Below are 60948 nucleotides of genomic sequence, written 5' to 3'. Positions count from 1 at the left end.
ATTTTATAGCTTCAACAAAAACTACTCCAAAATGTACCAAGATGATGCCGACAGACATGGCAGCTCTGCTTCTAGCTCCTAAGCACAAGCATTTCGCTACACCCGCAATAACATCTGCTAAATATGTGTATGTGACCAATAAAATTTGATTTTAAACAGATAGCAAAACATGTTATCTTACTATTTTCGAAGTATATTTTGTATAGTTATACAAAATACAGACAATACGTTTTCTCAATAGAATGAGGAAGTAAGATCACAATCACCAGTGTCAAGGCCACCAACCAACAGATCTGCTGGCTCCACCTAGTGGTACCAATACATTTCAGTGCACATTAATGCTAAACCAGGAGGACTGCAATAATTAAATAAAAGTAATGCATGTTATGGCTCAGAAATAATAAAACCATTTCTTAAAAATCTAAAACACATCAAATTAACATAAAACTGTACACCGTTTACATTTTGGGCACGTCACATTAAAACGATTATGACTTTGTCATCTGGAAACGACTCAATGAAAACACTTTAAAATATCTATCTTATGATGTTTTTATCCTGTACTAAGACAGTGAAATTACAGTAGACCTGTGTTCCTTATCTTGTGGGTATCTTTTAGGAGGCCTGAATAATGGAGAGAGAGGGATGGTGATGAGAGAGAGATGCAGAGAGAGAGAGAGAGAGAGAGAGCGATGGAGGAAGAGATGGTCTTGGGGTGATATTGGTGCTGAGTACATAGTTTGTCTGTATTTTTAGCCCATCACAGTTTGTTCCCAGGAAGTGTGTTGGTCAGATGACGTAGGAGACCGCAGGTTAGATAGCCGCATTGATACACTGATGCGTCTGTCCATCATAAATAATAAGCCCCCTCTCTTCTCTTTCCTTCTGTATCTTTCACCCGCTTTCAATTGCCCCCTCTCTTTCCTCATCCACCCTCTCCCTCTCCCCATGTCTCCAAACCCTCCCTCTCTCTCTAACTCTCCAACCATTCCCCCCTCTCTCTTTCCACCCTCTCCCCCCTCTCTCCAGCCCCCCTCCTCTCTGTGATGAAAGTAAAAGCGGGATGCAGGGGGCTGCACCAAAGGGAGGGGTGTGTCCCTCTATAAGAGGTCTGAGCAACAGCCTGTATGTATAGATGAAATACACTGAGATAGAAGACAGGACACTTACTAGATCTACTGTAGACCTAAATCACCCAAAAGACCTACGCCCAAACGCCTCATACACAGGTAAGTCTGACCTTACACCTTCGGACTTTGGCTTAAGGTGTGGGGGTGGAGGAGAACTCACCTGGCTTGGTTTGAGATGGGACCCTTCCCTGACTGCCACTGAAGGAGTTTGGGTTCAGCTTTAAACCCGAGAAGTTGCCAACGGCTCAATGCCGTTTGGCATATCTTATGGCGGCTAGTTTATTTATAGTATGGCATGTGTTGGGAATTGGGTTATAAGGGTTCATTAGTTTTGAGCAGCGTATCATTTCTCTCTGGGTTTTCGTTGAAGTTGTGTGGACTTTTCCACACTGTCATTTAAATGCGAGGCATGTACATTACACCTGAAAACAAATGAGAAGAACTGAAAAGAGGGAAATGGAAAGACCACAACAATAAGTTGGTTGAATTTGTCTGATAGATGTATCTGATGTGACACAAACACATAAGGAGAAAAGCATAAAATAATGTTGCTCATACTGTCATTTCATTCACTGAGAATGTGAAGTAACATGGCAATATATTACAGCAACTTGTTAGTGTTATCTTCTTAGCGATTTAATTGGGTTGTACGGTACATACCTCGGGGAGTTTTGCGATGTGTATCAAGAGTAATTGCTAGTAAACACTCACCGCTTAAGCCAAGCACTCTTTCTCGTTTATTCCCTTTGTCTGCGCTCTTTCTCTTTCTGTGCTCTCCTCTTTGGGTGCACTCTTTCTTCCCCCCTTTTCTTTCTCTGCTATCTTTCTTTAATGTCTTTCGGTGTTGTTTTTCTTTCTGTGCTCTTTCTATCTCTTCCCGGTGCTTGTGGCACAGTTAAAGTCCTGACCCATGACAGGAGCATATCTTTGCCATTACTCTCATTATTATCCTATTGGTCCTCAAATCAATGCATCTCCACAGAGACGATGCAAGACTATTATTTTACACAGTTAATACCCGAGGGAGAAGATTAAATGTTCAATCTTTATGCTTAGGTGCAAAATACTAGCTGCAAATACATTTACTGTTGATGATCTAATGACGGTAGAGGATGAACCACATAGCTGCCTATAATGCCTGCGAAGGCTCGGGGGCAGTTTCTGTTGCTTTCCAGGAGTCAGTTTGTGTGTTCTGTCAATGGAACACCACCACCACTTAAATTAGTGGCTATCTACAATTAATTAATTCCTGCCTTTTAATTGGCTTTGATTAAACTTGATTATTTTAAAGGTTAATTCCAAACCTGGTTTAACAGTGGTTTGTTTGATGGAGGGGTTTTCCTTTGAATATCAGTCAATATCAATTTGGGTTTATTTAAAGGAGTTAATCAGGATTCCCAGCTCTTAACGAGCTTTTAACTGATTATTGGCTTAAACTCTACATGACTAACAGCCTCTTGGGCGATAAAGGCTAGTTGATGGGCTAATACTGGTGCTTCCAGAGTGGTGAAGGCACAGAGGGACCCAGGAGGTCAGATTTAAAGCTGCACATCGACCAGAGCTGCTATCGGTCAAATTTCATTACAGGCTGATATTTGAGAGCACAGCAAGACTCTACTTAATCAAATGATCTTTATATTTTTCTCAAAATATACTCTTTATAAACACTGTGAACCTGAACATAATCCAAATAGGCTTTTTACATTTTTTCATTTGAAATTCCTCAAATGAATGAAATAATTATTATTTCCTTTTAGCATATTCCTGAAGACTTGCGTTAGCTCCCCAAGCATATGCTTAGGCTTTAGCTCAGTGGGCATGTACAGCTTCATGGCGCACAGACGACCCTGGTTAAAAATCCAGTCGGTCACATATGAGCCGTGACCAATATTATCGTCTCAGGGACCAGGTTTTTCTGCCGTTACGTCTTCACTACACCGATTAGACTCTTAGAATGTGTTTGTGCGCTTGTGTGTGTGTTTGCGTGCATCTGCGTACTTGCTTGCTTGCACCCGCCCGTGTGTCTGCATTAATATTTTCTTGTCTGCGCGTGTGTGTAAGAGAGAGCGAGAGGAGTGTATAAATGTTATTTTAAAGGGATTCCAAGACAATTAAACGCTGTCTCCCCAGACCTGCGGGCAGAATAATTCTAAGCGTTCCCCATCCGGCACGACACAGATTTGCGGAAACTGTGAAATTAGCCCTTGATTAGCTCTCTTGTTGTTCTTCTGTGCAGCTGTTTGAATGGGCCTCAGCATCAGATAGAGACACAAAATACGTTCTACTCTTGAGTCATGTTAATGACACGGTTTATGTTATGTTGTAATAGTTGAAAAGTTGTTGGAAACCCTCAAATATAGTTGTGGATCAGTTGTGTAGTACTACCGGCAGTACTAGGCAGCCACTCAGTCTGAGGAGAAAAGAGAGTCAAGACTAACGGCATCCATATCAGGAAGTCGTCAAACTGCATTCCTAATATGTACTCCGTCAGTGATGTAGCGGTAAAACATATGGTTGGTAATGTGAAAAAAGTAACACTCTCCATACTTAATATTTTTTGTGTGAGTTTTATTTTTTAATATACAAAACAAAACACCAATTATAAAAAACATTCTCAAAGATGGTGTCAGGATCGTTATAAGGATTGGACCAAGGCGCAGCGTGCGTAGAATTCCACATGTTTAATAATGAATAAACTCAACAAACAAGACAGAAGAAAAACGAAACGTGCCGTTCTGGGCTGCTCACAGGCAGCTACACAAAAACAAGATCCCACAAAACACAAAGGGGAAATGGCTGCCTAAATATGATCCCCAATCAGAGACAACGATAAACAGCTGCCTCTGATTGGGAACCATACCCGGCCAACATAAAAACATAAATCACCTAGATGACGCACCCTAGTCACACCCCGACCAAACCAACATAGAGAAAGACAAGCTTTCTATGGTCAGGGCGTGACAGAAGGTCAACAGACAATTTTCAAATTCTGTCAAATGTGTCTGGTTTATGTTTGATTTTGTAATATATATATATAGTCTAATGGCATGTACAGTCCCAGTCCAAAATTTGGACACACATACTCATTCAACGGTTTTTCTTTATTTTTACTATTTTCTACAATGTAGAATAATAGTGAAGACATCAAAATTATGAAATAACGCATGGATTCACGTAGTAACCAAAAAAGTGTTAAACAAATCAAAACATATTTTAGAATGACAGCTTTGCACACTTTTGGCAATCTCTCAACCAGCTTCACCTGGAATGCTTTTACAACAGTCATAAAGGAGTTCCCACATATGCTGAGCACTTGTTGGCTGCTTTTCCTTCACTCTGTGGTCCAACTCATCCCAAAACCATCTCAACCATCTCTTGAGGTCGGGTGATTGTGGGGGCCAGGTCATCTGATGCAGCACTCCATCACACTCCTCCTTGGTCAAATAGCCCTTACACAGCCTGGAGGTGTGTTGGGTCATTGTCCTATTGAAAAACAAATGATAGTCCCACTAAGAGCAAACCAGATGGGATGGATTATCGTTACAAAATGCTGTGGTAGCCATGCTGGTTAAGTGTGCCTTGAATTCTAAATAAATCACTGACATTGTCACCAGCAAAGCACCCCCACACCATCACACTTCCTCCTCCATGCTTCACGGTGGGAACCACACATGCAGAGATTATCTGTTCACCTACTCTGCGTCTCACTAAGACCTGGCAGTTGGAACCAAAAATCTCAAATTTGGACTCATCAGACCAAAGGACAGATTTCCACGGTCTAATGTCCATTGCTCGTGTTTCTTGGCCCAAGCAAGTCTGTTCTTATTATTGGTGTCCTTTAGTAGTGGTTTCTTTGCAGCAATTTGACCATGAAGGCCTGATTCACACAGTCTCCTCTGAACAGTTGATGTTGAGATGTGTCTGTTACTTGAACTCTATGAAGCATTTATTTGGGCTGAAATTTCTGAAATACAGTTAACTCTAATTAACTTATCCTCTGCAGTAGCGGTAACTCTGGTTCTTCCTTTCCTGTGGCGGTCCTCATGAGAGCCAGTTTCATCATAGCGCTAGATGGTTTTTGCGACTTTACTTGAAGAAACATTCAAAGTTCTTGACATTTTGCGGACTGAATGACATTCATGTGTTAAAGTAATGATGGACTGTCGTTTCTCTGTTTATTGAGCTGTTCTTGCCATAATATGGACTTTTACCAAATAGGGCTATCTTCTGTTTACCACCCCTACCTTTCCACAACACAACTGATTGGCTCAAACACATTAAGAAGGAATAGAATTCCACAAATAACATTTTAACAAGGTAGACCTGTTAATTGAAATGCATTCCAGGTGACTACCTCATGAAGCTGGTTCAGAGAATGTCAAGAGTGTGCAAAGCTGTCATCAAGGCAAAGGGTGGCTACTTTGAAGAATCTCAAATATAAAATATATTTTGATTTGTTTAAAACCTTTTTGGTTACAAAGCTCAGCAAAAAAAGAAACTTCTCTTTTTCAGGACCCTGTCTTTCAAAGATAATTTGTAAAAATCCAAATAACTTCACAGATATTCATGGTAAAGGGTTTAAACACTGTTTCCCATGTTTGTTCAATGAACCATAAACAATTAAGGAACATGCACCTGTGGAACGGTTGTTAAGACACTAACAGCTTACAGACGGTAGGAAATTAAGGTCACAGTTAAGTTAACTTAGGACACTAAAGAGGCAATTCTACTGACTCTGAAAAACACCAAAAGAAAGATGCCCAGGGTCCCTGCTCATCTGCGCAAACGTGCCTTGGGCATGTTGCAAGGAGGCATGAGGACTGCAGATGTGGCCAGGGCAATAAATTGCAATGTCCGTCCTGTGAGACGCCTAAGACAGCACTACAGGGAGACAAGACGGACAGCTGATTGTCCTCGCAGTGGCAGACCACGTGTAACAACACCTGCACAGGATCGGTACATCCGAATATCACACCTGCGGGACAGGTACAGGATGGCAGCAACAACTGCCCGAGTTAGACCAGGAACGCACAATTCCTCCATCAGTGCTCAGACTGTCCGCAATAGGCTGAGAGAGGCTGGACTGAAGGCTTGAAGGCAGGTCCTTACCAGACATCACCATCAACAACGTCGCCTATGGGCATAAAGCCACCGTCGCTGGACCAGACTGGCAAAAAGTGTTCTTCACTGACGAGTCGCGGTTTTGTCTCACCAGGAGTGATGGTTGGATTCGCATTTATCATCGAAGGAATGAGCGTTACACCGAGGCCTGAACTTACACCGAGGCCTGAACACCGAGGCCTGAACACCGAGGCCTGAGCTGGATCAATTTGGAGGTGGAGGGTCCGTCATGTTCTGGGGCGGTGTGTCACAGCATCATCGGACTGAGCTTGTTGTCATTGCAGACAATCTCAGTGCTGTGCGTTACAGGGAAGACATCCTCCTCCCTCATGTGGTACCCTTCCTGCAGGCTCATCCTGACATGACCCTCCAGCATAACAATGCCACCGCTTGTTCTGTGCGTGATTTCCTGCTAGACAGGAATGTCAGTGTTCTGCCCTGGCCAGCGAAGACCCCGGATCTCAATCCCATTGAGCACGTCTGGGATCTGTTGGATTGGAGGGTGAGGGCTAGGGCCATCCCCCCCAGACATGTCCAGGAACTTGCAGGTGCCTTGGTGGAAGAGTGAGGTAACATCTCACAACAAGAACTGGCAAATCGGTGCCACCAGATACCGACTGTTACTTTTGATTTTGACCCCCCCCCCTTTGTTCTGGGACACATTTTTCCATTTATGTTAGTCACATGTCTGTGGAACTTGTTCAGTTTATGTCTCAGTTGTTGAATCTTGTTATGTTCATACAAATAGTTACACATGTTAAGTTTGCTGAAAATAAACGCAGTTGACAGTGAGAGGACAGTTCTTTTTTTGCTGAGTTGCTGAGTACATGATTCCATATGTGTTCATTCATATTTAAAAAAATATCTTTTCACTATTTTTCTCAAATGTAGAAAATAGTAAAAATAAAGAAAAGCCTTGAATAGGTGTCCAAACCTTTGACTGGTACTGTAGGCACGGTAGATAGTTCTGTCCTCCAGTTTGTTATTGAGGGTGGATATGAGGCATTCCAATTCTTGGCTATAATTCATTTTTTTGCAATTAGACTTAGGTTACAAAACTTTCTCTGATATTGATCACCAGTATTTACATATCCAACAAACATAATCGTGGAGATGAATGGATATAAATTCCTAGACCTAATGAAATGATAACACATACATTATCCCAAAATGGTGTCAGTTTGTCACAGGACCACAGCATATGTAATAGGGTTTGTTTGTGCGTTTTGAATCTCCAACAGACGTGACATTTCTGGGTGCATTACATTCATTTTGGCAGGAGTGTAGAAAGTCGTTATCAGTTATCTTAAATTGCGTTAGTTTATGTCTTACGTTGTAAGAGCAGGTATGAACACTTTCACATATACAGTTGAAGTCGGAAGTTTACATACACTTAGGTTGGAGTCATTAAAACTTGTTTTTCAACCACTCCACAAATTTCTTGTTAACAAACTATAGTTTTGGCAAGTCAGTTAGGACATCTACTTTGTGTATGACACAATTCATTTTTACAACATTTGTTTACAGACAGATTATTGAACTTTTAATTCACTGTATCACAATTCCAGTGGGTCAGAAGTTTACATACACTAAGTTGAATGTGCCTTTAAACAGCTTGGAAAATTCCAGAAAACGATGTAATGTCTTTAGAAGCTTCTGGTAGGCTAATTGACATCATTTGAGTCAATTGGAGGTGTACCTTTGGATGTATTTCAAGGCCTACCTTCAATCTCTGTGCCTCTTTGCTTGACATCATGAGAAAGTCAAAAGAAATCAAGACCTCAGAAAAAAATTGCAGACCTCCACAAGTCTGGTTCATCCTTGGGAGCAATTTCCAAATGCCTGAAGGTACCACGTTCATCTGTACAAACAATAGTATGCAAGTATAAACACCATGGGACCACGCAGCCGCCATTCCGCTCTGGAAGGAGACGCGTTCTGTCTTCTAGAGATGGACGTACTTGTGAGAAAAGTGCAAATCAATCCCAGAACAACATCAAAGGGCCTTGTGAAGATGCTGGAGGAAACAGGTACAAAAGTATCTATATCCACAGTAAAACCTATATCAGTAAAACCTAAATCCTATATCAACATAACCTGAAAGGCCGCTCAGCAAGGAAGAAGCCACTGCTCCAAAACCACCCTAAAAAAGCCAGACTACGGTTTGCAACTGCACATGGGGACAAATATCACACTTTTTGGAGAAATGTCCTCTGGTCTGATGAAACAAAAATATAACTGTTTGGCCATAATGACCATCATTATGTTTGGAGGAAAAAGGGGGAGGCTTGCATGCCAAATAACACCATTCCAACCATGAAGCACAGGGGTGGCAGCATCATGTTGTGGGGATGCTTTGCTGCAGGAGGGACTGGTGCACTTCACAAAAGAGATGGCATCATGAGGTAGGAAGATTATGTGGATATATTGCAGCAACATCTCAAGACATCAGTCAGGAAGCTAAAGCTTGGTCGCAAATGGGTCTTCCAAATGGACAATGACCCCATGCCGATCTTCCATTCCAGTGTTTAATTGTTATATTGTAATACTTTGCCACCATGGCCTATTTATTTCCTTAACTTACCTCATTTGCACTCACTGTATATAGACTTTTTGTTCTCTTTTATTCTACTGTATGTTTTGTTTATTCCATGTGTAACTCTGTGTTGTTGTATGTGTCGAATTGCTACGCTTTATCTTGGTGTAACGATTTTCTGTATGAGAAGGAGAGTCGGACCAAAATGCAGCGTGTCGATTGCGATTCATGTTTAATGAAAAAACACACTAAACAAACACTACAAAAACAATAAACGTAACGAAAACCTAAACAGCCTATCTGGTGAAAACACAGACAGGAACAATCACCCACAAACACACAGTGAAACCCAGGCTACCTAAATATGGTTCCCAATCAGAGACAATGACGAACACCTGCCTCTGATTGAGAACCATATCAGGCCGAACATAGAACTGGACAAACTAGACATGTAACAGAATGCCCACTCAGATCACACCCTGACCAACCAAAACATAGAAACATACAAAGTAAACTATGGTCAGGGTGTGACACTTGGCCAGGTCGCTGTTGTAAATGAGAACTTGTTCTCAACTAGCCTACCTGGTTAAATAAAGGTGAAAAAATATATATATACTGTATATATATTTAAAAAATTCACCCAACTTATTGTGGGGAGATTGTGGAAGGCTACCCGAAATGTTTGACCCAAGTTAAACAATTTAAAGGCAATGCTACCAAATTCTAATTGAATGTATGTAAACTTCTGACCCACTGGGAATGTGATGAAAGAAAAAAAGCTGCGATAAATCATTCTCTCTACTATTATTCTGACATTTCACATTCTTAAAATAAACTTACCTAAAACAGGGTATTTTTACTAGGATTAAATGTCAGGAATGGTGAAAAACTGAGTTTAAATGTATTTGGCTAAGGTGTATGTAAACTTCCGACTTCAACTGTATATGACCAATGGTTTTTCCACTCACAATCTGTTTCCAAGTTCTTCCTTTTTCCAGGTAGAGTTTCAATCAACACTTGATATAACGTGGCAATCAACATCTTTTGGTGCAGCAGCTTCTTTCAGTATTTTGTTCTATGTTGGATCCCTTACGTCCATCCAGATTCTGTTGAAGTGATTGAATAAGAATTCTGAGTTGTAAGAACTGAATGAAATTGACCTTGGATTATCCCAATCTTTCTTGTAATTGATTGAATGACAATAGAGATCCATCATAGTACACATGTAAACAATGAATGATGCCACTTTGGAAGCAGGACTTAAAGGTGATGTCATTAAACTCTAGAGGTAAGGTGGGGTTATTCCAAATAGGGGTGCCTGGTGGTATTGGTTCTATGGTGTACATTTTCCGAAATACAAACGGAATTGAGAATCATTTGGATTGCATTTTTTCTTCAATGCCTTGGACCCGAAGTCGTGAATATACAATATTTTAGACAGTATGGTATACTATTTGTGGCTTCAATACTTTCAATACATTTTTTTTCACAAAAGGTGTGTAAAAGCTCACGTAAAATTACAAAGGTGTGTAAATGGCATTTACATGTTTTTACCCTGCCCTACACAGCTGAATACCATATAGACACGTTTTACAGGTTTTTACCCTGCCCTACACAGCTGAATACCATATTGACACGTTTTACATGTTTTTACCCTGCCCTACACAGCTGAATACCATATAGACACGTTTTACATGTTTTTACCCTGCCCTACACAGCTGAATACCATATAGACACGTTTTACATGTTTTTACCCTACCCTACACAGCTGGATACCATATAGACACATTTTACATGTTTTTACCCTGCCCTACACAGCTGGATACCATATAGACACGTTTTACATGTTTTTACCCTGCCCTACACAGCTGAATACCATATAGACACGTTTTACATGTTTTTACCCTGCCCTACACAGCTGAATACCATATAGACACGTTTTACATGTTTTTACCCTGCCCTACACAGCTGGATACCATATACACACATTTTACATGTTTTTACCCTGCCCTACACAGCTGGATACCATATAGACACGTTTTTACATGTTTTTACCCTGCCCTACACAGCTGGATACCATATAGACACGTTTTACATGTTTTTACCCTGCCCTACACAGCTGGATACCATATAGACACGTTTTACATGTTTTTACCCTCCCCTACACATCTGAATACCATATAGACACGTTTTACATGTTTTTACCCTGCCCTACACAGCTGGATACCATATAGACACATTTTACATGTTTTTACCCTGCCCTACACAGCTGAATACCATATAGACACGTTTTACATGTTTTTACCCTGCCCTACACAGCTGGATACCATATAGACACGTTTTACATGTTTTTTACCCTGCCCTACACAGCTGAATACCATATAGACACGTTTTACATGTTTTTACCCTGCCCTACACAGCTGGATACCATATAGACACGTTTTACATGTTTTTACCCTGCCCTACACAGCTGGATACCATATAGACACGTTTTACATGTTTTTACCCTGCCCTACACAGCTGGATACCATATAGACACGTTTTACATGTTTTTACCCTGCCCTACACAGCTGAATACCATATAGACACGTTTTACATGTTTTTACCCTGCCCTACACAGCTGGATACCATATAGACACGTTTTACATGTTTTTACCCTGCCCTACACAGCTGGATACCATATAGACACGTTTTACATGTTTTTACCCTGCCCTACACAGCTGGATACCATATAGACACGTTTTACATGTTTTTACCCTGTCCTACACAGCTGGATACCATATAGACACGTTTTACATGTTTTTACCCTGCCCTACACAGCTGGATACCATATAGACACGTTTTACATGTTTTTACCCTGCCCTACACAGCTGGATACCATATAGACACGTTTTACATGTTTTTACCCTGCCCTACACAGCTGGATACCATATAGACACGTTTTACATGTTTTTACCCTGCCCTACACAGCTGGATACCATATAGACACGTTTTACATGTTTTTACCCTGCCCTACACAGCTGGATACCATATAGACACGTTTTACATGTTTTTACCCTGCCCTACACAGCTGGATACCATATAGACACGTTTTACATGTTTTTACCCTCCCCTACACAGCTGAATACCATATAGACACGTTTTACATGTTTTTACCCTGCCCTACACAGCTGGATACCATATAGACACGTTTTTACATGTTTTTACCCTGCCCTACACAGCTGGATACCATATTGACACGTTTTACATGTTTTTACCCTGCCCTACACAGCTGGATACCATATAGACACGTTTTACATGTTTTTACCCTGCCCTACACAGCTGAATACCATATAGACACGTTTTACATGTTTTTACCCTGCCCTACACAGCTGGATACCATATAGACACGTTTTACATGTTTTTACTCTCCCCTACACAGATGGATACCATATAGACACGTTTTACATGTTTTTACCCTGCCCTACACAGCTGGATACCATATAGACACGTTTTACATGTTTTTACCCTGCCCTACACAGCTGGATACCATATAGACACGTTTTACATGTTTTTACCCTGCCCTACACAGCTGAATACCATATAGACACGTTTTACATGTTTTTACCCTGCCCTACACAGCTGGATACCATATAGACACGTTTTACATGTTTTTACTCTCCCCTACACAGCTGGATACCATATAGACACGTTTTACATGTTTTTACCCTCCCCTACACAGCTGAATACCATATAGACACGTTTTACATGTTTTTACCCTCCCCTACACAGCTGGATACCATATAGACACGTTTTACATGTTTTTACCCTCCCCTACACAGCTGGATACCATATAGACACGTTTTACATGTTTTTACCCTCCCCTACACAGCTGGATACCATATAGAAACGTTTTACATGTTTGATCAATTGAGGGAGAAATAAGAAATTAGTTGACTGTTTTTCTAATATTAGTTTTCAATTGCAAATGCTTCGTTATGTTGTGCCCTATGGAACAGTGTCCTAAATCTCCCTAGAAAAATTGATTTAAAAAAGTATTGTTCCTCTTCTTTCTAAGTGGCTCATCCTTGTTGGATAAATTGGGAGCTGAACAGAATGACATGCAATGACATGTGTTTGGAGGGAAAATCAGAGGTCTGTATCTCTCCATTCCCCTCATTATTGACAGCTCATGGGGTGTTCTTTGATAAGGGGTCGGAGGTCGTGTGTGTGGTGGTAAACACCTGGTGAGGACTAGTCTAAACTCACAGGATTAGAGTGTGTTAATCCAATCATAATGCCACAACTCAGTTGGGCTCCTCTCTCTCTCTTTGTGTGTTTCCAGGATCTTATGAGATCTCTCTGTCCCGTTTATTATCCCTTTCTACAGTCAGGGATGAGGTGTTTGCAAATATGTGTGCTTGTGTGTGGCTGTGTGCGTGCGTAGGTGTGGACATGCATATACACATTTGGGTGCATGTGTTTGCGTATATGTGCGCATGTGTTTAACACACCTCTGAACTGCCTCACCTCTACTCCTAACCTCCAGTGAAGTGAATTCATCTCAATAAAGAGAGAGATTGATTTAGGTCCATGTGTATCTCTTAATGCCTTCTCCATTAGATCAGCCTCTGCCACGTCATGGTTGTCGCAGCAAATCAACTCTGCTGCTGCCTCTCACTGCATCACAGGTCTGAAGTGTGTCATGCTATTATTGATATATACACCCATCGGCCAGTTTATTAGTTACACCCATCTAGCACCGGGTCTAGTACCATTGCCTCCATAACAGCCTGACATTCTTCGGGGTATTTCTACAAGGTGTCCACAAGGATGTTGGTCCATACTAATGTGATGGCATCATGCAGTTGCTGCAGATTGGACGGCGGTACTGTAATAGTGCCTGTGTGTAAGACAAGGACAAAACAAATGGAAAATGAAAAGTGGATCGGCGATGGCTAGAAGGCCGGTGACGTCGACCGCCGAACGCCGCCCGAACAAGGAGAGGGACCGAATTCGGCGGAAGTTGTGACAGGTACATTCAGGACTGCCACTGACTGGATTTTTTTTTTTGTCGCACCATTCTCGGGTAACCCTAGCATTTTTTTCACCTGTGTTTCATGGGATATTGTTTTGAGTTAGTGCATGTTGCACCTCTGTTGTTACGGTTCGTTGTTTGTTTCATTTATTCTTTGTTGTTTGTGTGCATTTTCAATGAAATAATATGTGGAAAGCATATCACGCTGCAGCTTGGTCCGATATTTATTCCAGCGAACATGACAGAATATCCCATCAAACCAGGACCAAGCAGCGTGCCCAAAGAGGGAAGGATTTCTGGACATGGGAAGAAGTGATGGGGAGATGCAAAACCCTTATGGATTATGGAGGACAGCGACAACGACAGGGTTCGCGGCTACAGAAAGGCCAAGGACAACCCCGTTTTTTTGGTGGGGGAGCACATGGAGCTGGCGGCTGAGCAGAGGGAAGAGCCAGAGACTGTCAGGGAGGCAATGGCGAAGTTGGGAGAGAGTGAGATGAGAGAGATGTTGTGCAAGTGTGTTCTGCTCAACATCCGACCAGAGGATCCGGTTAGCAGTCTGGTGCAACCTGTGCCGGCTCCACGCTTCTGGCCTCAAGTGCACCTCTCCAGTCCGGTACTTCATGTGTCTCCTCCTCGCATTCTCCCTGAAGTGCGTGTCCCCAGTCCAGTACGTCCTGTGCCTGCTTCTCGCACTCTCCCTACGGTACGTCCTGTGCCTGCTCCCCTCACTCGCCCTGAAGTGCGTGTCACCAATCTGGCACCACCTGTGCCGGTTCCATGCACTAGGCCTCCAGTGCGCTTTCCCAATCCGGTGCGTCCTGTGCCTGCTCCTCGCACTCGCCCTGAGGTGCGTGTCACCAATCTGGCACCACCTGTGCCGGTTCCATGCACTAGGCCTCCAGTGCGCTTTCCCAGTCCGGTGCGTCCTGTGCCTGCTCCTCGCACTCGCCCTGAGGTGCGTGTCACCAGTCCAGTGCCACCTGTACCGGCCCCATGCATCAGGCCTCCAGTGCGCCTCCCCAGTCCAGAGCTTCAGGTGACGGTCCCCAGTCCAGAGATTTCCGCGACGGTCCCCAGTCCAGAGCTTCCGGCGATGGTTCACAGTCCAGAGCTTCCGTCGATGGTTCACAGTCCAGAGCTTCTGGCAACGAGTCCCAGTCCAGCGCTTCCGGCAACGGTTCACAGTCCAGAGCTTCCGGCGACGTTTCACAGCCCGGAACCTCCAACGACAGTCCACAGTCCGGAACCTCCAATGACGGTCCACAGTCTGGAACCTCCTGAGACGGTCCACGGTCCGGAACCTCCTGAGATGGTCCACGGTCTGGAACCTCCTGAGACGGTCAATGGTCCGGAACCTCCTGAGACGGTCCACGGTCCGGAATCTCCTGAGACGGTCCAAGGTCCAGGACCTCCTGAGACGGTCAATGGTCCGGAACCTCCTGAGACGGTCAACGGTCCGGAACCTCCTGCAACGGTCAACGGTCCGGAACCTCCAGCTCCATGGCCGGAGCCTTCCCCTGCGCCGATGCCCAGTATAAGCATGGCGTCCAGTCCAGCTCCAAGGCCAGAGTTTTCTTCTGTGTTAGTGCCCAGTCCAGACACAGCGTCCAGTCCTGCTGCATGGCGGGAGCCTTCCCCTGCGCCGATGCCCAGTCCAGGCACAGCGTCCGGTCCAGCTCCATGGGCGGAACTTTCTCCTGCGCCGGTGCTCAGTCCAGATACGGCGTCCAGTCCTGCTCCATGACAGGAGCCTTCCTCTGCACTGATGTCCAGTCCAGATCTGGTGCCCACTCCCGCTCCATGGCAGGATACCGAAGTCCAGTCCAGGCACAGTGTTCAGCCCTGGTCCATGGCTGAATCCACGGGATGAGCGGGTTCTTCGGCCCGCACCAGAGCCACCACCAAAGATGGTGGATTCGCGAGCTGAGCGGGCTCTTCGACCCGCACCAGAGCCACCACCGCCACTACTGTCATGCCCTGACCATAGAGAGCCTTTGTTTTTCTATGGTAAAGTAGGTCAGGGCGTGACTGGGGGGTTTTCTAGTTATTATTTTCTATGTGGGGTTCTAGTTTAATTTTTCTATGTTGGTGTTTGGTATGATTCCTAATTAGAGGCAGCTGGTTATCGTTGTCTCTAATTGGGGATCATATTTAAGTTGCATTTTTTCCACCTGTGTTTTATGGGATATTGTTTTGAGTTAGTGCATGTTGCACCTCTGTTGTCACGTTTTTTTTTTTTTTTTATGTATTCTTTGTTGTTTTTGTTTTTGTTTTCAATGAAAAAATATGTGGAAACCATATCACGCTGCAGCTTGGTCCGATATTTATTCCAGCGAACATTACAATAGTCAAAATACCTAATGAAATAATGTGTTAGTAATCCTGCTACAATCATGCAGTAACGTTAGTGTACAGTCAGTAAGTAGTTTAGCACTTAAACCGGCTGGCCCAAAAGTTTACCTTGACTTGGAAGAGTTCCAATGTTGTGTTGGGTTGCCAGTTAGCTAACGTTAGCATCCCTCTGTTTGAGCAGGGTGTTTGATTAGGCTAAACTAGCTAGCTGTATTTGCTAGCTAAGTAAGTAAGTGAAACTCAAAGTGCAAAAAAATGTGATCTCTCTCTCTCTTGCTTCTCCTTAATTTTGGAAGAAATACATTGGTTCAAAACTGTTCAACTATTGTCTTTCTCTCTCTTTGAGTCAACTACTCACCACATTTTATATCAGTGCTAGCTAGCTGTAGCTTATGCTTTCAGTACTAGATTCATTCTCTGATCCTTTGATTGGGTGGAGAACGTCATTTTATGCTGCAAGAGCTCTGATATGTTGGAGGACGTCCTCCGGAAGTTGTCATAATTCCCGTGTAAGTCTATGGAAGGGGGTGAGGACCAAGAGCCTCCTAGGTTTTGTAGTGAAGTCAATGTACCCAGAGGAGGACGGAAGCTTCCTGTCCTCCGGCTACACCTTAGTGCTACGCTACAGAGTGCTGTTGAGGCTAAAGTAGACCTTAATTTCAAAATAGTGTGTTTTAATCAATTATCTGGTGATGTGATTATATTTAGTACAGTTTTATATAACAATGATAACTTTTTAATGTTGAATTATTTGTTCTTTAAATAAAATTCACTGAGGAGGATGGTCCTTCCCTTCCAATGATGAGCCTCCACTGCTCTAAGTTTATATCAATCTATCGCTATATTGATCCGTGGTGCTGTGGGACCAATACTGATGTGATTTTACAGGGTGGAAGATGATACATTTAACTGATAGTTAGTGATGTATACTATTGATACAGAGGCTGATGTTTGGCATGGTGTATCGACGTTTGTCACTGATCTGCCCTCGTTCATCGATAAAGTTGTAATGTGTTGAAGAATATTGTCGTGACTGGCATTCTCGGTAGAGGTTGTGGTTGTTAATTTCCCTCAGTACCATTCTATCCTAATAGCTTGTCTTTATTGTATCCATTGAAGTCATGAGCTTGAAATGTTCTAGACACGGACCAAACAGGATGTCAAGTTGAAGCACCTTGTTTACATTGTTTATTATTTTCAATCATAATCTTCTTCGTCTGCTATGTGGCATGTAAAGGCAATGTTTCTATGTTCGCGGAGACCGCATTTACGGTATTCGCTGAATATGTCGGCTCCATCAGAAAATACCTTCAAATGGTGCATAGCAGACAATGCGCCATCGGATTGAATCCCAGCCTTCCCCAGAACACTGGTCCTATTCCTTTGACTGTAGTGGGAGCAGACAGACAGAGTCAAGAAAGACACAGACCCCATGGATCATTTTTTGGTTATTATTAGCAGGTCTAGCAGTCAGATTCACCAGAGGACTTTGATAACCCAATTACTGTGTTTAATTAAGTGATTTACTCAGCAATAAGCCGGTTAATTAAACAATTATAGCTGGGCTATCTGGAGAGGGGGACCTGCTGATGAGCTGCAGGTGTGAAGGAGGGAATGAGAGCGTGACGGAAAAACTCTGCAGATACTGGGAAAATAATATTTCATACAGTATTGTGCCTGGCAAAATCATGTGTGTGTGTGTGTGTGTGTGTGTGTGTGTGTGTGTGTGTGTGTGTGTGTGTGTGTGTGTGTGTGTGTGTGTGTCTGTGTGTGTGTGTGTGTGTGTGTGTGTGTGTGTGTGTGTGTGTGTGTGTGTGTGTGTGTGCGCATTCTGCTCCTATGGTACATTCCTTTTCTAATTGAGGGACAATATAAACACCTCTTAGATAGTGGCAGCCGTAGCCTTTTTAACCTCTGATCACTTACATTACCTCTCTTTGCCTCACACACAGGTTCGGTTCCAGGCATAAGCAACGTAAGCGGTCGCTCAGGGCCCCAGACCAAAAAAAAGAAAAACAAATTGTTACGTTAACCCGGTGCAATTTTGAAATTTGGTTGTGCATCAGCAGTTTTTATCTTGTTTTTTTTCTTATTATGTCAGTCAATGACAGTCCTTCAATCATCCATGTCAGCTACCAATTTTTAGATTGGTAGTTAGTCTAGTCAGCATGCAGGGCACGTGCCCAGGAGCCCTGATCTCTAGGGAGCCCGTATTGACTTTGTTATTCTCACTCAGCTGCAGTGCCTTCAGAAAGTATTCATACCCCTTGACTTATTCCACATTTTGTGTTACAGACTGAATTCAAAATTGGTTAAATGAAATAGAAATACACGAGAGAGATAGTGCCGGCCCTTCTCGCACACCACTTATGTGTTGAATAGGATGGGGTGAGAAATAAATGTGTGGGATTGGGGTTCCTTTCCCTCTCTCTCTGTGGAACACTGAAGCTGGCTTGAGTTTCAACTGTAAAGTATGAGGCTCATATGGTGTTAGACTATGGAAGTGTACGTCAGAAGACATCCAAATGCCTCTATCTCAAAAGTGTTGAATGATCTATGCCAATATTGGCAAACAGTTCATCTATCCTTCACTCTCTCTCTGGCTGCTGTAACATTTAGTTCCATTTCAGTCCAGCTTGAATGTTCATCATGTTAGACACGTCGTTCCACAGAAGAAGGTTCTGGACAAAGCATTTGAATTTGAACCCATTCTGATTCTATGGTTCCGGATGAGTTAGTGTTCCGGCCACATCATTGGTCCACTATCTCTCTGTATCTCTCCGTTGTTCTCTCAACACTTTCCTCATTACCGCAGTGTCCTCATCAAGGCCAGGAAACGTAAAATAATTTACTAATCTCAAGAAAAGTGTTAAATCCGGATTATTCACCCATGGCTGATTCTCCTACAGCAATTTGTCTGTCTAGGCCTCTCCCTCCTATTACAAGGCAAAGTGATAAGTTCAACTTAATTGCAAATATGTCTTTGTTTTTTCTTATCATAGTTGTCCTGTGCTTGTAGAGAATTTTCTGACAATAGCTGTAGAGGGCTTTTGTGCAGTAGCTGAAATTTCTCTACATATTTTTCTTTATCCATGCTTTTCATTTGCAGTGCCACACTCACAACCTGTTGTGATGTCATAATGCACATCAACAGAATTGTTCATGCGTTTATTTATTCTTTCTACTCCATTTCTCTTCCTGATTATGCATTTCTGTCGATAGGGACGTTGTCAATCATACTGGATGTGTGTTTCCCTGGTCCCACCATACCACACACACACGCACGCACGCACGCACGCACGCACGCACGCACGCACACACACACACACACACACACACACACACACACACACACACACACACACACACACACACACACACACACACACACACACACACACACACACACACACACACACACACACACACACACACACACACACACACACACGAGTGCTCAATGGAGCTTGAGAACCCAATGGTGCTTTCAGCACAAGGCTCATTTGTTAATCATATCAGTGGCTCAAACCCAGTGGTATTTACACTGGTACTGGCATGGCTGCTTTGGTCTGATCATGAACCCTCATAGAGTTGGACTCCGTATTTCATATCATGGATGTATCTGACCCCTGCATACAATAAACAGTATTTGTGGGTAGGTAAGAGCACGTTATAATAACGTTCAGTAATAAACCATTTGAAAGTAATGAACAAACAGTTCTCACTATTTATTCTTTATTGCTCTCACAATTGTAAATGTTAGTAAGCTAGTTATTCACATGTGTATAAACAACTTTTAAATTCTGTATTAATGATTCAAAGGATAATTCATGAGATGTTTAATATAGGTCCTTATAAACCATTTACTAATCATCACTAATCACTGGCAAGTGTCTTCACTGACATTTTCAACCTCTCCCTGTAATACCTACGTTTCAAACAGACCACCACAGTCCCTGTGCCCAAGAAAGCGAAGGTAACCTGTCTAAATGACTACCGCCCCGTAGCACTCACGTCGGTAGCCAGGAAGTGCTTTGAAAGGCTGGTCATGTCTCACATCAATACCAACATATCGGAAAACCTAGTGATACTCCAATGCCCCATACCGCCCCAACATATACACAGATGACGCAATCTCAATCGCCCTTTCCCACCTGGGCAAAAGGAACACCTATGTGATAATGCTCCTTCAATGTTAGCAAGATAAAGGAGCTGATCGTGGACTATAGGAAAAGGAGCGCCGAACAGGCCCTCATTAACATCGACGGAGCTGGAGTGGAGCAGGTCGAGAATTTTTCAGGTTTCTTGGTGTCCACCTCACCAACGAACTGTTATGGTCCAAACACACCAAGACAGTTGTAAAGAGGGCACAACAACACATTTTGTTGCTCAGCATCTGACCATTAGGTGCTACGGAGGGTAGTGCATACAGCCCAGTACATCACTGGGGCTAAGCTTCCTGACATCCAGGACCTATATCCTAGGCAGTGTCAGAGGAAGGCCCAAAAAATTGTCAAAGACTCCAGTCACCCAAGTCATAGACTGTTCTCTCTGCTACCGCACAGCAAGCGGTACCGGAGCACCAAGTCTAGGGCCAAAAGGCTCCTTAACAGCTTCTTCCTGCGAGCCATAAGACTGCTGAACAATTAATCAAATGGCCACCTGGACTATTTACATTGCTGCTACTCAATGTTTATTATTAATGCATAGTCACTTTACAAATGACCTCGACTAACCTGTACCCCTGCACATTGTCTCGGTACCGGTACCCCATGTATATAGCCTCGTTATTGTTATATAATTTTCTTGTGCTCCTTTTTTATTTAATTGTTTACTTTAGTTTATTTAGTAAATATTTTCTTAGTTCTATTTCTTTGATCTGTATTGTTGGTTAGGGGCTTGTAAGTAAGCATTTCATGGTAAGATCTACCTACACCTGTTGTATTCGGCGCATGTAACAAATAACATTTGATTTGATTTAAATATTCATAAACGTTTTGAGTGACCAGTGTAATTTCTCACAAAAAGATGGACATGCCATTGGTAGAGATTCCATCAGAACCTGGTGCTCCTTCAGGTGTCAAAATGAACATGTCAAGGGTGAAAGAAAAAGCACACAACACAGAGGACGTTTAAGGAAATACATTGAACATTTCACTTGCTGAACATTTCAAGTGCAGTGTTACCTCTGAGGCTTGGGCTTTTCTTAACTCACATCAATCCCATATCCCCTTCTCTCAAATCCGGAGGCTTTGAGGCTAGAAACACTGCTGATTTTCATTCTTAATTAAGTGCATTTCTTGAATTTTTCGAGTGACTTCACTAATTCAACGTGGTCCTTCGAGCCAGATAATCAAGGACTGATTTCAGACCTGGGACACCAGTTGAGAAGACTCTCTGGCCAACCAGTGATATCAATCAATTAATCAATTACCTAAAGAGTAGAAGAAAAAGAAAAAACAGTAGGACACTCCAGACCTCCAGGCTGATTCTTTGTGACATTTGCGAGCAAAAATGCTTGATTTTGCTATGGAGATTCTGACATTTTGCATGGCAATACGCAATTATTTTATCCAATTTGTCGTGAAAATGCGCTGACGAGGGTGTTTATTTAAGTGTGTCTTGATTGAACCATATTATACAGTAAATGTGCAGTGATTGGTTGAAATTGCGAGCCCTCTTTTTGTACTGCGGTGATGGGTCCGTTTTATGTGATAATGTTGCAATGATTTGATTATTTTGTGCCATGACTGGCCAAATTTGCAAGCCCTCGCATAATATGAATGGTTGATTTTGCTAAACAAATTGCAAGCGCAGAATGGCGGAATCCTGGAGGGACTGATGTACTGTAGATAGTCTATAGAACCTCCTGGGATACACAGAGAACATCATACTTCAGCCTCAATCTCATTACCTTCCCTTCAACCGGTCTTCCAATGTCTAGCCATGAGGAACGAACCAAGCTATCTCCTGCAAAAATCTATGTAACTTAATAAGGTGGTTTTAAAACCACACCATCTGCAACCCCTCCTTTGTCCGCCCTGCCCGATCCCCTCGTATCGTATTTGTAATTCACTCCCCTACATTATAATCACTCGCCACCTGCCGGCCTTTCTTTAGCTGTTCCACGGGACACCATTAAGTAGAAACTCACTCAAGGAGGATATCGATTTGATGAGGAGTGGTGAAGTGGCTTTTGTGTCTTGACTGAGTTAGAGGAGGGTGGCCGAGAAGAACAACATGTCACAGTTTTGGACGTGAAAGAGATGTGTTTCTACTGTTTGTAGTAGAAGTGCTGATTCTACAATAGAGAGAGGCGATTGGAAGTGTCCAAGTTCACTGCAATGGGGAATAATAACCAGTAAACACTACAGATTGTTCATGAAATACGGGCACTCTCTTGTACTTCCCTCAAGGGAATGACGTAGAGTAACAGCAATGGACAACACATTGTACTTTCTGATACTTTGCGTTACTAGTTCCCCTTGGGGTCACAGGTGAATGGTCAGCGCTTTCTGGGTATTTACTGTTCTCAGTGTATATCCATGTCTCATACAGTAGAGACTTGATTTGTTGTATCCATTTAGTTTCTATGAAAAATAAATAGGAACGGTTTGAGATGCTGCACTGGGACCTGCATTTTGCATTGGAAGCACTGAACTCAATGAAGTACTTGAAAAACTGAAAACATAAAAAGGGGTATGAACTGTTCTCGAAAGGAGAGAAACTACTTTCAAGATCACTGCTTTTCCCTTTCTGTGTTCATTCACACATGATGTTCTACAATCGCACTCATCCTTTTCCAACTACCGTTTATCTATACTAAAGCAGTTTTTAAAGAGTGTAGGTAAGCTGCTCTCAGGATATGAATGATAACATTGAATCATCGTTACTGCAAGTTAATAAAATAGTTCAGTACAATTCAAATGTAATGTCCCTGACAAACAAGTTTAATCTCTAATTATTTTAATTCTATAATAGTTACACATCTATTAATTGCAGTTTTTGGGCATTTGTGTGTGCGTCATTGACATATACATGGTGTGGTCAGTGATATCATGCTTGTGTGTGTGTGTGTGTGTGTGTGTGTGTGTGTGTGTGTGTGTGTGTGTGTGTGTGTGTGTGTGTGTGTGTGTGTGTGTGTGTGCATCAGTGCATGGGCATATTCCTTGTTCTCTGTTTGTTACAAGTGCAACACAGCTTCGGATTCCTCTCTCCATATATCTCCAATCTCTTCCTGATGACTAATCCAGTAAAACAAAGACTCCGAAATGCATCAATGCTTCCGAAATGCTTCAATGCTTCTGAAATCACCCCGTTTCTTTTGGCCATTGTGCTCCCTCCCATCATGCCAGAAGCGCTAATTCAGGGTTCAATTAAGGCGATGATGAGTTTGGTTAATGATGTACAAACAGCTGTTGTGTGTCTTACGTCGTTGTTGTCACAAAACAGAGGACTGGTTCACTGCCAAGGTCGATACAACTCCCAGATAAACAAAAGCTTTAGTGTTTATCACTTATCTTTGTCTGTCGGTCGGTCGGCCATGTCTGTCTGTGTCCTTGTATCTCTCTCTCCCCCCGATTCTCTCTCTCACTCCTTCCTTCCCTCCCCCTCTTTCAGTCTGGCTGTTCACTGTGAATGATGACTGTGCAGAATACCGTGAATTGACCTCTGACCTCTCTCCTGTGTCCTGTCCCAGGTTGTCCTATCGATACTGAGGACAATGAAGACCCCCCTATGGGCCCTGTTGCTGCTGTGTCTCTGTGTTCTGGGACACTGTAGTGACTGCCAGGAGGACTGCCTGGCCTGTAGCCACATCCTACCCCAGGAGATCAACTTTAACACACTGGTGAGGGTCTCCTAAGCCACCAACAACACCTATCCTCCATCCGTCTATCACTCTGTTCTTCTACACTGAACAAAAATACAAATGCAACATGTAAAGTGTTGGTCCCATGTTTCATGAGCTGAAATAAAATATCCCAGAAATGTTCCATACGCACAAAAAGCTTATTTCTCTCAAATGATGTGCACACATTTGTTTACATCTCTGTTACTGAGCATTCATTTCTCCTTTTGCCAAAATAATCAATCCACCTGACAGGTGTGGCATATCAAGAATCTGATTAAACGGCATGATCATTACACAGGTGCACCTTCTGCTGGGGACAGTAAAAGGCCACTCTAAAATGTGCAGTTTTGGCATGCTGACTGCAGAAATGTCCACCAGAGCTGTTGCCAGAGATTTGAATGTTAATTTCTCTAGCATAAGCTGCTTCCAACGTCATTTTAGAGAATTTGGTAGTACATCCAACCGGCCTCACAACCGCAGACCACGTGTGTGGCGTAGTGTGGGCGAGCGGTTTGCTAACGTCAACATTGTGAACAGAGTGCCCCATGGTGGGGTTATGGTATGGGCAGACATAAGCTACGGACAACGAACACAATTGCATTTTATCGATGGCAATTTGAAGGCACAGAGAGATACCATGACGAGATCCTGAGGCCCATTGTGAGGCCCATTGTGAGGCCCATTGTGAGGCCCATTGTGAGGCCCATTTCCTTTAAGGTATCTGTGACCAACATAAGCGTATCTGTATTTCCAGTCATGAGAAATCCATAGATTAGGGCCTATTGAATTGATTTAAATTGACTGATTTCCTCATATGAACTGTAACTGAGTAAAATATTTGAAATTGTTGCATGTTGCGTTTATATATTGGTTCAGTATATGTCTCTATTCCTCTTATCTGTCTATGCCTAGCCCTGCCTCAGTCACATAATGCCCCAAGAGATCAACTTCAACACAGATTAAATCCCCTGTTGTCCATCTCGCTGTCATAATCTAGATCTGGTTATGACACCGGTACTATGTCAGATATAGAGTTGAATTGTATTCAATTCTGAGTTTGCATTTCAATATTACACTTTATATACATCACATAAAACTAAAATATAACAAAATTGTTTAACATAGGAACACCGGATTTAAAAAATATTTTTACATACACTATATATAATGTTTATTAATTATGAAATTATTACAAATATTAACGTCCCACCCACGAGGCCTCTAGAGGGTGCTTTCGGTCACTCGACTGCAGGAAAGGGGTACCATCTCAAGGAACTCTGACTGTGTTACCAGTGGACTGACTGAATCTAACAGTGTTTTAAATTGTATTTTTAAATCATCACTTTATGTCTAATAAATTACTGTGTGTGTTTAATTCCCTGAGCCTCCTTGTGCTCTTAAAATGCTCAGTCTGATCGTGTGGGAGTGTTGATACAAATGTAAAATATTTACATACACAACCATGATTGGCGGATAGGATCGTCTAGACTCTAGAGCCTACCTGTTTAACCCTTCAAAGTAATAAGATACAAATGGTCATTGGTCAGAATAATCACATCAGATTGTGATGTCATGCTTGTGGGCCAAAAACTCCATTCCACCTGAACAGGCTGAAAATCCACGTGTTTTTTCAAAATTTTTAATAAACTCTTACACTGAAAGGGAAATATCATTTTCACAACTTCTGAGTGTTATTTCCAACCTCATAGTGTGGAAATATAAAAAAAAACAGGAAAAGCACTGCCCCTTTAATAGGTTGATTGTCTGTGGGGTGATAGAGCTAATTCACTCAGGAGATGCTCCTTTGGCTTTAAACAGCTTTGGTGATTCAGTTAACTTAGAGCGTAGGCTAATTATGCACACACAATAAACAGCAGCTGGTTGGCCCACTGCCACCGCCTGGAGAGATTGATGATGTCACAAATAGAGCGCTCGCCGTCGTCGAAGAGAGATTGGGACCCCCCCCATAGAGAAACACGCATGCATGCGCACACAGACGCACCTACCATCTCCCTCACTCCCCGCACCCCTGCATCCATCACGCTCTGCCCTCATCCTTCTCTAAAACGACCCTTCCCTCACCACAGTCATTCTCCCCACAATCTATCTCCTATATTGTTGACGATATCTGACTCTTAGCATTATGCCCTCCCAGCCTCCCGGCATCTGGCTTTTCATTTGCGCTGGCTAATTGATTCCTGAGGATAGAAGTGAGTGTTCTGCCCTCTCCATTCTCTCCATCTCACTGCTGGAGGTTTAGCGCACCACCGACCCCCCTCTTTGTCTAGTTGCTTCAGTGTATTCTGCTACGTTCTCTCCTATGTAAGTAAGCAGCCTTGGCTTGTACAAGCCGGAACGGCTCATTGGAGCAGGAGCTTATCTCCTGTTTCTGTAGCGTGAGGCAGCTTGATGTACAAGTACACCCTATGGACAGGACGCATGTCTATCGCAGGGCCTTACCCCAGATCTATCATCTCCCTCACTTCTTTGTACATAGGGTCCCATGTTTTATATTCTTTGGTATGACTCGGCACCCTGAGATAAGGATAATATTTGTGTGTGTATGCGTTGATAGCAGGTTCAGCTTTGATGTGGAGAATCTCCACTGAGAGACTGCGAGACTAGACTGTGATGCGTTCAGAGAAACCCCAAACCCACTGACTGATTCTAGATATATATTCACACAAAGACCATTTAGATAGCATGGACGCCATACTAATTCAAGGTGAGGTATTTGTAAGACAAAGAAAGGACTATGTTCGGGCGAGAGAAGAACAGTACGATGTCTTCATGGGCATCATGAACATTTTGCTATCATTCTTTAAAAAATACATATACTGTATGTTTTATTGTCACATACACCAGATAGGTGGGTTGAAATGTGTTGTTTTACAGGGTCAGCCATAGTAGTACGGCGCCCCTGGAGAAAATTAGGGTAAAGTGCCTTGCTCAAGGGCACATCGGCTCGGGTTCTCGAACCAGCAATCTTTTGGCTCTAGCCTGCCACCCTCACAATGGGAATCCCAGTGTCTGACGGTGTATCATCGTCTATCTCAATGAAATGCATAAAGCCATTTTCACGTCAGCATTTGACAGAAAGTATACTGGTGCCACCTTATTTGGGGAGGACGGGCTTATAGTAATGGCTGGAACGGATAAAAATGTAGTGGTATCGAACACATCTAGCACGTGGTTTTCATGTGTTTGGTACAATTCCATTAACTCCATTCCAGCCATTATAATAAGCCATCCTCCCCTCAGCAGCCTCCTCTGCTCTGTACAGCCCCTGGACAAAATGGTGACTGGGGAATGAACCAATAACTAACAAATCATAACTTTGGTTTGTCCTTTCCTTCTTTCTTTCTTTCTTTCTTTCTTTTTTTCTCTCTCTCTCTCGCTCTCTCTCTCTCTCTCTCTCTCTCTCTCTATCTAACGATCATGTGCTCTGTTTTCCTCCCTCTCTCCTCTCAGGTATGTCTAGTGGAGTGTGACAGTAACGTCTCCCCTGCCTTCATTTGGGACCTGTGTCGCAAGGTCTTGGCACCGCCACAGTTACCATTCCTGCCCATAGGGGGCGCTGACATGCTGAAACGGGCCCAGGAGGAGGTGGAGGCCATGCTGCCAGAGGAAGAAGAGGAACAGGGGGATGAGGGGCTGATGTACCCAGCAGCCCTGCAGAGGTTTGACCACGTGGCCCGTGCTCTGGGGACAGACGAGCTGGGCAGTGAGAGACAGCTAACTCTCGCCGATGCTGCCTACAACTCCCAGCTGCCCCGGGAAATGGAGGAAATGGACGAGGAAGAGGGGGATAGCGCGACAGAGAAAGAGCAGGACGGACCGGCAGGGATAAGTTTGTCAAAGCGCTTTGGGGGGTTCCTGAAGGGAAGGCACGGCTACAGGAAATTGATGGGCCCTGGAAGGCCCTTGCAGAAGCGCTACGGCGGGTTCATAGGCGTCCGGAAATCTGCCCGCAAGTGGAACAACCAGAAACGCTTCAGTGAGTTCCTGAAGCAGTACCTGGGCATGAGCACCCGAGCCAGCAAGTCCTACAACAGCTACTCCACTGACATCACCCAACAGAACGAGGTGTAGCCATGCCCAAAGCAACCGTATCCCTGCCATAACCTAGCAAACCCCAGACCCTCCCCTAAATATTCAAATCCGTCACCACGGTGGTGATTAAACTTCTGTTCTGAACACAACCTCTCATGAAAATCCACACTGGAGCATTATAGATTCAGTCTTGTATATTTCTCATTGATAGCGATATCAACATATCATGAAGAAAAGCTAAAAAAAAATTAAAAAATGTAAAAAATACAATGTATACAGCTATTAATGGTTTATCAGAGAATCACTCTGGATTATTATTATAGTCACACAAACACACTTTATTCGCTTTGCTTTTCCATACTGTATCTGTAATGTAACTTTTCAAACAAATTTTGCCTTCATCAATCTTGGCTATTAGTATTACATGGGAAAATTCAGTGGAAACTTCATCGATTTCAATGACTTACTAGTGAAGTTTTCATTGATTTTCTGAACCATCCACAAAGTTTCTAAACCCAGAGCCGCAACATCGCGAGACATCGGTAAACGCTTTCGAAATAGACCAAGCAGACCAAGGTTTGGGGTTTGAGAAGTCAATAATGAGATAAGTGAAAAATTATTCCTTAGATGTTCATTTAAACACTCTAAAGGCACAACCTAGATTCGAGCCAATGTGATAAGTAGTTGAACATGCTATTACTCCAACCTCGTAAAAGTGACAAACTGGCACGTTTTTATTTTCGTCAAAAACAACTGCATATCGAAGGAGTGCTTTTAATTTGACAGGTTGCACATGCGCAGTTCTGCGCGAGACGACCGTTAGACCCGGATGATGTGTTTCTACGCCGGAGTTTAGCTAGCCAACGTCGCCATGACATCGCCTACAAGCGTTATCGGGGATGTCTTGGAGAAGCCGTTTCTGCCTATCGATAGGCTACTGTACTGCCTTTGGTACATCAGTACATGAGAGAGGGAGACTGTCTTTGGCGGATCACGGCGTCACTCTCTTTATAGTGCTACCCTCTAGTGGCTGACCAAAAATGATCTTTCAGATTTCCAATTGAAAATGTGCTACTATACGTTCATGACTATTTGATATATAACACAAACTCATTATTGGGTGTGTGGATGGCTCAATCTGTAACCTATTGACATGTTCAGAACTTCTTAATATTCTCTAAATATTCTCCAAACTTCAATATCAACCCTGATAGCGTCTACTATAATTTGGTACAACAAACTATTCCTACTGTATAAGACTGCAGGAGGTTATCCATGCTCATATACAAATGATCTGTTGGCAAAACTAATGTTCTGATTTGAAATTAACCTTGGCTTGTGTTTGTTGAAGCAGACACAGATGTAGCCTACTGTATGTGTGAACAGTGTTGTTTTTCTTTACATTGTTATTATGTGAAACCATTTTGTTGTGCAGTATAAAACCTGTAAATAGCAGAAATTGAACATATCAATAAAGATAGTTTACTATTTATTTTGTGGCTTGTCATGCAGCAAATGATTCTGTGTCTTGAGGTGTTTTGTTCCAATGTTCTAGAATGTTCACAAGATGATGACATCATTTTATACTGTATCAATCCCACAACACCCCATTTATTACACAGAACATTTCCAGACCAATATTGTCTTGTATAATAATAATAATAATGATCATCATCATGTTCTCTTGAATAAAATCTCCTGTATAGATACAGGCTCATAAGCCAAAATGGAAAGCCTAGAGTAGTTTCCGTCACATATTTTGGAGCATATTTAAATATAACTTTACATCTATCTTAAAAGGCCCAGGACAAGATTTGTTTTAAACACTACAAAATAGAAGACTACTTTCGACAGGATAAATCTTTATCAAGTATATTTCAACATCAAAAAGACAAAAACATTTCAGATTCCATATAAAATGAGTGCATCATAATACAAATTATACTTTATTCAACAGTTGTTTTTTCTCTAAGTACATACATAGGACAATATATATAAATACAATTGTTTTGTTTTTTTGCTTCTGTGGATTCATTGGCTTACTGCAAGGAAACATGAGTTTCAATAAACAATCATGAATATATTTTGGGTCTTAACATATGAAACATCCGTTTATGCCGAACGTTCATTAAACGCTTTTTTAACAGAGATGTATGCATGTTCATTTACAATAGGTGGTAGAGTGACAAGGGTTTGGGTTAGGGCCACAATGCCCCCGAGCAGCATATCATTTTAAAATAAGCCTAACTTAGCCTGTTAAATGCATTCAGACTCAATGCCGGCACCATATTTAAGATATTATTATTGGTACATTCCACATCTAACCAGGAACCGCGATAATTAAATTAAATTAGTGTATCGCCACTAATGAGAGCGGTATGGGTTATTGGCCATCCAAGTATATGACAAATGTACGGAGATAGATTCCTGCCCAAATATATTATACAAATGTTTAATTTTATTACAATGATGTAAGACACAACCTGCCAATGACCTCCATGTTGTAAAAGGACCCAATCCTTCCATGTCCTATTCTGGCATAGTGTCTCTTTAACAATAAACTACAGTGCTTAAAATTATATCTGTTAGTGTAACTAAAGCCTGTTACTTGGCTATATTATAGACCATTTCTGGTGTAACCCCCCCCCCCCCCCCCCCCAAAAGACTCTGCTCTTACAAAATGGCTGCTCTTACAGATGATCTGTTGACCCGAACAAAGAAGACTAAGGCAAAACAGGAAGGATAGCTACAGTAGCTGCTAACAACAAGGACGAGATACTGAGTCTTTAACTTTTAACAGTTGCTTGCATCATAGTCAGAGAAGTGAAAATCAGTGTGTATGACATCTGATTGGTCTAAAGTATGTGAATTGATTCCTATATCCCACAACATCGTAATTCTTGGCGGAACATTGTATTTAACACATCTTAGAAAAAACGACAAGTTGCAAAATATAGACACAACATTGCTGGATAATATAACGAAACACACAATACAAATGACATAGTCGACGTCGACAAAACGTTATTTTTGTTTCCTTAAAAAAGCCCATTACAATAAAAAAGCTACATACGAATTTGCAGGAATAAATGGCTTATAAACACATCATCAGACGGGTTGGGCATATGAATCCCAAATCTGCATTTTACATCTCCTCCAATTACAACTCTCAATGTTTAAGACACAACTTACAGGTTACAACTTACTGATTGGTAGATCATGAGCAGATGGAATCCTATAGGTCAAGGGGGATTCTCCCAGCCAATCAGCGCACTTTATGGAATTGATAACAGATGGTATACATTATTAACAAAAAACTGAACAAGTTGATGTCCAGCATCTCTCCTCTCTGACATAGGTCCTGTATTTAGCATGCTTGTTACTAAGTATTTAATGAAGCTTCACCTCTGCTACTTAGGGCTAACTCCCTCCTTGTATCACTTTACTTTCTTCTCCTAATTGTTCATTCTCCACCACCTACACTGACAAAAAGCCAAAGCGTGAATGTATCGGTTAATCTTTGTATCATATGGATCTGTTCTTGCCCAGGCATTTGGAAGTTGGATTGATTTACAGATCAGATATTCTGCTCAGCACCTGCCTGGCTCATGTCCACCCTTGGCAACAAGCAGAAAGCCTTGTTCCCAAGCCAAGTTATGGACGGCATGATGTCATAGAGCAATAGGGATCCTCTATATAGCTGCTGGGTATAGACGAGCTGCTGGTTATAGGATACGGCCAAAGATTTGGAAGAGAAGAAGTCTGCTTCCTGTATAGCCCCTCACTGGGCAGGAAGACAGAGGAACTGAGATGCGGGACTATGCTGCAGGTATAGATCATAGGTTACCGGTCATAGGTCATTAAGCTGCGCCCGCCAAGTTCACCGTGAGCACCAACACACAAGAACCCGAAGTTCTCAAAGACATGAACAAAGTACATAAAAAAACTTTTAGTAAAGTTGTAAAAAGTACAAAAAAACGAATAAAAAAATAAAAGAAATAAACACCAACGTACATGTTGCTCCACTGGTTGACCCCCAGATCTTTCCTCAGTCTTCACTTGAAGAGGTGACTGCTCCTCTCTTCTGGCAGTCTCTCACTTTCTTTCTCTCCTCCATATCTCTTTTTCTCTCTTCGTCCCTCTCTTCTTCGGTTAGGAGTTCAGTCGAGGAAGCGCTGGCAGGCTTTCTTCCAGCGACAGGCGGTGCACCACTGATCCCGGTGCTCGATGCCGTAGACCTTACGACACTTCTTAGCCTCGCCACGGATCCTCCTGTAGAGAGAAAGGGAGGGAGGGAAAGAGAGAGGAGATGGAAGAGGGAGAGAGTCAGAGATTGAGTTAGTTGACAGTAAATGTATGAATGGAATTGGACAGAGAGACATGTGTAGAGAGGGATGCATAGAGGGATGCGAGAAGGCAAATGACCGTAGACTCAAATTGACTGAGGCAGATATGTTATCAATAGCAATACAGTAGTAATAGTATATAGTATAGTATAATAGCTCACCTTGAGGTCCAGTGGCTGCGTGGGGGAGAGGTGCTGGCAGGGTGTGGCCTAATTGGGGCATTCTGCTGCTGCAGCCACTGTTCTCCCACACTGACTGACCGCACAAGGAATGGTGCGCCCTGGTGGACAGAGGGGGAAACACACAGATGAAAAGCAGAGAAAAACGACAGAACATACACATTTTATTACTGCCTGCGTTAGAGGTAATGAAGAGGGATTTGAGCAGAATCACAAATACCATCCAATCAAAAGGCTTATTTTCCAAGTCTCCTCTCCTTCACCTGCACTGATTTGAAAGGATCTGCAGATTAAGGAAGGAAACAAGGACAGGGTGCCACTATACAGTTGAAGTCAGAAGTTTACATCATTTGAAACTTGTTTTTCAACCATTCCACAAATTTCTTGTTAACAAACTATAGTTTTGGCAAGTCGGATAGGACAGCTACTTTGTGCATGACACAAGTAATTTTTCCAACAATTGTTTACAGACATACACTTATAATTCACTGCATCACAACTCCAGTGGGTCAGAAGTTTACATACACTAAGATGACTGTTGGGCTTGGATAATTCTAGAAAATGATGTCATGGATGTAGAAGCTTCTGATAGGCTAATTGACATCATTTGAGTCAATTGGAGGTGTACGTATTTCAATGCCTACCTCCAATCTCAGTGCCCCTTTGCTTGACATCATGGAAAAATCAAACAAATCAGCCTAGACCTCAGAAAGAAAATTGTAGACCTCCACCAGTCTGGTTAATCCTTGGGAGCAATTTCCAAACGCCTGAAGGTACCACGTTCATCTGTACAAACAATAGTACACTGGTATAAACACCATGGGACCACGCAGCCATCATACCGCTCAGGAGGGAGACGCGTTCTGTTTCCTAGAGATTAACGTACTTTGGTGAGAAAATTTCAAATCAAACCCAGAACAACAGCAAAGGACCTTGTGAAGATGCTGGAGAAAACAGGTACATAAGTATCTATATCCACATTAAAATTAGTTCTATATCGACATAACCTGAAAGGCCGCTCAGCAAGGAAGAAGCCACTGCTCCAAAACCACCATAAAAAAGCTAGACTACGGTTTGCAACTGCACATGGGGATAAACATCGTACTTTTGGGAAAATGTCCTTTGATCTGATGAAACAAAAATAGAACTGTTTGGCCATAATGGCCATCGTTATGTTTGCAGGAAAAATGGGGAGGCGTGCAAGTCGAAGAACACCATCCCAACCGTGAAGCACGGGGGTGGCAGCATCATGTTGTGGGGGTGCTTTGCTGCAGGAGGGACTGGTGCACTTCATAAAATAGATGGCATCATGAGGACGGAAAATTATGTGGATATATGGAAGCAACATCTCAAGACATCAGTTAAAGCTTGGTCGCAAATGGGTCTTCCAAGTGGACAATGACCCCAAGCATTCTTCCAAAGGTGTGGCAAAATGTCTTAAGGACAACAAAGTCAAGGTATTGGAGTGGCCATCACAAAGCCCTGACCTCAATCCCATAGAAAATCTGTGGGTAGAACTGAAAAAGCGTGTGCGAGCTAAAAGGCCTACAAACCTGACTCAGTTACACCAGCTCTGTCAGGAGGAATGGGCCAAAATTCACCCAAGTTATTGTGGGAAGCTTGTGGAAGGCTACCCAAAATGTTTGCCCCAAGTTAAACAATTTAAAGGCAATGCTACGAAATACTAATTGAGTGTATGTAAACTTTTGACCCACTGGGAATGTGATGAAAGAAATAAAAGCTGAAGTAAATAATTCTCTCTACTATTATTCTGACATTTCACATTCTTAAAATAAAGTGGTGATCCTAACTGACCTAACATTTTTACTAGGATTACATGTCAGGAATTGTGAAAAACATTTGGCGAAGGTGTATGTAAACTTCCGACTTCAACTGAAATTTCCTGCAATTCTATGCATTTGGCCATGGCTAATGCTGTGTTGTTTTACTCAAACATAATAACGACATTTTCATTGCTAAATTCATTGTTTTGGGAATTTTCAAATCTCCCAGATGATCTAGCTTTTATTTTGGTGATTGTTAGTTCTCAACAATTATATTATCTGTCCTACATACTTTATATCTGGTTTAAGTCATTTACGTTTACATTGAAAGCATTTTTCCATACCGAAAATGTATAAAACAATAAAATAAAATAAAATAAATAAAAAAAAATATATATATATACAGCACCAGTGGTGTAAAGTACTTAAGTACTCGTTACATTTTGACAGGAAATTGGTCCAGTTCACATCCCTGGCCATCCATACTGCCTCTAATCTGATGGACTCACTAAACACAAATGCTTCATTTGTAAATTATGTCTTAGTGTTGGAGTGTGCCCCTGGCTATCCGCCACTTAATAAAAAAAATACAATTATGCCGTCTGCACCACCCGGGCTCCCGAGTGGCACAGCGGTCTAAGGCACTGCATCTGAGTGCACGAGGCATCACTACAGTCTAGAGGTCGACCGATTAATCGGAATGGCCAATTAATTAGGGCCGATTTCAAGTTTTCATAACAATCGGAAATCGGTATTTTGGGGCGCAGATTTTCCGATCAAAAAAAAAAAGTAATATTTTTTTTATACCTTTATTTAACTAGGCAACTCAGTTAAGAACACATTCTTATTTTTCGATGACGCCTAGGAACGGTGGGTTAACTGCCTTGTTCAGGGGCAGAATGACAGATTTTCACCTCGTCAGCTCGGGGGATCCAATCTTGCAACCTTACAGTTAACTAGTCCAACGCAATAACGACCTGCCTCTCTCTCGTTGCACTCCACAAGGAGACTGCCTGTTACGCGAATGCAGTAAACCAAGATAAGTTGCTAGCTAGCATTAAACTTATCTTATAAAAAACAATCAATCAAAATCACTAGTTAACTACACATGGTTGATGATATTACTAGATATTATCTAGCGTGTCCTGCTATGCTCTGACTGAGCATACAAGCATACAAGTATCTGACTGAGCGGTGATAGGCAGAAGCAGACGGGTAAACATTCATTCAAACAGCACTTTCGTGCGTTTTGCCACAGCTCTTCGTTGTGCGTCAAGCATTGCGCTGTTTATGACTTCAAGCCTATCAACTCCCGAGATGAGGCTGGTGTAACCGAAGTGAAATGGCTAGCTAGTTAGCGCGCGCTAACTAGAGGGACGGAAGCTATACTGTTACACTGGCAATACTAAAGTGCCTATAAGAACATCCAATAGTCAAAGGTTAATGAAATACAAATGCTATAGAGAGAAATAGTCCTATAATTCCTATAATAACTACAACCTAAAACTTCTTACCTGGAAATATTGAAGACTCATGTTAAAAGGAACCACCAGCTTTCATATGTTCTCATGTTCTGAGCAAGGAACTGAAACGTTTGCTTTCTTACATAGCACATATTGCACTTTTACTTTCTTCTCCAATGTTTTTTTTAATGTTTTTTGCATTATTTAAACCAAATTGAAAATATTTCATTATTTACTTGAGGCTAAATTGATTTTATTGATGTATTATATTAAGTTAAAATAAGTGTTCATTCAGTATTGTTGTAATTGTCATTATTACAAATAAAGTTTAAAAAAAAATCAGATTAATCGGTATCGGCTTTTTTGGTCCTCCAATAATCGGTATCGGTATTGAAAAATCATAATCAGTCGACCTCTACTACAGTGCCTGGTTCGAATCAAGGCTGTATCACATCCCACTGTGATTGGGATTCCCATAGGGCGGCGCACAATTGGCCAGGGTCGTCCGGGTTTGGCCAGGGTAGGCTGTAATTGTAAATAAGTATTTCTTCTTAACTGACTTGCCTAGTTAAATAAAGGTTCAATAAAAAATACAAGGAATTTGAAACGCTTTTTTACTTTTGATACTTAAGTACATATTATCAATTCTATTTGCTTTTGATACTTAAGTATATTTAAAACCAAATACTTTTAGACTTTTACTCAAGTAGTATTTTTCTGGGTGACTTTCACTTTTACTTGAGTCATTTTCAATTAAGATATCTTTACTATTACTCAAGTATGACAATTGAGTACTTTTTCAAAAAATGTACAGTACCAGTCAAAATTTTGGACACACCTAGGGTTTTTCTTTATTTGTACTATTTTCAACATTGTAGAAAAATAGTGAAGACATCAAAACTATGAAATAACACATATGGATTAATTTAGTAACCAAAAAAGTGTTAAACAATTCCAAATATATTTTAGATTATTCTAAGTAGCCACCCTTTGCCTTGATGACAGCTTTGCACACTTTTGGCATTCTCTCAACCAGCTTTACCTGGAAAGCTTTTCCAACAGTGTTGAAGGAGTTTCTAAATATGCTGAGCACTTGTTGGCTGCTATTCCTTCACTCTGCGGTCCTACTTATCCCAAACCATCTCAATTGGGTTGAGGTCAGGTGATTGTGGAGGCCAGGTCATCTGATGCAGCACTCCATCACTCTCTTTCTTGGTCAAATGACCCTTACACCACCTGGTCGTGTGTTTCGGGTCATTGTCCTGTTGAAAAACAAATGATAGTCCCACTAAAAGCAAACCAGATGGGATGGCGTATTACTGTAGAATGCTGTGGTAGCCATGCTGGTCAATTGTGCCTTGAATTCTAAATAAATCACTGACAGTGTCACCAGCAAAGCATCCCCACACCATCACACCTCCTCCTCCATGCTTGACGGTGGGAGCCACACATGTGGAGATCATCCGTTCACCTACAATTCAATGACGGCCTAAAAGGGAACAGTGGGGGGTAGAACCTTGTCAGCTCAGGGATTCGATCCAGCAACCTTTTGGTTATTGGCCTAACGCTCTAACCACTAGGCTACCTGCTGCCCCGATTATCAAGGCAAAGGGTGGCTATTTTGAAGAATCTCAAATATAAAATCTATTTTGATTTGTTTAACACTTTTTTGGTTACTACATGATTCCATATGTGTTATTTCATAGTCTTGATGTCTTCACTATTATTCTATAACACAGAAAAAAGTAAAAAATAAAATAAAGAAAAACCCTGGAATCTTTTACACTATTTGGACTATGCGGCCCTCCCAGGGATTTCAAATCACATCAAAATATATTAGCATGCGCCGAATACAACAGGTACCTTACAGTAAAATGCTTACTTACAAGCCCCTAACAAACAATGCAGGATAAAAAATACAATATGACAATAAGAAATAAAAATAACAAGTAGTTAAAGAGCAGCAGTAAAATAACAATAGCAAGACTATATACAGGGGGTACCGGTACAGAGTCAATGTGTGGGGACACCGATTAGTCGAGGAAATGTCGGTAATATGTACATGTAGGTAGAGTTATTAAAGTGACTATGCATAGATAATAACAGAGTAGCAGTGGAGTAAAAGAGGGGGGGCAATGCAAATAGTCTGGGTAGCCATTTGATTAGATGTTCAGGAGTCTTATGGCTTGGGGGTAGAAGCTGTTTAGACGCCTCTTGGACCTAGACTTGGCGCTCCGGTACCGCTTGCCATGCGGTAGCAGACAGAACAGTCTATGACGAGGGCCTTCCTCTGAGACCACCTGGCATAGAGGTCCTGGATGGCAGGAAGCGTGGCCCCGGTGATGTACTGGGCCGTACGCACTACCCTCTGTAATGCCTTGCGGTCAGAGGCCGAGCAGTTGCCATACCAGGCAGTGATGCAACCAGTCAGGATGCTCTCAATGGTGCAGCTGTAGAACCTTTTGAGGATCTGAGGACCCATGCCAAATCTTTTCAGTCTACTGAGGGGGAATAGGTTTTGTCGTGCCCTCTTCAAAACTGTCTTGGTGTGCTTGGACCCCTTAATGATGGTGATGAAGTCGTGCCTGGCCGTGCAGTCATGAGTGAACGGGGAGTACAGGAGGGGACTGAGCACGCACCCCTGAGGGGCCCCTGTGTTGAGGATCAGCATGGCGGATATGTTGTTACCTACCCTTACCGCCTTGGGGCGGCCAGTCAGGAAGTCCAGGATCCAGTTGCAGAGGGAGGTGTTTAGTCCCAGGGTCCTTAGCTTAGTGATGAGCTTTGAGGGCACTATGGCGTTGAACGCTGAGTTGTAATCAATGAATAGCATTCTCACATAGGTGTGTTCCTTTTGCCCAGGTGGGAAAGGGCAGTGTAGATGCAATTGAGATTGCATCATCTGTGGATCTGTTAGGGCGGTATGCAAATGGGAGTGGGTCTAGGGTTTCTGGGATAATGGTGTTGATGTGAGCCATGACCAGCCTTTGAAAACACTTAATTTGTAGTAAATTGTAGTAAAATCTCTGTATACACTACTGCACATAACTGCTGCAGATGTGAACTGAAGGAGGAAGATAAATCTGGTGCAATACATTTTTTGTGGATGGTCCCTGACAAATATACTAATCAAATAAATTAGGACATATTGCATTTGATGTGGACATCTAACAATACTGCAAGGTACAAGTCCAGCAAAACAACACAGATGAATTAGCAAGGAAACTCTTTATCCACTATTTTAGCATTCATGACAAACGATCTGTCCAAATGGTCAAAATCCAATGCATATTTAGTGCACATCAAATTGAACAATCCATGTTTACTGCTGAAAAGGGTACGTGCAATGACTGTTCTGTGTGTGCACTGCAGCTGATCTACTGCAGTGACTTGATCGTGCCATTGACCACGTGTTGTTTACAACACATAAAAATGACCCCCAGTTCCTACTAACGATCGATAGGTGGCAGTGATGTAGCACCACAGAACGGGAGTCTATGGGCCAGTGGAGACAAAGGCGATGTTCGGTAATGGAAAATATTATCAAATCAACAAGGGGATTGCCTGGTAAATATCTACGACACGCTATTGGCAGTATAGAGCAGCTCTGGAGGCAGGGCAATAAATCTATCCTATAAAACAAGCGTTCTTTGTCCCTGATGGACTGACTTCTACTCCACAAACACATACTGGCAAAGGCTCTGTAGGGGGAAATGTTTATGCAAATGCACGCTTTTCAAGAAAATGCGTGATGAATTCAGAAAGCTGGGAGATATGGAAAGCTCTGTGTTTAAAGGGGGAAAATGAAGTGAAAATAGCATATACCTGGACATACAGCATGAAACATGAACAGCAATTGTGGTGTTCTTAACTGAGTGTTTATACGCAAATTATCTATGGGAATTTCCCTTCAGATTATTCTATTGGATTCTACAGTCAGGGTTGCGTTCAAGAGCCTCAGGAGTCAGGGTTTCTTTCTAGGTGCATTTGTATTAATTATCAGCTGAGACGCGGGATGGGCGGAGTTTGCGCATTTGAGAACATTCCTTTGGTCCCAAAGTGCAGCTCTACCCACCTGGTACACCAGGGTTGTTACATGAATTCGGGGGCCTTTTGAGATGTGTAACTTGGTGGATTTTTTGTTGTTGATTTCACCCAATTTTAACATGCTGTCATAAAGAAAACATGTTCAACTCAATTAAAAAACACGTTTTCCCATCTAAAGAGGTGAAATAATAAAATGACTAAAGTACGTGCCTATTAAATCCCAAATAAAGTAACAGGGTTGACGATTTCAGCTTAAATCAGCCATAAAACTCCTTGTGACAGGTGAAATGGAAGCTTGATGTGTGCAACAGGGAAGGGCAATTGAATGCAACCCCCCCCCCCCCCCACCAAAATGAAATTGTTAAACAATTTCTATCCTGTCTATCTATGGGTAACAGGGTTGACTTGTTATACTTGACCTACTCAGTTTTCCTCCACAAAACACCAGAAAATGTCCAAAAACAGTAGAAGCAACTCACCTGCTTTAAAAATAGTATTTGTCTATTAGATGTTCAATGTTTCTTTTGAAAAAAAATCTTTACAAAGGAATACTATATTAAAACGAGAGTTTAGTTCACGTGACAGGGTTGACCGTAAAATGAGGGAAAGTAAAAATGTGTACCTTAAAATGAATCAATAATCACATGAAATCAATAATAATCTTCAGAAATGACTTTGTCAAAAGCAACAAAATAACTAGGGCTTTAGAATGATGGTGACATGTTTGAGAAATGTTGGGGTTAAGGATTGGGATTAAAATCTTCCTGGAAGTCACAGAAGGTACACGGAGGGACATGTGAAAAAAGTATTTATTCATATTTAAAAAAAATCTGCTTTATTGAATTCTCCATGTGGTCTATATTAAAGGGCACTTCATTAAATATAACAGGCTTTTAAAATTCAATATTTGTGCACAATTTCTACTTAAAATATCAAAGGGAGGCAAAAGGCACTCATTTCGTGTAACGACCCACCAGGCAAGGTCAAATGAATGCATACTTTCAGTTTTAAATCCTAATGCAAGCCTACCTGACTTGGTTGGGGGGTGGAGGTGGGTTTGGTCCAACGGCAGGTGGAGGAAACAGAGACGGGTGATGCCACCACCTGGACTGAAGCAGGAGCCTGCAGAAGTAAACAATGTGGTCAATGGTCGCAATCAGGTTGCGACCAAAACAAAAGGCTGTATAACCACTTGCAAAACAATACAGAGGTTTCAATAGCTGCTCATCGCGTGCTTGTAATGTATTCAACTCAAGAAACATTTGTTTTCCACTTTTTATGTCCAGAACAGAGAAAATGTGAACATGTATTAGGTACAGTACACCATCATGTTCATGGAAATGGTTCTCTCCTACAAACGGTGGGCATCGAGGCATTCAGTTACTTTGAGCGCGGTATGATCGCCGGTGCCAATGTGCGCCGGTTCCAGTATATCCGAAACGGCCGGCCTCCTGGGCTTTTCACACACGACAGTGTCAAAGGTTTACCGAGAATGGTCCGCCAAACAAAAAACATCTGTCAAGAATCGTGCAAGCTAACAGGCAGTCCACAAAAAGGCAAATAATGGCGCAATACAAGAGTGGTGTGCAGAACGGCACCTCAGAACGCACAACTTGTCAGTCCTTGTCACGGATGGACTATTGCAGCAGACGACCACACCGGGTTCCACTCCTATCAGCTAAATACAAGAAGAAGCGGCTCCAGGGGGGACGCGATAACCAACACTGGACAATTGAGTGGAAAAACGTTGCCTGGTCTGACGAATCACGGTTCCTGTTTCGTCATGCTGATGGCAGAGCCAGGATTGGTGTAAGCAGGTGTCAATGGTACAGGCTGGTGGCGGTGGTGTAATGGTGTGGGGAATGTTTTCCTGGCACATGTTAGGTCCCTTGATACCAATTGAGCAACGTTTGAACGCCACACCTTGTAGAATCCATGCCCTAAAGAATTCAGGCTGTTCTGGAGGCAAAGGGGGATCCGATCCGGTACTAGATGGGGGGTGCACCTAATAAACTGGCTACTGAGTGTATCTCTATTATGTGTGGGAATACTTTGGGAACAAATTAAAATCACTTGGATCTGATTTGCTGGTGTTTTTATAGTATTTTATGTCCAACAAATCACCCACCACCAGTTGGGGAACCCTGTCCTAGTGCCTACCTGGTAGGAGTGCTCAGAGTGGACCTGCCCGAAGCACCCTGGGATGGAGGGGGCAGACTGGCTGAGCTGGCTGGGCTGGGGATTCACTTCTGTTGGGGAGTCTCCTCCAGCTCCTGCTCCTACCCCTGGTTCTCCTGGTCCTACCCCAGAGGTAGAGGGGCTGGAGGGGGAGGCACAGGCCAACCAGGGGGTGCTGGTGCTAGTGGTAGGGATAGGGGTGTGGGTGGAGACCCCAGGAGGTGGGGTGAGGGGCTGCAGCTCCCGCTGGTGGATCTCTGTGTAGTAGAAGTCCTCCTCGCTGCGGGAGCAACGCTCATGCTCAACACTCTGGCTGTGGAAGGGAAAACACTTTTGGTACATAGATTAATGCAACTGTTGATTTTTTGTATTCTTCTGCCACTACCACTGCTAGTAGAAGCACTCCCACATTCTAACAATACAAGTATTTTATAAAGCTTTGTGGATACATAATTGGAAATGTTATTGTCACTTACCCCAGGTGCAGGGTACGGATGTGACGTTTCATCCCCACGACAGACGTCAGAATCTTCCCACAGTTGGGCCACAGACACCTGTAGGCCACCTTCACTGAGTTCTGGAGAGAGGGAACACAAGTTCACAGTTATGCAAGGTTGATGGAACTGACTCAACTCTAAATGAAGAACAAATAGCTAATAGCTGATGTGTTTGCCAGTCAATTCTGGTAAATTTTAGCAAGGTTATTTCCGTGACTACCCTACCCTGCGTTTCCGTGGCGCAGGCTCATCAAACAGCACCTGCTCCAGCTCCATGTCCAATCCCTCATCAGTGGGTGTGGCCAGGCTGTGACCTTCTGTCTCTGTGATTGGCGGAGATGGGGCCGGGCTTCTGTAGCCACGGTCACAGCTCCAGTAGCCACTGCTGCCGCTGTCTGAGAGTTCCCCCGCCCCGCACTCCATGCCAGTAGAACCTGCTGTGTACACACACACACACACACACACACACACACACACACACACACACACACACACACACACACACACACACACACATATTAGATTAAACCTGCAATGATTAATGACAAAAAAATATATATATAATTAAGAGCTTATCAATCAATTAATATATCAATGAATTACCTATGACTGTGTCTCTGTGAGGTGGGCTCTGAACAACAGGGCTGCAGGACAGGCTGGTCAGAACGAGGGCTGCCATCATCTCATCCATATCCACTGACTCTGGACTCCTGGAGCTGGAGCAGAGAGAAAGGGGAGAGGGATTAGGTACATTCACACACGCACGCACACACACACACACACACACACACACACACACACACACACACACACACACACACACACACACACACACACACACACACACACACACACACACACACACACACACACACACACACACACACGTATACCCTGCTCCCATAAACATACACATGCCCAACCTCATACAGAACCTCCCACACTACATTATACTACCCTTACCTCCCCACACTACATTACACTACCCATACCTCCCCACACTACATTACACTACCCTTACCTCCCCACACTACATTACACTATCCTTACCCCCCCACACTAAATTACACTACCCTTACCTCCCCACACTACATTACACTACCCATACCTCCCCACACTACATTACACTACCCTTACCTCCCCACACTACATTACACTATCCTTACCCCCCCACACTAGATTACACTACCCTTACCTCCCCACACTACATTACACTACCCATACCTCCCCACACAAATTACACTACCCTTACCTCCCCACACTACATTACACTACCCTTACCTCCCCACACTACAGTACACTACCCATACCTCCCCACACTACATTACACTACCCATACCTCCCCACACAAATTACACTACCCTTACCTCCCCACACTACATTACACTACCCTTACCTCCCCACACTACAGTACACTACCCATACCTCCCCACACTACATTACACTACCCTTACCTCCCCACACTACATTACACTACCCTTACCTCCCCACACTACATTACACTACCCATACCTCCCCACACTACATTACACTACCCTTACCTCCCCACACTTCATTACACTATTCTTACCTCCCACACTACATTACACTACCCTTACCCCCCCCACACTAGATTACACTAACCTTACCTCCCCACACTACATTACACTACCCTTACCTCCCCACACTACATTACACTACCCATACCTCCCCACACTACATTACACTACCCTTACCTCCCCACACTACATTACACTACCCTTACCTCCCCACACTACATTACACTACCCATACCTCCCCACACTACATTACACTACCCTTACCTCCCCACACTTCATTACACTATTCTTACCTCCCACACTACATTGCACTACCCTTACCCCCCCACACTAGATTACACTACCCTTACCTCCCCACACTACCCTTACCTCCCACACTACATTACACTAACCTTAAGTCTCAAACTACATTACACTACCCTTACCTCCCCACACTACATTACACTAACCTTACCTCTCCACACTACATTACACTATCCTTACCTCCACACACTACATTACACTACCCGTACCTCCCCACACTACATTACACTACCCTTACCTCCACACACTACATTACACTACCCTTACCTCCCCACACTACATTACACTATCCTTACCCCCCCACACTAGATTACACTACCCTTACCTCCCCACACTACATTACACTACCCATACCTCCCCACACTACATTACACTACCCTTACCTCCCCACATTACACTACCCTTACCTCCCCACACTACATTACACTACCCTTACCTCCCCACATTACACTACCCTTACCTCCCCACACTACATTACACTATCCTTACCCCCCCACACTAGATTACACTACCCTTACCTCCCCACACTACATTACACTACCCATACCTCCCCACACTACATTACACTACCCTTACCTCCCCACACTACATTACACTACCCTTACCTCCCCACACTACATTACACTACCCTTACCTCCCCACATTACACTACCCTTACCTCCCCACACTACATTACACTACCCTTACCTCCCCACACTACATTACACTACCCTTACCTCCCCACACAACCCTTACCTCCCCACACTACATTACACTACCCTTACCTCCCCACACTACATTACACTACCCTTACCTCCCCACACTACATTGCACTACCCTTACCTCCCCACATTACACTACCCTTACCTCCCCACACTACATTACACTACCCTTACCTCCCCACATTACACTACCCTTACCTCCCCACACTACATTACACTACCCTTACCTCCCCACACAACCCTTACCTCCCCACACTACATTACACTATCCTTACCTCCTCACACTACATTACACTATCCTTACCTCCCCACACTACATTACACTACCCTTACCTCCCACACTACATTACACTACCCTTACCTCCTGGGCACATTGGGAACATCGATGCAGGAGGACACTTGGTATGGTTTCCTTGTGCTCTGTGTTGCAGCAGGAGGATGAGGAGGGACGGTGGGGGAGGTCCAGACGTCCTGTAGTTTCCTCAGGACATGCTGTCCCAGAGCAGGCAGCAGGATGGCCACCTCATTATCCACATGGTTGTGTTGCTCCACCACCCCTGTGCACTCACGCCCTCCACACAACACATACACCTGTGGAGGGAGGGAGGGTTTAGAGACAGTGACATGGTAAATCGGGGAGGGAGGGAGGGAGGGAGTGGGAGGGAGGGAGCGAGAGAGAGAGAGAGAGAGAGAGAGAGAGAGAGAGAGGGGCAAAGCGAGAGACAGACAGAGAGAGAGGGATAGAGAAGTACAATGACAAGTCAAAAACAACAAGTCAGAGTTAGTGTCAAGCTAGGGGGAGAGTGGTGCGAAAGACATAGAGAGACAGAGATAAAGAAAAAGAGAGACCGATATAAAAAAAGCGATGCCTTGAGGTAATCGTGCCACTGTGGCCATCAAACAGCCCAGTGGACAAAGGCAGAGTGACAGTGACAGAATGACAGTGGACTGCTGCCCAGCCTGTTCACCTGAGAGAGGAGTGAAATACTGTAGATGAGAAGAGATGGGATAAAGGCCAAGAGATACTGATTTACATCAACACTGAAAACGAGGGAAAGATAATGGGAACAGACAGTGACAGACAGACACATTGGCTGTTTTTCTCTCAAGCAGAAAACAGAAGGCTGAGACCACATTGGGATAGATACAGATCACCCTGTTGCAGGAGAACTTTCCTGCAATGCAGGAAATTGAAAATGTGTAGTGTATTTGAGGTTTAGGCTTCTAAATTTTGTAGTTTCCACTTTGAAATTTCAGACACATTTTTCGTAAGGGAAAATCATATCAACCCTTTCAAAAATGTCCATTAACTAAAGTAATTTCCTGTTGCTGCAGGATTCTTAAATTGGCTCAAATGAAGATCCTACATCTGTAGTAGTTATGAAAAGTTACATAAGAACAGTGCATTCCACTTTTTCTCCCTCCCTCTCTTCTCTCACCTACACTCTGTCGATCTAGCCCCTTCTCTCCTCTACCCTCATTCCTTTCCCACTCTCCCTTCTCACCCTCTCTCCCTCCATCCCCCTTCTCTCCCCACCGCTCCCTGTCTCCCCTCTCCCTCACCTTCTGTCCAGGGTGTAGTTTGAAGTTGAACCTGCTGAGATGCTGGGGCCCTGGTGGTCCCATAGTTGGGCTCCCCACACCCCCCTCAGGGTCCCCGTGGGCCCCTGTCTCCAGTGTGCTCTCCATGGATGGGCAGGAGGTACACAGCAATGCCCCTAGGGGGGAACGCTTCCCCAGACGAGTCTTGGGTAACATGGTTGGGAGTAACACTGTGTCTGTAGACTCAGAAGATCTATTGAGGTTTGGTTCTCTGGAACAATGGCAAAGACTGGTCGTAGAATAGGACGGAGTGAGAGAGAGGTACAGCTGAAAGAGAAGAAACAAGATTGGAGAAAACGTCTTCCGCGATACTTCTGCGATGCGAATTGAATCCAGCCCTTAGAAATTGACCATCTGCTTTCAATACATTATATAACAGAGAAAATCTTTGTGCTCCATTTCCTATTGTATTTCACGCTTCAAAGCCCTATAAAGTTGCCTTCATTGACATTGTCATATCTGTTCAGATGCATGTGTTGATGCCATGAACCTTGATGGATTGATTAAATGTGCGGGGAAGGCATTTTTGGTTACATTTTTGAACACCCGTCTCAGACCACAATCTACCCCTCTCCCCACCTCCTCTCCTTAAAAGCTCTTGGTTGAAATTGCTCCTGATCTTGGATAAGATTACCATATCCGCCAACCCTATCCTTGACCATTAGAGGGATAAAAACAAATTTGACCCCAAATCAGTGGGTAGAGGCGACCCCTTTTTTACACCACCCTCTGACTATATACTGTATGTGTAGTGGCTTGGGATTAGATGGCTCAAGCTAATAAAGCTACAACTAGTGTTGCACGGTATACTGAAACTTCTGTACTTTTTCGATACTAGAACACGAAAAACGGTTCGGTACTAGAATATTTGTTACTTTCGGTATTTCTGTCAAATGTGTCTCATGGATCAAGCCTGTCTATATCAGTGCAGCCGACCCCTTATCATAGCTCACCCTGCCTGCTCCACTTACTCACTGCTAGCCTGCACTGGGAGTCTGAGCTGCATCATGTTAGCTCCACTCACTCACTGCTAGCCTGCACTGGGAGTCTAGTCTGGGCTGCATTGTGTTAGCACCACACTCATGCTGCACAGAAGTTAACAGTCTTGGAGAAGGGCGCAATTTGGGGCGTTCCTGCATGTGGTCATTCTCGCATCTGCAGGAACACCTCTTGATACTTGTATTGTTACATTTTTAAGCTGGGACAGGTGGGGGCGCTCCAGTACAGTAGGTATCATAAGGGACATAGTCTTTTCACGCTACTTTGATACAAAGTGATTTTAGTAGCAGGTTAGGAGAGCATTTTCGCTAACCGTAACCCCTTTCCTAACCTTAACTACAGTTTCCTAACCTGCTACGTTAATTATCCTAACCTGATGCGTAAGTTCTCCTAACCTGCTACAAAAAAGTAACTTCAGTATCGAAGTGGCGTGAAAAGAGTGTTTCCCAGTAGCGACCTTCGCCCCTGCCCGTCGGGAACTGTTGACGGCAAGAGCAGGTGTTCGGAAGGCTGAAGCAAAGGACACTGTGTGCTAGCTAGCTAGTCCTACGTAAGACTCTGCTACACAGCAGGTGGGAGGTGACGAGCAAGCTAGCTAGTTCGCTAGCTAGTTCGCTAGCACACGGTGTAACTCCCGCTTCCCGCCTGCTGTGTACCGGAATAGCTAAAGGGAAGCAGGGGCAACACCGGTAGACAGTGGGTGTGTTCGAGCGGTAAGCCTAACAAAGCCGACTGTAGACAAAAGTTGGCGAATGATGTCAGGGAGGTGCATCTGCGATAGCCGAGTTGAAAACTGTAGTGCTTTTCAAACAGCAAGGCTCAGATCAACTCAACATGGCAGTGTCAACATAGATGCTATTGCTTATAAAAGTTTTTCTTTATAAATGTAGAAATAGACTTCTCTATACACCCCATATTCCACACTCACAGAATGAAAACATAGCGTGTGTGTGTACAATTAATTGGTTAGATATCAAATATCACTTTCATTTGTAGCCTATCACGTGTAGCTTTAGAATCGTGGCAAAGTTGTTTGCTGTTTCACAGTCATGTCTTTGGCCACGTTCGTGTGGGTCAAACAAAAACACCCTAATGATTGGTTGACAAATAGTCCCTCCCACAATGCAGGTGATGGTTGCATGGTGTAGTTGGTGAGAAGCAACCACAGTGACTTGAAGGCGACTTCATAAAAACTGTATGATATCACATGATTTTTGTAAAGTTAATGCAGTCGACATGTAGTTGCAAGTCAGAAAAATGTTATGTTATGCAACACATTTGAAAGGTGGTGACCAACATCTTGACAAAAGTGATCTGCTTGAATGCGCCCGGTGTTCTTCGCACCAACTGCACCTGCCTGTTGTTCTTCGCATCTGCCTGTTGGGCACTGCAGTTCTGTTAACAACAATGAGGGCAGGTGTTCGGCAAATGGGAGCGAAGGACACAGTGTGCTAGCTAGCTAGTCCTAGGAGGACTCCGGTACACAACATGTGGGCAGGGGAGACACTGTGTGTTAGCTAACTAGCAAGCTAGCTAGCACATGGTGTCACCCCCGCCTGCTGTGCACTAGAGTAGCTGGCGGAAGGCGGAGTCGACAATGTCCTTCGCCCCTGCTTGTCGGACACAGTATTCCCACTGTTCTGTGAATGAAGGTGAGGGAAGGTGTTCAGCAGGCAGGAGCGAAGGACACTGTTGAATGTGAAGGACACATTCCAAAGAGTCACACAATTGAAGTTGTTGTGCTCGAGGGGGGGAGGGGGGGGCGATCATGCAGGAACCAATGGGATGCTCGGGGAGGCATTTATGAAGGAACAAACGGGATGCTTAAGGGAAGGCCCACACACAGAAACGCCCTGAATTGCAGACTAATAGAATAATGCGACACAGCATGTAGAAATTTTCACTTTACAGTGACCAGGTTTACATTCACATCCATATCCCGTTATTATTCGGGATACTCAAGTACTCTGTTTTATAATCATCATGTTCTGTTTACAATAACCCCAAAAAGCTTGTATCCCAGTTATGAGAAACCCAGATAAGATGCCTGGGATATGCTGTTCTAAGACGGGATACTGTGGCATGTAAACGTCTCATCCCCTTTACTGTTGTTTTTGCGGTCTGCGCAGGCTCCATTTCTCAAATCACGTGTGTTGTGTGATGATGTTTTCATCCAATTGTCAAACAAATCACCATAATAATTCCATAATAATTTAGCATACTATCATTAATTTACTATAAATTAAATTACGTTTCTGCTTATAATTTCCGACATTTGCTAGGCCATTTGTTTGTCAACTATAGTTTGATAAATGCAGCTTCTCTTCTGTCATCATTTGTTGCCCCAGAAGACTAAATAAAGAATAATATCTTACATTGATAGAATGAATGCATTAGTAATCTAGTTAACACTGGTAAAGTTGTCTGTTTCGTTTAGGGACCAGGGAGAAAACACAAAAACTCCCCAAAACAGTGAAAAACGGAAATTAGGAAATGAAAAGCTGAGAAAAGGACAAAACACATTTCTGATAAGGCTTCCTTTCATCTTGGGTGCATATTTTATGTGGTTCAAATACTATCTGCTGATATAGTGTCAGAGATAACACATTACATGCACATTCCCATTTTCTCCAGCGATGCTGAAAGAAAGAAATCATTTTTCTCCGCTCCTGTTCCCGAGACAAAATGAACATCGGTTGTATAATTTCACTGCAAAAATGCACAATTCTGCAGGAGTTAATATGATATTAAATCAAATCAAATCAAATCAAATTTTATTTGTCACATACACATGGTTAGCAGATGTTAATGCGAGTGTAGCGAAATGCTTGTGCTTCTAGTTCCGACAATGCAGTAATAACAAGTAATCTAACTAACAATTCCAAAACTACTGTCTTGTACACAGTGTAAGGGGATAAAGAATATGTACATAAGGATATATGAATGAGTGATGGTACAGAGCAGCATAGGCAAGATACAGTAGATGGTATCGGGTACAGTATGTACAAATGAGATGAGTATGTAAACAAAGTGGCATAGTATAGTATAAAGTGGCTAGTGATACATGTATTACATAAGGATACCGTCGATGATATAGAGTACAGTATATACGTATGCATATGAGATGAATAATGTAGGGTAAGTAACATTTATATAAGGTAGCATTGTTTAAAGTGGCTAGTGATATATTTACATCATTTCCCATCAATTCCCATTATTAAAGTGGCTGGAGTTGAGTCAGTGTCAGTGTGTTGGCAGCAGCCACTCAGTGTTAGTGGTGGCTGTTTAACAGTCTGATGGCCTTGAGATAGAAGCTGTTTTTCAGTCTCTCGGTCCCAGCTTTGATGCACCTGTACTGACCTCGCCTTCTGGATGATAGCGGGGTGAACAGGCAGTGGCTCGGGTGGTTGATGTCCTTGATGATCTTTATGGCCTTCCTGTGACATCGGGTGGTGTAGGTGTCCTGGAGGGCAGGTAGTTTGCCCCCGGTGATGCGTTGTGCAGACCTCACTACCCTCTGGAGAGCCTTACGGTTGAGGGCGGTGCAGTTGCCATACCAGGCGGTGATACAGCCCGCCAGGATGCTCTCGATTGTGCATCTGTAGAAGTTTGTGAGTGCTTTTGGTGACAAGCCGAATTTCTTCAGCCTCCTGAGGTTGAAGAGGCGCTGCTGCGCCTTCTTCACGATGCTGTCTGTGTGAGTGGACCAATTCAGTTTGTCTGTGATGTGTATGCCGAGGAACTTAAAACTTGCTACCCTCTCCACTACTGTTCCATCGATGTGGATAGGGGGGTGTTCCCTCTGCTGTTTCCTGAAGTCCACAATCATCTCCTTAGTTTTGTTGACGTTGAGTGTGAGGTTGTTTTCCTGACACCACACTCCGAGGGCAATCACCTCCTCCCTGTAGGCCGTCTCATCGTTGTTGGTAATCAAGCCTACCACTGTTGTGTCGTCCGCAAACTTGATGATTGAGTTGGAGGCGTGCGTGGCCACGCAGTCGTGGGTGAACAGGGAGTACAGGAGAGGGCTCAGAACGCAACCTTGTGGGGCCCCAGTGTTGAGGATCAGCGGGAGGAGATGTTGTTGCCTACCCTCACCACCTGGGGGCGGCCCGTCAGGAAGTCCAGTACCCAGTTGCACAGGGCGGGGTCGAGACCCAGGGTCTCGAGCTTGATGACGAGCTTGGAGGGTACTATGGTGTTGAATGCCGAGCTGTAGTCGATGAACAGCATTCTCACATAGGTATTCCTCTTGTCCAGATGGGTTAGGGCAGTGTGCAGTGTGGTTGAGATTGCATCGTCTGTGGACCTATTTGGGCGGTAAGCAAATTGGAGTGGGTCTAGGGTGTCAGGTAGGGTGGAGGTGATATGGTCCTTGACTAGTCTCTCAAAGCACTTCATGATGACGGATGTGAGTGCTACGGGGCGGTAGTCATTTAGCTCAGTTACCTTAGCTTTCTTGGGAACAGGAACAATGGTGGCCCTCTTGAAGCATGTGGGAACAGCAGACTGGTATAGGGATTGATTGAATATGTCCGTAAACACACCGGCCAGCTGGTCTGCGCATGCTCTGAGGGCGCGGCTGGGGATGCCATCTGGGCCTGCAGCCTTGCGAGGGTTAACACGTTTAAATGTCTTACTCACCTCGGCTGCAGTGAAGGAGAGACCGCATGTTTTCGTTGCAGGCCGTGTCAGTGGCACTGTATTGTCCTCAAAGCGGGCAAAAAAGTTATTTAGTCTGCCTGGGAGCAAGACATCCTGGTCCGTGACTGGGCTGGGTTTCTTCCTGTAGTCCGTGATTGACTGTAGACCCTGCCACATGCCTCTTGTGTCTGAGCCGTTGAATTGAGATTCTACTTTGTCTCTGTACTGGCGCTTAGCTTGTTTGATAGCCTTGCGGAGGGAATAGCTGCACTGTTTGTATTCGGTCATGTTACCAGACACCTTGCCCTGATTAAAAGCAGTGGTTCGCGCTTTCAGTTTCACACGAATGCTGCCATCAATCCACGGTTTCTGGTTAGGGAATGTTTTAATCATTGCTATGGGAACGACATCTTCAACGCACGTTCTAATGAACTCGCACACCGAATCAGCGTATTCGTCAATGTTGTTATCTGACGCAATACGAAACATCTCCCAGTCCACGTGATGGAAGCAGTCTTGGAGTGTGGAGTCAGCTTGGTCGGACCAGCGTTGGACAGACCTCAGCGTGGGAGCCTCTTGTTTTAGTTTCTGTCTGTAGGCAGGGATCAACAAAATGGAGTCGTGGTCAGCTTTTCCGAAAGGGGGGCGGGGCAGGGCCTTATATGCGTCGCGGAAGTTAGAGTAACAATGGTCCAAGGTCTTTCCTCCCCTGGTTGCGCAATCGATATGCTGATAAAATTTGGGGAGTCTTGTTTTCAGATTAGCCTTGTTAAAATCCCCAGCTACAATGAATGCAGCCTCCGGATAAATTGTTTCCAGTTTGCAGAGAGTTAAATAAAGTTCGTTCAGAGCCATCGATGTGTCTGCTTGGGGGGGGATATATACGGCTGTGATTATAATCGAAGAGAATTCTCTTGGTAGATAATGCGGTCTACATTTGATTGTGAGGAATTCTAAATCAGGTGAACAGAAGGATTTGAGTTCCTGTATGTTTCTTTCATCGCACCATGTCACGTTAGTCATAAGGCATACGCCCCCGCCCCTCTTTTTACCAGAAAGATGTTTTTTCCTGTCTGCGCGATGCGTGGAGAAACCTGTTGGCTGCACCGCTTCGGATAGCGTCTCTCCAGTAAGCCACGTTTCCGTGAAGCAAAGAACGTTACAGTCTCTGATGTCCCTCTGGAATGCTACCCTTGCTCGGATTTCATCAACCTTGTTGTCAAGAGACTGGACATTGGCAAGAAGAATGCTAGGGAGTGGTGCGCGCTGTGCCCGTCTCCGGAGTCTGACCAGAAGACCGCCTCGTTTCCCTCTCTTTCGGAGTCGTTTTTTTGGGTCGCTGCATAGGATCCACTCCGTTGTCCTGTTTGTAAGGCAGAACACAGGATCCGCGTCGCGAAAAACATATTCTTGGTCGTACTGATGGTGAGTTGATGCTGATCTTATATTCAGTAGTTCTTCTCGACTGTATGTAATGAAACCTAAGATGACCTGGGGTACTAATGTAAGAAATAACACGTAAAAAAACAAAAAACTGCATAGTTTCCTAGGAACGCGAAGCGAGGCGGCCATCTCTGTCGGCGCCGGAAGCTCACACTACATGTGAGCGGTTATAGGCCTAGAGTCAGTGTCCAGATTTCAGTTACTCTTCCATTTAACCAATATGAACTTAAATCAGGAATATTCTGTTCATTCATGGATACAGGGATACTCATGAGCAGGATATCAAAGGTGCATGTAAACAGCATATCCCGACTAAAATGTTAAGCGGGATATGAGCTGCTATCTGGAATACTGTGTGCATGTAAACGTGGTCAGTAGATGAAGATACTGGTAGCTTACAGCTTTGTAGGCTTCCCTTGCTAGCTGACAGCTAAAGCTAATATCAATCCACTACCCAAGTACTTTGGTTGCAGTGGTGTAAAGTGTTTTAGTAAAAATACTTTAAAGTACTACTTAAGTAATTTTGGGGGGTATCTGTACTTTACTTTTTATATTTTTGCCAACTTTTACTTCACTACATTCCTAAAGATAATAATGTACTTTTTACTCCATACACTTTCCCTGACACCCAAAAGTTTTTGTTGCATTTTGACAGGAAAATGATCCAATTCACACACTTATCAAGAGAACATCCCTGGTCATCCCTACTGCCTCTGATCTGGCGGACTCACTAAACACAAATGCTTCGTTTGTAAATGATGTCTGAGCGTTGGAGTGTGCCCCCTGGCTATCTGCCAATAAAAAAACAACAACATTGTTTAATCTAAGGAATTTCAAATGGTTTGTACTTTTACTTTCACATTTGATACTTAAGTACATTTTAGCAATTCCATTTACTTTTGATACTTAAGTATATTTAAAACCAAATACTTTTAGACTTTTACTCAAGTAGTATTTTACTGGGTGACTTTCACTTTTACTTGAGTCATTTTCTATTAAGGTATCTTCACTTTGACTCAAGTATGAAAATGTAGTACTTTTTCCACCACTGTTTGGTTGTGAATCACATAACTATACAAAAATGATACATTTCTTAAAAATAGTATTTGATAGGCTGAAATATTATTTTAGGACTTTTCTCAGCACTTAAAAAATGTGCAAACCACAATGCTAAATATGCTTATTTCAAAGACGATTGCCACCAAAAAAATTAGTCATTCAATTATTTGGTCTCTCTCTCACATCTCTCCCAAAGAATATCAGCAAATGAAGTCATTACTGGTTAAAGAGACAGTGCACATTTTGATAAAAGAGGCTACTTCAATGCAAAAGATGCCCAAAGATTGTTGTGGTATCGTTTTGGTATCGAGTATTGTGATACTAAACATTGTATCGATATCGAAGTCAAAATTCCGGTATCGTGACAACACTAATTGGAACACAAAAATGTCCCATGATGACCTATTTTGGAGCCCTTCCATTTTGGACACTGTTGTTCATCATTAGATTTGTCTTGATACTTATTTAAAGAGAGGAAGGGCTGGTTGCTGGTCAGACCATCTACACACAGAGCTAAAGTTAGCTGCAATTCAACATCCCAATGGAATGTTTAGGCCTACCTTAGGTTTTAACATACAATTACGTAACAGTAGCCTGTAAATATTCTCTTCAAACCAGACAGAATATGAATTACATAGTTATTACAAAAGAGTGCACCACTAATGACTCTTTCCACTTGTTGAATTTCATGTTATTCAAGTTACCCTGCAAAGCAGTCAAAATACATGATTATGTCAAAATACTTTGTATTTACCCTGCTTAGGAAAAAAGGCTAAAAGTCAAGACACTGCTCCAATGATAGTCTCCAAACAGTCTCCAATAAGTCCCCAATAAGTTTCCAATCAGTGTCCAATCAGTCTCCAAACAGTCTCCAAACAGTCTCCAATAAGCTGGGGTGGGATTCTTCAATAATACTCTCCCAATAATTACTGAACGTTCCCCTGCAAAGCGGAGGACTCATTCTACCACCAATCACGCTTCCTGTCTCATGTAGTCAATAAAATCACTATTTGGATGTCATCATGAAACTGATGCAAGTCTCAATACCAGAGAGCAAGACAGACACAGTGAGTCATCCTTTCTACAGAGTACAGAAGAAGAATTTACAGGTGGGAAAGATTTGGGGTGGGGGGTGTGGAGTGGAGTGCAGGGTGGGGGAGAGAGGAGGGTGTGTGTGTGTGTGTGTGTGTGTGTGTGTGTGTGTGTGTGTGTGTAAGCAACACCAACGCCACCAGGGAAGCCAAAGACTGAGTAGTACAGATACTAATCACAAATCAAATGTATTGGTCACATGCACCTAATACAACAGGTGTAGACTTTACAGTGAAAGGCTTACTTATGAGCCCATTCCCAACAATGCAGAGGTAAAAAGTAAGACAAATATTTTCTAAATAAAAAAGGAAATAGAAACACAATAAAAACATTAACAAGGCTATACAGTTGAAGTCGGAAGTTTGCATACACTTAGGTTGGACTCATTAAAAACGTGTTTTTCAACCACTCCAAATGATGTGGATATATTGAAGCAACATCTCAAGACATCCGTCAGGAAGTTCAAGCTTGGTCGCAAATGGGTCTTCCAAATGGACAATGACCCCAAGCATACTTCCAAAGTTGTGGCAAAATGGCTTAAGGACAACAAAGTCAAGGTATTGGAGTGGCCATCACAAAGCCCTGACCTCAATCCTGTAGAATATTTGTGGGAAGAACTGAAAAAGCGTGTGCGAGCAAGGAGGCCTACAATCCTGACTCAGTTACACCAGCTCTGTCAGGAGGAATGGGTCAAAATTCACCCAACTTATTGTGGGAAGCTTGTGGAAGGGTATCCAAAACATTTGACCCAAGTTACAATTTAAACAATTTAAAAGCAATGCTACCAAATACTAATTGAGTGTATGTAAACTTCTGACCCACTGGGAATGTGATGAAAGAAATAAAAGTGTATAAAACTGTACATAGAAGGAGTACCAGTACTGAGTCAATGTGCAGGGGTACGAGGTAGCTGAGGTAATTGAGGTAATACAGTATGTACATGTGGGTAGGGGTCTGTTGCTGAGAATTTTCCTGCACTGCAGGAAATGCAAACTTGTAGTGTATTTGAGTTTTTAAAAGGCTTCTAAAGTTTGTAATTTCCACTTTGAAATTTCAGACTCGATTTGACCGAATGAAAAGTTGATCAACCTCTACAAAAATGTGCATTAATTATAATCCGCATAATAATTCACATTTTCCTGCTGTAGCAAGATGGCTCAAATTAAGATCCAAATCTGTATGAAAGAAAACATTTGAGAGACTAGGAGAATGAGAGTGAGAAGGAGACGTCTCTCAAGGTCTGGTTGGCAACTGCCATAAAAAAAACTCAAATTACAGTCAGGTTTTTTCTCTCCATCCCCCTCCTTGATTCCAGTAATGGTTGACTCATTGTTGTAATAGTGAACTGATCTGATCGTAACAGCATTTCCTTTGATTGCACAACATTGGCCTTCTGTGTTACAGTAGCTCTCTACTGTACATGCCACAATCCCCAGTTACAGACGGCATACTTTATTTATTTGACCTGTATTTAACTAGGCAAGTCAGTTAAGAACAAATTCTTATTTACAATGACAGCCTACTGTCAGGGGCAGAACAACAGATTTTTACCTTGTCAGCTTGGGGATTTGATCCAGCAAGCTTTTGATTACTGACCCAACGCTCTAACCACTAGGCTACCTGCCGCCCCAGCCCATACTGTCAGGAATACTAGGTAAAAAACACATCCTAAAAGATGTTTGTAATTCTGACCAGAATGTGATTATTATTATTTAACTATGCAAGTCAGTTAAGAACAAACTCTTATTTACAACGATGTCCTACACCAGCCAAACCCGGACCAATTGTGTGCCACCCTACGGGACTCCCAATCACGGCCAGTTGCAATGCAGCCTGGAATCAAACCAGGGTGTCTGTAGTGACACCTCTAGCACTGAGATGCAGTGCCTTAGACTGCTGCGCCACAAGGATACCTAGGAGGGCAAGGGGGGCGCAAATCCCCTTGAATGACAGATGAGGCCCCTTTTATTTTTATTTATTTAACCTTTATTTAACTACCTATGCATGTGCATGCAAATGTAATCCTCTACTTTCTTAATATTTGTTTCTAAATATTATTTTCAGGAAAGCAATATTGTTTTATTTCAAATCAGTTTGCTCTGAAGAGTATGTCCTTGTAGGCGACTGTATTGTCCATGACAGACAGGTGGGGGTGTTCGTTTAATTTGGAACACACATTTTTATTCATATTTACCACTGTAACAGTTCACCACTGCATTTTAAAGAAATAGAATCGGCAAATTAGCATTATTTGGAGCCCCCCAAAGTTTGGCTTTTGTCCCCGCAGGAGGCCTTTTGCCTTTTGGTAGCCCATCATTGTAAATAAGAATGTGTTCTTAACTGACTTGCCTAGTTAAATAAAGGTTAAATAAAATAAAATAAAAAATAGCTTTATTATCACTGTCATCATCATCATTCTCATCAGTGTATATCTCCACAACTTTACTATTACTTCATGTAATAACATGATAATAACAACGCAGCATAATAACGTTGACCAGGGGGTGAATGGGAAGCTTTAATTCAAGGTGTCAATCAATGTCATCATCATTGCATTTAGAAGCGTTGTGCTTACAAAAACATCACTCTGAAGGAGTGTCCACCCCCTATCGGTAAAGAGTGGTATAACCACGCATGCCCGCACTAACTGCCCATTGTGTATTTTCCCTTACCAAAACAACTTCTAGGTGAGCTTACTAACCATGGCGTTACATCAAAAAAAATACCATGAAAATACCACCATGTTATCCCTAATGCAGCAATATCCTCACTACAACACTTTTAATGTAAATATTTTATTCACTATAATGCATAATAATTGTTTTATTAGTATACATGTTTTTTGCATGTTTTACAGGTTCCACAATAATAGAATCATCTTGGAAGTTAAAAGGAATAAATTCATTAACAAGGTTATTGTAACAAAGGAGCACTGCGCACAAGAGAGTTTAGGATGCAAAACATGACTTTTACAGTAGCCCAGCCTACATTCTGATACTCTGTTATGTTTTAAAAGAAAATGTCCGTACAGCACTACTCAGCATTGCTTCATTGAAGAATGATTGATGGCCCACAAATAAAAACAGTGAGTCTGTTTTGACTGCGTCCTCCTAATATTCTTTGCCACTCGACAGTTGATCAACATGGTCATCTAAAAATGAGCCCCAATACATTTTGCAGCGATCAGATCAACACGTTTTTTTTGTTGTTGTATACCCTTACAATCGAGTCCTTATGCAATACAGAATAAATCTACTAGAACGTTGACAAGCATCGTTGAAAAATGCATCATAAACAGCACTTTTCTTTGAGAAAAACAACCCAAAGTTTCAATGGGTACAGTGCACTTACCTCCGCCAATTTTTTAACACACCCCCTTCCTTCAAGCTCGCTTTAACCGGCTGTAACTTGAAATGCTATTTTCTGTGCCTGGAAAAAGGGTTGTATGCTGGTTATATCCAAACCCGATATGGAGTCAGTGGCAGGATTGGAATGGAGCTTTTCTTCTGCTAAAACAGTCTCAAGTAAATACCATACAATGCCCTTGGACGCCAATAACCGTGTACTTTACTCGTAGCCTCAATCGGATAGATAAATCAACGGCGGTGACACCATTTTAGTGTGGAAATATAGCTGCAGGTGTCAAGTTTTGATATTAAGACACGACATTCAATTCCGGGTTTTCTTAAACTCTATATTCAGCGGGGTTTTCAGGTCTTCTAGTAAACAAGCTAACCATGTGGTAAAGATGTCCGCGTTCATTGGTCAAACCCAGTTTTTCAAGACACACGTCCCACAAATCTCACTTGTTTACAGTGGCCTGTAGTTGGGCGTGCTTGAGTGGAGGGGAGCTCACAATGGACGTACAGTAACTAAACCAGGTTACATTGTTGTATCTCTGCCCTGCTGCAGAAAGCAAATAACTACGTTTAACGTTGCTTCAGTGCTAGCTGGTCATAGGCTACTGGGGATGTTTGAAATGAATGAATGGAGAAAGACAGGCCTACTGATTATAAATATATGTTATCTACTATTAGTTTTATTCGGCCTACAGTGTTGTTATTGTCATATCATACCCCTCCACAACATGAACAATGTTGCTACTTGTATGTAGCGACGTCATCATAATCTCAGTATTGATCAGCGTTCGACAAGACATTGCAGCGTTTGACAAAACGAGTCGGGTGAGATTTGCTGTGACTGACACAGTAGGCTAAATGCAGCCCACACTGCCTCCGTTTACACTAATGATAAGGTGTTGTGAGTTTTCCTTTTCTTGAGGTGAAAACAACAAATACCTACTGTATGTGCAGTTTGGTATGCGGATTGCTTGTGTGGGCGGGGAGTCCCCAATATGGATTACATAACATAGGCTACAGCAGCAATATAGACGCAGGGATGATGTTTGTACAGCAAAATAGATGCAGGGATGATGATTGTACAGCAATATAGATGCAGGGATGATGTTTCTATGTCTTTCATTTTTTTTCCACCTAAAGATTTAACGTCCCCATGCCACCTCTGCATGGCAAGCGCATGCTCTACGTTCGGGTGAACATGTGGTCGGTCGGGCGAATATATATACGCGCACGGCCGAACGCGTTCACTCACACACACACAGACTGAACAGCTGCATTGAGAGAGCATAGGCTAACGCACGGTGGGTGTGTGGGTGAGTCATTGGCGCTCTGGAGACTGGTGTTGCGAAACACTGGTCCAATGACCCAGATACAGCAGGAGTATTATACATAGGCCCCCTTCTCAGTTTTCATCCACCTGGCTACTAAATTACCCATCTCAATCATGCCAAAATAAGTGCTCCATTCCCTAAAAAAATGAATACAAGCATGGTCTATTCACTGCAGCAAATCATCTCTCTCTTTCTCTCTCTCTCTCTCTCTCTCACACACACACACACACAGACTAACATGTCTCTCTCTAACACACACACACCTCTGCACGTTAACCATTACAAAATCGGGCATGCAGGCCTAGGTTAATCGCTCATG

The 60948-nt window shown here is 42.9% G+C and overlaps 2 protein-coding genes across 7 annotated transcripts; one reads left to right on the top strand and one right to left on the bottom strand.

The window, feature by feature from the left end:
- Positions 1–1082: 1082 nt before the first annotated feature.
- On the top strand, positions 1083–29580 carry LOC110505327 (prepronociceptin-like). The gene is made up of 3 exons (XM_021584501.3): positions 1083–1229; positions 23859–24008; positions 27483–29580. The coding sequence occupies exons 2-3, from the start codon at positions 23883–23885 to the stop codon at positions 28101–28103; spliced, it is 747 nt and encodes a 248-aa protein (XP_021440176.2). The 5' UTR covers positions 1083–1229; positions 23859–23882; the 3' UTR covers positions 28104–29580.
- Positions 29581–29909: 329 nt separating this feature from the next.
- Positions 29910–59699, bottom strand: LOC110504187 (zinc finger protein 395). 6 transcript variants are annotated; one of them, XM_036962428.2, is made up of 10 exons: positions 59291–59699; positions 46664–46969; positions 45462–45691; positions 43162–43274; positions 42784–42995; positions 42538–42638; positions 42044–42374; positions 40913–41005; positions 32572–32690; positions 29910–32336 (listed from the first exon to the last, which is right to left on the bottom strand). In XM_036962428.2, the coding sequence occupies exons 2-10, from the start codon at positions 46856–46858 to the stop codon at positions 32225–32227; spliced, it is 1506 nt and encodes a 501-aa protein (XP_036818323.2). In that variant the 5' UTR covers positions 46859–46969; positions 59291–59699; the 3' UTR covers positions 29910–32224. The 6 variants fall into 6 exon arrangements, with proteins under 6 accessions (XP_036818323.2, XP_036818324.2, XP_036818325.2 ...); XM_036962429.2 differs by having other exon boundaries at positions 42784–42992; positions 59291–59683; XM_036962430.2 differs by having other exon boundaries at positions 43162–43268; positions 59291–59627.
- Between the last annotated feature and the right edge of the window lie 1249 nt (positions 59700–60948).

Source organism: Oncorhynchus mykiss, chromosome 25 (genome assembly GCF_057628025.1).
Source record: "Oncorhynchus mykiss isolate SJ-2025 chromosome 25, ASM5762802v1, whole genome shotgun sequence".
Lineage (NCBI taxonomy): Eukaryota > Metazoa > Chordata > Actinopteri > Salmoniformes > Salmonidae > Oncorhynchus > Oncorhynchus mykiss.
The sequence above is the reverse complement of the archived record's forward strand: the minus strand, read 5'-3'. Positions and strand labels throughout refer to the sequence as shown.

What these genes read in the sequence shown, in the direction of transcription:
- LOC110505327 (XM_021584501.3), top strand. Translation starts at nt 23,883, where the DNA reads ATGAAGACCCCCCTATGGGCCCTGTTGCTGCTGTGTCTCTGTGTTCTG. An exon ending in AGATCAACTTTAACACACTG is followed by an intron (nt 24,009 to 27,482) that starts GTGAGGGTCTCC and finishes CTCTCCTCTCAG; the next exon opens with GTATGTCTAGTGGAGTGTGA.
- LOC110504187 (XM_036962428.2), bottom strand. Translation starts at nt 46,858, where the DNA reads ATGTTACCCAAGACTCGTCTGGGGAAGCGTTCCCCCCTAGGGGCATTG. An exon ending in GTTCCCAATGTGCCCAGGAG is followed by an intron (nt 43,275 to 45,461) that starts GTAAGGGTAGTG and finishes TCTCTGCTCCAG; the next exon opens with CTCCAGGAGTCCAGAGTCAG. An exon ending in ATCCGTACCCTGCACCTGGG is followed by an intron (nt 42,375 to 42,537) that starts GTAAGTGACAAT and finishes TCCCTTCCACAG; the next exon opens with CCAGAGTGTTGAGCATGAGC.